This window comes from Pelophylax lessonae (assembly GCF_965119305.1).
Source record: "Pelophylax lessonae genome assembly, chromosome: 2".
Taxonomy (NCBI): Eukaryota; Metazoa; Chordata; class Amphibia; order Anura; family Ranidae; genus Pelophylax; species Pelophylax lessonae.
Genome location: NC_138769.1, coordinates 645684608 through 645756696, shown reverse-complemented (window position 1 = coordinate 645756696; position 72089 = coordinate 645684608). Strand labels below are relative to the sequence as shown.

Sequence of the window (72089 nt, the reverse complement as noted above, 5' to 3'; positions counted from 1 at the left end):
CCTAACCCCATTGAAGTCTATGGGACCTGAATTTGGAAAATCAAAAGTCCCCATTTTGAAGGCTTATATGCAAGTTATTGGGCATAAAAAGGATATGAGAGCCCGGGTACTGCCCTGGGGGACATGTATCAATGCAATTTTTTTTTTTTTACAGGAACAGTGATATTAACCATTTAGGGACCAAGCCTATTTCTGACACTTGTTTACAAGTTAAAATCAGTATTTTTTGCAAGAAAATTACTTAAAAACCCCCAAATATTATAAATATATATATATTTTTTTTAGCAGAGACCCTAGAGAACAAAATGGAAATTGTTGCAATACTATATGTCACACCGTATTTGATTAGCTGTCTTACAAGCACAATTTTTTTTTGGAAAAAATATACTTTTTTTAATTAAAAAATAGGAAAACAGTAAAGTTATCCCAAATTTTTTCTATAATGTGAAAGATAATGATACACCGAGTAAATTGATACCATGATCATACATATGATAACATGTCATGCTTTAAAATTGCGCACGCTCATGGAATGGAGACAAGCTTTGGTACTTAAAAATCTCCATTGGCAACACGTTAAAAATTTCTACAGGTTGTCAGTTTAGAGAGTACAGAGGAGGTCCAGTGCTAGAATTATTGCTCTTACTCTAACGATCGCGGCAATACCTCACATGTGTGGTTTAAACACAGTTTACATATGTGGGTGAAACTATATGCATTCGCTTCTGCGTACGAGCTTGGAAAGATGAGGCACATTACATTTTTTTTCCTATTTATTTAACTTTTTATTTTTACACTGTGCCTTTAAAAAAATGTTTTTTGATCACTTTTATCCCTATTACAAGGAATGTAAACATCCCTTGTAATTGAAAAAGGCAGGACAGGGCCTCTTTTATGTGAGATCTGGGGGCAAAAAGACTAAAAGCAATAAAAAAAAATGGGCTCGGGAGTGGCGGAAACAAACAGGAAGAGGCGGGAGGTTGTAGGCACTTCTCCCACCGCCCATAAAAGTGATCCTGTGGTGAATCTGCCGCTGGGACCACTTTTATGTTAAAGCGGACTGCCTGCTGTGTAAAAATATACTGAGGTTATGCCAGCTACTCTGGTATTAACCTCAAAGTATCAACATAAATATGCAGTGCACGGTCCAGAAGTGGTTAATGATGCTTAAAGTGAAACAATAAAAACGAAAAATTTCTTTAAAGATTGTGCCTGGGGAGTCCCCTTAGTCTGCCTGTAAAGTGGAACATTTGTATTGTGTATAGAACCTGCTGCAGCAAAACTTACATTTATAAAGTACAAAAAAGGACATTTAAACTGCCGGTAATACAAAAATGTTAAAAAAGAAATGGTGTGGGGGCCCCCTCCCAATCCATACCAGGCCCTTCAGTTCTGGTATGGATTTGAAGGGGAACCCCATGCCAAAATTTTGAAAAACAGAGTGGGGTCCCCCCAAAATCGATACCAGGCCCTTATCCGAGCAAGTGTCCCCCCCTTCTGAACAATATCAGGCCACATGCCCTCCCACCCCAAAGCACCTTGTCACCATTTTGATGGAGACAAGGGCCTCTTCCCGATTACCCTGGGCTGTGGTTGTGGGGATCTGCGGGCAGGGGGCTTATTGGAATCTGGAAGCCTCTATAAAAAGGGGGTCACCAGATTCCAGCCCCCTTCCTATGGGAATAAGTTGTACCCCTACCTATTCACTAAAAAAAAGTGTCAAAAATGAATAAAGGTAGAAGGCAGTTTTTACCAATTGCCTTATTAAAGTGATTGTAAAGTCTCATTTAAAAAATAAAAAATAAAAAACATGATATACTTACCTACCCTGAGCAGTGGTTTTGAACAGAGTAATCGGGATCCTCCTCTTCTCGAGTCCCTTTTCACTGCTCCTAGCTGGTCCCTCCTGTTGAGTGGCCCTACAGCAAGCAGCTTGCTATGGGGGCACCCGAGTCGAACTGCAGCTCTGTGTGTCCATTCAGACACAGAGCTGCAGTTCGGCCCTCCCCCTCTCTCACCTGATTGGCTAACTGACTTAAATTGACAGCCTCGGGAGCAAATGGCGCCGCGGCTGTGTCTTAGCCAATCAGGAGGGAGAGTCCCAGATGGCCGAGTAACTTTTGGACATCACTGGACAGAGATGGTGTTCAGGTGAGTATTGGGGGGGGGGGGGGGCTGCTACACACAGAAGGCTTTTTATCTTAATGCATAGAATGCAATAAGATAAAAAAAAACCCTGTATTGTTTAATTTTCTGAAAATTTTCAATAAAACATTCTTGTTAAAAAAAAATAATAAAAAAAAACCTTCTACATTTACAACTTCTTTAAAAAATAAAAAACAATGTCCCCCCATGTAGATCCATCATCAAACATGGCGTCGGACCTTAAAAAAGAAAAAAAATGCTCAGCCTGCGACAAAAGCTAACTGCCAAATGCATGCTCCGCTGTTTACGAGTTTTTAAATAGGTAAGGGGCAGGATCACCTGGTGACATCACCTGGTGGCACTGACCCCTTGTGACGTCATTGACTGGTTAAATTTTTTTTTCATTCAGCTTTCAGCAGGGAAGCCCGTTGACAGCTGATTACTCATCTGTTGTTAAGGACGCAGCAGCCGGGCCCGCTCCTTAACAACAAGTTATTCACTGTGCCCTAATTGGGCAAAGCTTGGCCCAATCAGGGCTTAGAATGCACTGTGCAGCATGCAGTGCATTGTGGGGCGCTTGGCGGGGATGTTCGCACGCAAATTCGGGTGTTCACCAAATGGGCAAACAGGCGATGTTCAAGCCGAACTTTTGTTTGGCTTTAAGTGTTCACCTAACACTAATCTACTGTAAGAATATTTAATAATAATATCTCGCGCTCGTACTTCGTTATGTCAGAATATTTATACTGCTCTGAATATAACAGTGTCTATTTATGTCAATAAGCAAAGATCTGTGAGGAAGGAGAATCTTCACTAATTTCCACAAATCAATATGTAGTGAATTCTTTTTAATTGATTAATTTCTTTTTAAAAGCATATACCAATCTTAGTGAGTACAGTCTACAGTATGGAATATATAAAAATATTTATTCACAAGACATGTATTCACAATATATGATCAAACAAGAAGTGACACAAAAAGATAACTCTACATAAAATACTAACTTCAAACAATCAATGCAATGTGATGTTTAGCTCACTAATGAAAGTGAAAGTGAAAGCAAAGTGAAAGCAAAACGAAAGCAAGATTACCATTTCTCCAGGTATAGCATAAACCATAGGTAAGTATTTTATATAAACAGACCACAATTGTCTGTGAATCGCATTGCCGAAAGTCACTTCACTGCAGATGGAGTGAGAATAAGCCATGCAAAACGGAAGACTTAAAATTGCAAATAATGCACTAAATCTGATATTAATAAAAATGTATAAAAACAAAATCAGCTTTTTAGAGAAAAATCTACTATGGTTTATACGGCTGGGATTGTAATCTTATTACCCTTAAATATGCAATATAAAACATATAAGGAAGGAATAAACAATATTGAATAAAATCAAATAACACAGCAAGGCATATTTACCACACTTAAGATGGCTGCTAGCTTCAAATGGTCGTTACCAGAGTCCTAAAATGGATGCATTTCTCAAGATGGTGGTAAGTGAGGGAGGAGTTTCGTTTGGCGTCCCTCAAAGTTTCAGATGAATGATGGAGCAAGATGGAGTATGTCTGGATGAGTATAAATCGAGGGATGTAGTAGTGTGTGTGATGTATGTGTATTGTATGTTGGGCAATGTCATGTGTCCTGTCTCTCATCTGGGTTCTTTTATATGGTATGAACAAAGGGCTATTAAAATTACCATAAGTTAAACCCAGAGGGATGAAACATTATCCCCATTGGTTGGGATATTCTATCCATTAACTGGTGAGGTTATAGTCACATAGTCACACCTCTTTAATAATTAACCCAATGTTTTGTATAATAAAGTTAAATGATGATTTCTCTATGTTCAAGATTAACTATAAAATACAACATAAAACTTTGTCCATACTCTCAGTACATACATACATGTCCATCTAATCTCCATCATTTACCCTGGCAAGTAATGCCATTTCAATAATTATATTTTTAATACAATATAATATTTTTATATTGGAAATATCTAAATTATCCCAGGACTTCATTTGGTATTTCGTCCAAAGAGGGCAGTATTGTACCGTTCATTAGATTTTATCTTTAGAAAAAATTAGAACATATTGTTATCTGATGACCTTTGACCTCTTGCTAGTGAAGATCGATTAATTATTTGAATTCTGCCATTACTGTTAGACATCGTGTCTGGTTTGTAGTATTTATGATACCTTGAACACTTAAACACAAACTTCTCTGAAATGAGGTCATTAGTGACGAGATACACATGTTCTTACACCTAAATGAAATGTATTCTAAGTAAGACTACTACCGTAAGAATATAAACCCAAAATGTGATATAACATTCCTAAATATATATGTATATGCTTTACATAATATAATGACATAATTATGGCTAATATCTTCTCACACATAATAATGTATCTTAAAAATATATATTCTAAATGAACCTATTTTTCATCTTTAGAATACAGACAATTAAGGAGCTATCACCCCCTTACATCTGGTATAGCGTCAGGCTGACTGAGTCTTATCTGATAGAGATGTCAATGTATCACCTTATTTATGACAAAAGGGATACAAAGACCACTGTTGAAATTCTACTCTCTCTTGTAAGAGACATTTTGCTAGAGGACATATATGAACTTTCCTTCACCTTCAAACAAAATGGAAGCTATACTGTTCAGAATCTTTTATGCATAAGATGGAATATACATGGCTTTTTAAATCCATTTTTTTTTTCAAATTTTTAATCATCCCAATACACCTGACATATCCCCCCCCCTTCTTCCCAGTATGCAGGTGAGCAGCCTAGCCATATCTGGGAAGAAAGCTTTAGAAGGAGTAGCAAAAGAAAAAAAAATGTCTTGTCCTCTTTTTATAAGAGAATAGTTCATATTGTGAATTGTTCATAACTTAAGTAAAGCGGTAAAAATGAGAAAAGAAAAAAAAAATCATCAGTTCAAAATGACAGTTCGTAGAGACTTTGCTAGTGTTAGCTATGTCACAAACTGTTCCTTGTTAGTCTTTTTGAATTTCGATCTTCTGGTAAAGAAACTCAAATGTTCCTTGAAATCTCCAACTTTAGCTTGTAAAGTCTTGATGGAGACAGAAATTAACTGCTGCAATGGCATTAGCAACTACCATTCAAAGCGCAGTAAAACAATGTTGGCAATCAGAAATCCGAGAAATCTGTTTGGATGTTCAACCTTGGATGTTGGTTGGATAGGGAATGGTTTCAGCATGGTCTAGAGTGTCATACACCTAGACTGAGGTTTGCTCACATGTGCAATGCACCATTCTCACATGTCCTTCAATTGAAAACAGGAGGTAGTGTGATTTCTTTCAATGGATTTCCTCGTATCAAATGCACAAAGATCTGTAGAAACAAATCTTCCTCTCCGTCAAAAAGAATTGGGGGCATCTCGCAGCATGATTCCTGAAGAGGGACCCGATCAAATGAGGGGTTCCGTCTTGAGCTGGGCTCTAAGGAGAGATGACCCATCCGATTGCTGTGTTTTTGGCAAACATCATCGTCTGTACCAATCAACGACCTGGCATGGAAGGTTAATCTCCTCCTATTGGATGAAACATATAGTATGAATATACATTCTTATCAATTAAAATTTCAATGTGATGTTGGTACCCTAAGCTTTCTCCTAAGAGTTCTCCTTTAGTTCACCGTGTGATCAGCCTTTTCTCTGACTACCATGGAAGGTGAGACTATATATGCAACCTTTCTTAGGGCGACTGACTTCTGGGGCTTATTAACATGGGATGTATTTATCGCCATGGATACTACGCATTGAACAACTGTACAATGATACAATATTTTGTTAAAATGTACCTACTACTTGGGAGGAAAAATATAATATCTCCCCCTATGGGGCATCAATGCAATTTATTGTAGGCAATAAAACTACCTGACATTGAGGATTCCTTCTTGGTTACCGTATACAACCTTTAACCTCTTGACTGCATTACGTCATTAGGGTTTGATCCTCCTTGGTATCACCGGCATAGGCGATTTTTCAAAATGTGTCCGCTTTGAGCGACCTGTTTGAGTCAGAGGGATGAAGTGACCACTGAAAAATAGGAGGGTAGTTAGTATCTAACAACCAAGATCCCCTGGCAGGGATTTCAGGATCCTCAATGCTGTGATCTGGGGATAAAATGGTGTTAGAACCTCTGTCTCTTATGACTCCATTTAGTGTATCCCTTCTGATTCCTGCCACTTGGGCATTTAAGGATTTTGTGGCCCTTGGCTGGCCACAGGATTTGTTCCTAAAGAGAAATTATTTTAGTTCTGGGCTACAGTGCCCTGAGTGAACCAAGTGATCAGCTGATCCAACTTGGCTTCTACTCTGCTGAAAACTTCTTCAGAATTGATTTACTGGCTCCGCCTCCTGTGGTGCCTATGTCTCTCGGGTTCAGACAGATTGGACAGATCCCCATCAGAACCAGTTACTCGGTTCTGGCGTAGAGATCTGGGCCTTAATGTCACTTGATCTTCCCGAGAATTTTGGGGAGCTCTAGGATGGGGAAAATCCCTACTTATTTATGGGTGTCCCCCCCCTGTTAAGTGGTGGGATGTCCGGTGTCCTCCTTAAGGTATCCGGCGTCCCCCTTGGGGCCTAGGTGGCATGTCTTGCTCCTTTTTCAAACTTATTATTATGTACATGGGCAATGCCTCAAAGCACAGGGATTTAAATTCCGGGTGGTTGTACTCAGGTTCCTTCATTGAAGGGTGTTAGGCACTTTTGAGTACAGCAAAAAAATTCAGTGTGGCTTTAGTGCTGTATACATTTTAAATTGTAGATTGCAGCTCTAGCAGCAGTAAGGATATTGTATGGGCCGGATTTTAAAGGACATCCTGCAGGCACAACACAGGTATACAAGAGGACATATATGAACTTTCCTTCACCTTCAAACAAAATGGAAGCTATACAGTTCAGGATCTTATATGCATAAGATGGAATATACATGGCTTTTTAAATCCATTTTTTTTTCTAATTTTTAATCATCCCAATACACCTGACACTACAATACAATACTTTTTATAAATCTTATTTCGCATTCCAGAATCTGAACATCCCTGTGTTACCTAACGAGTTAGCATTTGTGTAATAGTATCTGTGCTTAGGTGAGCTATTTTATTACTAGAAAAATATTTTTAGAAAAATGTAAAAAAAGTGAACTTGAAATTAAATTGTTAATTCTCTTGATTATGTCATGTACTGAACCAACATTTTCATAAGACAAACTTTTTTCTTTCATTGCTTTGCATGCCAAGATGAAGCAATGGTGGGACAGGAACAGAGCAACCACAGATTGCTCTCAATCAGCAATCAACAGAAAATTCTAGGTGTCAATTTTGGAAATTTACTAGTTTACATATTATCAGTTCTCCCAGCTTTAGAAACTGGGAAATTAATGTTATACATGTAGATATCTTAACAGCTTTGTCATCTAAAACAATGTATTAATATTTTTTCTTTTTTTGGAGTTCTTCTTTAACAACAAAAAAGTGAAATTCTTCAAAAAAAAGTTCAGCCATCCAACTTTTAAGAGATCATCCCTGCTGTCTGGTCACACAAGCATTCACTGACGGACTTACTTTTTATTCTGCTTGAGACGGTGAACTCAGGTAACTGCTATCTTTGGCCACAGGGGTTTTATGTAAGAGGTTGTTAAAGTGTTTGCACAGGCTTTTAATATTAGCAGTAAAACGTGTCATGTCCTTCTGGAGTATTAAACATCAAAGGGAAGGCTATGGCTGCACTAGGCACTGTATAAAATCAATGACCAGCAAGTGACATCCCTTTTTATGACAGCAGCATAATGGACATTTTGACAAGTATATCACAAACTCATTACATTCAGGAGGGCTACAGATAACATTTCTAATGTAAATTCTGTGTATTTTGTGTCTTTTTTTTTTTTTTGCTTTTTTCTGCTACTTTTACTGGGCAGTTTATTACAAGCAATTCAAGCTTATGCCATGATGCATTCAAATATAACACATATGAAATGTCACATTGACCACTTTATAAGTATGCTCTATCTTGGTGAATGTTGCCAACTGAATGGAGCTGTATAGCTTTATCACATGAATTTCACACTGGGGGCCCAGGAAAATGTTGCCATTATGACACTAAAGTCAAAACAGAAAAGTGAGGATGAAATTGGCTGCTTACATCATTGAAGAGCAATTAACCTGTCAGAATTTTTATTCTAATGGTAACAAATTGTGCTTAGAGGCTGATTTATTTCTGAAAAAAAAAGCTTTAGATGTTTCAAAGAACAATACAGATAACTTGGCCCCCAAGGGTACCCTTATCCCTATTATTACCTGTTAGAAATCTATTACCTATTTGGGAATTTATAAGTACCAATAGAATCATCATACATTAACTCATCAATAAAGAAATTCTTAGTTATCCTATTAACTTACACATAATAGTTTTAAAATTATATATACTGTATATATGTATAATCATTTCTGTGTATGCCTTTACCTAAGTGTATATTCTTTGATTTTCTGTTAGAATTTAAAAAAATTAGCTTATTTCAAGCATTATTCTTTACATAGGTCTGTGAAGATGAAAAAACCTGTGCTACGCGTTTCACATTTTTTTATGATATTCATGATGAAGTGAGTTAAATTATGATGATTATTTTTGATAACACTAAAGTTACAAATAGGGTAATAGATTTTTGGCATAAAAGTTTTAGATAATAGATTCTGTGGTACAGGATTTCTGCCCCACATAGAGGACAAGCACAAACAAGTCCTTAATTGCATAGCTCTGTTTCTACAACTTCTACTTTTGCTCCAAAACTATTGCTTATAGGTCCTCACATTGATCTTACCTAACTCTTGCTTGTCATTAGTGTTAAAACAACCTTGTGGGCTGGATTTACTAAAGCATGAAGTGAGGTGAAGTGCAGTAAAACTAGTAGAGGCTAGCTAGACAAACAATTTAATTTAATTTCATAGTTCTCTCCCTACAACTTCCAATTTTACTACATAATTGTTACAAGTCCTCATACAGACCAGTGGCGACTGGTGCTAAACGTTTTTGGGGGGGCGGCAAACAAACCCCCCCCCCCAGGTCCACACTTACCCCTCCAGGGTCACGGCACCACAGCTTCTCCTCCCGGCTAACCCGGTCTTCTTAAGATCCCCTCCTGCCCTGATTGGCAGGGATGAGAAGCTGGAAACTGATAGCTAATACCGATATGCTAGTGTCACAAGTGGGTGGGTTTCAGAGCACAGTGCTATGCGCCCAACCTTTTTCAAGCCAATTAGAACCTCAGGCTCTAATCATGTGCATGAAAAAAAAAACCTCAAAGAAAGCTATGAGACCGGCGTCGTGCATGCAAACTAGGGGGCAGAGCCCCTGCGCCCATTATGGATCAGCCGCCACTGATATAGACCCTACCTAGCTCTTGCTTGCCTGTGTTTATGAAGTAGTGTTATAATAATCATATGGGTCTGATTAAGAAAACCATGAAGTATAGCTAAAGGAATTCTGCCAAGAGAGAAAAATGAAAGTGGCTATTGCCTTCCTCAGCAATTTAAAATGCTAGATGCATGACTGTTATACTCACCTTCTGGCTTTAGTACTCTGAGAAATTGCCCCAAGACAGCAGTGTTGCCAACTGTCTGTAAATTTACCAACAGTTTGTAAAAGAAAAAAATGGTGCTTTTCTCCTGTCTGAATATGTCTGTAAACCGAAACACACCCATACATTTGCTGGCTTCTCCCTGGCTCTGTACTGAACATGTGCAGTTGCAGAGCCAGCAGATTATCAGGCAGCTGAGCTGGCCTGGCATGGGCAGTGGGGCAGGTTTGGGAGGGTGCGCGGTGATGTTATGGCCCTTGGCACCTGTTTCCAAAAGTTTGAAGAAGACAGAAAGCAGGAGGAGACGGATCAACAGCCTTCCTGAGCCTGAGCCCTTCTGCTGCCTGTAGACATTGCCTTCAGCCCGCCTGAGCTTGAGCCCACCCAAAGTGCTTCCCTTGATTGTAGGTAGGGCATGTGGGAGACTTTGAATTAGGGGGAAATCTGTGAACTCTGATGTTAAGGGGAACGCTGAGGAATCTGATGTAAGGGGGGCTCTAGAGACCTTGATTGTAAGGAGAGAATGCTACGGAATGTTTTTGTAAGGAGGGAATGCTGGGGACTTTGATTTGGGGGAAAATCTGTGCACTCTGATGTAAAGGGGGACTCTGATGTGATAGGGGGGCCCTGATGTTCATAGGGAATGCTAGGGACTTCCAATTAGGGGGAACTCTGTGGACTCTAATGTAAAGAGGAACTCTGTAGACTCAGGTATAAGGGGTGTTCTGGAAGATCTGATGTAAGGGGGAATGCTGCAGACTCTGGCGTAAGGAGGGAATGTTGGGGACTCTGATTTAGGGGGAAACACTGTGGGCTCTGATGTAAGAGGAGGTCTTTGATATAAAAGGGGAACACTAAGGACTGTGATATAAAAGGGGATTCTGGGGACACTGATGTAAGTAGGGCATCTGGGCACCCTGATGTATAAGTTTACTGTGGGAACTTTGATGTAAGGGGCGAGTGTGACTTAAGAAAAGATTCTGATGTAAGTTGGAATCTGCAGACTCTTGTTTAACCCTCCTCTTGTGTTAGGGTCAAAACTGACCCGTTTTCAGGTTTTGAATGTCTATAAGTATCACATAAATTTGTTTATTGCATCAAGATTTTTCTACTTTGTCAGGAACCTCTATTTAAACAATGTAATAGAAAAATAATCCTTTTCACTAAATTATAAAATACTGTGGTGAAAATTAAGACGTTTATGGTGTTAGGGTCAATTCTGACCCAGTTATAATATAGGATTTTAGGACACTAATAAGTGCCAAAACTGAAATCATAAACACTCTCTCTGCTTAGTAAAAGTGACAGCCAATCCCCTCTCAACCCTGTGAGCTGTAGTTAGGGAGGGGCCTATCTCTTTTCCTGCTTGTCTGCTTCTCTAAATAAAGTGAAGAAACATAGGACAAATTAATTTCAGAGTTGCTGACTAGGGTTGAGCGGACACCTAGATGTCCGTGTTCGACGGGTTCGGCCGAACTTTAAAAAAAAGTCCGGGTCCGTGTCCCGGACTTTTACCGAACTTTTCCCGGACACCGAACCCCATTGAAGTCAATGGGGACCCGAACTTTAAGGCACTAAAATGGCTCTAAAACACCAATGGAAAGGGCTAGAGTGCTGCAAATGGCAGCAAAACGTAGTTAAGAGCATGGCAAGTGCTCTGCAAACAAATGTGGATAGGGAAATAACTTAAAACAAAAAAAAAAACAGAAAAATAAAACAATGTTCTTCATCTCTGAAGGACGAGGCCCATAAGGAGTAGGAGGGAGGTTGAGGTGGTGGTGGATGTGGCGGTGTCATAGGTGTGTGCACAGGGTGTGCCTGGTGTACCTGGGCACACCCTAATCACCTAGGGCACATAGCATTATCGCTCTGTTTGCCAGTGAGGAGATGGGAAAGATCTCCCTCGCACCTGCTCTGCTCTATTTCTCTTTGCCAGCAGGGAGAGTAATGTATCGGGGCCATGTACATGTAGGCAAACACATGCATGTGTATTTCAACTTTGGGGTGCACACCCTAATGCAATAGGCTGCGCACACCTATGGGCGGTGTAGGTGGAAGCGGCGGTGGAGGAGGACCAGGGCCGGATTAAGAGCATCATGGTCTTGGTGCTGAGGATTTTGAAGGGCCTTAAGGGCCGTGCCTTGGCATGCACTCAGAGGAGGAAGGGTGCAGCCATGCATGCCTAATTCAACATGGGATGCTGTCTCTGAAGCCCATAAACACATCCATGCATCGGCAACTGTCCCTCCTTGTCCGGCCTTCACGCTGTGTGGGGAGGTTCTGAGGGTGCTGCCTGGGGAAGCGAGCATAGAAGCCAGACTTCTGTGTTTACAAGTGACAGAAGAGCGGTCACAGTGAATATGGCCAACCCGGGGCCTATATAAAAGGTAGGGGCCTGCATGGAGCTGCAGCTCCAATAGCCCCTACGTTAATCTGGCCCTGAGGAGGAGGACGAGGTAGCCAACACTGCTTCTTTTCACAAATTTTAAATGAGGGTACACCCCAAAAGAGTGAGAAAGAGCAAAAATGGAACAATGGCTGGGTAAGGTCGGTATCCATTGCTATTCTGCACAAGGTACGGAAAAGTCCCGTGGGATCCATGCCTGGTTCATTTTAATGAACGTGAGCTTGTCCACATTGTCTCTGGACAGGCGGCTGCGCTTGTCTGTTATAACACCCCCAGCCGTGCTAAATACCCGTTCAGATAATACACTGGCTGCAGGGCACGCCAGCACCTCCAAGGCGTAAAGGGCAAGCTCAGGCCATGTGCCCAATTTGGAGACCCAGAAGTTGAAGGGGGCAGACCCGTCATTCACTACATGTAGGCATGTGCACACATACTGCTCCACCATGTTGGTAAAATGCTGCCTCCTGCTAAGACGTTCCATCTGAGCTGCTGGTGCTGCTGTTTGTTGTGGCGTGCTGACAAAGCTTTTCCACATTTCGGCCATGCTAACCCTGCCTTCTGAGGTGCTGGCGGTGCCCTGGTTGAGTTGGCGACCTCCTCCTCCTCCTCCTCCTCTGCCTTGTGCTTCCACTGTGGCCCCGCTGTCAGATGGGAATGCCAGCAGCATCGCGTCTACCAGCGTGCGCTTGTACTCGCGCATCTTGCGATCGCGCTCCAGTGAGTGAATTAAGGACGGTACGTTGTCCTTGTAACGGGGATCCTTGTAACCACCCAGTAATCAGCACAAGTTAGAATGTGGGCAACTCGGCGGTCGTTGTGGAGACACTGCAGCATGTAATCGCTCATGTGTGCCAGGCTGCCCAGAGGCGACGAAAGGCTGTCCTCTGTGGGAGGTGTATCGTCCGTGTCCTCTGTATCCCCCCAGCCACGCACCAGTGATGGCCATGAGCTGGCCTGGGTGCCACCCTGCTGTGAACATGGTTCCATCTCCTCCTCCAGCTCCTCCTCCTCCTCATCCTCCTCATCCTCCAGAACTGTGCCCCTGCTGGACAATTGTGTCCCTGGCGTTTGTGTGTGCAGGAACCCACCCTCGGAGCCCCTTGCGAATGACTGCCCTGAAAGCCTTGGAAATGTTACCTCTTCATCCTCCTCCTCCTCCTCCTCATCCTGTGCCACATCCTCTTCCATCATCGCCCGAATTGTTTTTTCAAGGAGGCATAGAAGTGGGATAGTTAAGCTGAGAACGGCGTCATTGCCACTGGCCATGTTGGTGGAGTACTCAAAACAGCGCAACAAGGCACACAGGTCTCGCATGGAGGCCCAGTTATTGGTGGTGAAGTGGTGCTGTTCCGCAGAGCGACTCACGCGTGCGTGCTGCAGCTGAAACTCCACTATGGCCTGCTGCTGCTCGCACAGTCTTTCCAGCATGTGCAAGGTGGAGTTCCACCTTGTGGGCACGTCACATATGAGGCGGTGAGCGGGAAGGCCGAAGTTACGCTGCAGCGCTGCCAGGCGAGCAGCAGCAGGGTGAGAACGCCGAAAGTGCGCACAAACGGCCCGCACTTTCTGCAGCAGCTCTGACATATCGGGGTAGTTTTTAAGGAACCTCTGCACCACCAAATTCAGCACATGCGCCAGGCAAGGGATGTGCGTCAAACCGGCTAGGCCCAGAGCTGCTATGAGTTTTCTCCCGTTATCGCACACCACCAGGCCGGGCTTGAGGCTCGCTGGCAGCAACCACTCATTTGTTTGCTGTTCCATGCTCCTCCACAACTCCTGCGCGGTGTGTGGTTTGTCCCCCAAACAGGCAAGTTGTAAAACTGCCTGCTGTCGTTTACCCCTGGCCGTGCTGAAGTTGGTGGTGAAGGTGTTACGCTGTCCGGATGAGGAGGCAGTAGAGGATGAGGAAGCGGAGTAGGAGGAGTTAGGAACAGGAGGCAAACTGAAGCGCCCTGCAATCCTCGGTGGTGGAAGGACATGCGCCAAATTGCTATCCGCCTCAGGCCCATCCGCCACTGCATTTACCCAGTGTGCCGTTAGGGAGATATAACGCCCCTGACCGTGCTTACTGGTCCACGTATCGGTAGTTAGGTGGACCTTGGCACAGATGGCGTTGCGCAGTGCACACCTGATTTTTTCCCCCACTTGGTTGTGTAGGGAAGGGATGGCTTGCCTGGAAAAGTAGTGGCGGCTGGGCACGACGTACTGTGGGACAGCCACCGACATAAGGTTTTTAAAACTGTGCGTCTCCACCAGACGGAATGACAGCATTTCAAAGGCCAATAATTTTGAAATGCTGGCATTCAGGGCCAGGGATCGCGGGTGGGTAGGGGGGTACTTCCTCTTCCTCTCAAGTGTTTGGGAGATGGAAATCTGAACGCTTCCACGGGACATTGTGGAGATGGTTGTTGGTGACCCAGGTGGTGGTGTTGCTGACAGATCGTCTGTTTGCGGGGTGGCAGGTGCCGGTATCACTACAGATGTGGCTGGAGCGGCCGAGACTGCAGCAGAAGAGGAAGCAGGATGAGCCAGAGACGTTTCTTGGTTTTGAAGGTGTGTACTCCACTGCAGCTCGTGCTTTGCACTTAGATGCCTGATCATGCAGGTTGTGCTCAGGTTGAGAAGGTTTAGGCCTCGCTTCAAGCTCTGATTGCACAGGGTGCAAACCACTCGTGTCCTGTCATCAGCACATTTTCTAAAGAACTTCCACGCTAGAGAACTCCTTTGAGCTGACTTTGGTGCGCTCGTTCCCTTGCTGCGTTGGGCAGTAGCGGGCGTAGTGTCTAGGGCACGGCCGCTCCGCTTCTGCACCCTGCTCCCTCTTCTGCTGTGCTGGTGGCTCTGTGCGACCACCGCCTCTTCCTCCAAACTACTCAGGTCACCTGCATGACGTTCATTCCATGTGGGGTCGAGGACCTCATCGTCCTCCACATCATCTTCCACCCAGTCTTCACCCCTGCCCTCCTTGTCGGTCTCCACAATGCTGAACGCCGCAGCAGTTGGCACCTGCGTTTCGTCATCATCGGAGACGTGCTGCCATGATCCTTGCATGTACTCATCTTGAGAAATAAGTGGTTGGGCATCGCTGCAATCAATCTCTTCCACTTCTGGGGCAGGGCTAGGTGGATGGCCCTGGGAAACCCTGCTGACAGAGTCATCAAAAAGAAGAAGAGACTGCTGTATGGCTTGGGGCTCAGACTGCTTGCCTGATTTGCAAGGGGGTGAGGTGAAAGACAGTTGGACATCGGCTGCAGGTGCCAACTGTGACCTTTCTGCAGTAGACTGGGTGGGAGACAATGTGAAGGAACTGGAGGCACTGTCAGCAGCAAACCAATCTACTATCGCCTCCACTTGTTCTGGCCTCATCACTTCTAGGGGCGTATGATGCCCTACCAAATACTGATGCAGGTTCTGTCGCCTACTCACACTTGAGGAAGGTGTTTCACTTGTGCGTGTAGCTGGCACAGATCGACCACGTCCTCTCCTTGCAACAGGAGCTCTAGCAGCAGCACCACCACGACCCAGGCCACGGCCCCTATTTGACGCTCTCCTCATATTTCTGAAATTTAAGATCTTGCCCTAGAAAGGTCTTTATTGAATAGCGGAACAAAAGAACAACAGTATCGCACGGGTGTATCTCACAGTCAAATATGCAAACTATGCCGCAATTTAATGTTTTTTACACCAAAAGGGTGTGTATTGAATAGCGGAATAGGATAAAAAACTGTGTATCTCACACGTACAAACACAGACTAGGCCCGATTAAATTTTTTCCTACCCTAAAGGGAGGATGAGGAAGAGGAGTATGGAACAGGCAGCACCCTCAAATCTTCAGAAGTATGAGATGAACCCCAAAAACTTGGAAAGGTGGATCTCACACGTACCGACACAGACTATTCCGCAATTTAATTGAGCCCCAAAGGTTTTTATAGAATAGCGGAATAGGAAATATGATCAAAAAAAAGTGTATGTTTTTCACACGTACAGAAGCACACTAGGCCCCAATTACTATTGTTTGTACACCTAAAAGGATGGATGAGGAAGAGGAGGAGGAGGAGTATAGAACAGGCAGCACCCTCAAAGCTTCAGAAGTATGAGATGAACCCCAAAAACTTGGAAAGGTGGATCTCACACGTACCGACACAGACTATTCCGCAATTTAATTGAGCCCCAAAGGTTTTTATAGAATAGCGGAATAGGAAATATGATCAAAAAAAAGTGTATGTTTTTCACACGTACAGAAGCACACTAGGCCCCAATTACTATTGTTTGTACACCTAAAAGGATGGATGAGGAAGAGGAGGAGGAGGAGTATAGAACAGGCAGCACCCTCAAAGCTTCAGAAGTATGAGATGAACCCCAAAAACTTGGAAAGGTGGATCTCACACGTACCGACACAGACTATTCCGCAATTTAATTGAGCCCCAAAGGTTTTTATAGAATAGCGGAATAGGAAATATGATCAAAAAAAAGTGTATGTTTTTCACACGTACAGAAGCACACTAGGCCCCAATTACTATTGTTTGTACACCTAAAAGGATGGATGAGGAGGAGGAGGAGGAGTATAGAACAGGCAGCACCCTCAAATCTTCAGAAGTATGAGATTGTGTTCACTGTAACCCACAAAGATTGTGTTCACTGTACCCCACAAAGATTGTGTTCACTGTACCCCACAAAGGTTTTGTTCACTGCACCCCACAAAGATTGTGTTCACTGCACTCCAAAAGGATTGTCTTCACTGCACCCCACAAAGATTGTGTTCACTGTACCCCACAAAGGTTTTGTTCACTGCACCCCACAAAGATTGTGTTCACTGTACCCCCCAAAGATTTTGTTCACTGCACCCCACAAGGATTGTCTTCACTGCACCCCACAAGGATTGTCTTCACTGCACCCCACAAAGATTGTGTTCACTGCACCCCACAAAGGTTTTGTTCACTGCACCCCACAAAGATTGTGTTCACTGTACCCCCCCAAAGATTTTGTTCACTGCACCCCACAAGGATTGTCTTCTCTGCACCCCACAAAGATTGTGTTCACTGTACCCCCCAAAGATTTTGTTCACTGCACCCCACAAGGATTGTCTTCACTGCACCCCACAAGGATTGTCTTCACTGCACCCCACAAAGATTGTGTTCACTGTACCCCCACAAAGGTTTTGTTCACTGCACCCCACAAAGATTTTGTTCACTGCACTCCAAAAGGATTGTGTTCACTGCACCCCAAAAAGATTGTGTTCACTGCAGCCCACACACAGAAAAATGGATGTGGATCACTGACACCTGCCTATCTCCTATCCCACACCACACAGCAATATCGATTGTAGTTTGTAGAACAGTTTCCCTAAAATTCAGCAGACTCTGTCCCTAACAGGATTGAGAAGAGATCGTAGATCAGGAGAACTAAGTGCAGACCCCACCCCACACAGCAATATCGATTGTAGTTTGTAGAACACTCTGACCCTAAAATTCAGCAGCAGCCTCTCCCTAACAGGATTGAGAAGAGATCGTAGATCAGGATTGAGTGCAGACCCCACCCCCCACACAGCAATATCGATTGTAGTTTGCAGAAGACACTGACCCTATAATTCAGCAGACTCTATCCCTAAAATGCCTACAACTCGCCCTGCCTAAACACTCCGACCTGTCCCTCAATTCTATCCGGACACAAATGGTTTTTTCCTGCCTATCTTTCCCTAATCAGCAGCCAGCACGTTGATGTGTGCTCTGTCCCTGATCTAAGCAGCATAATGACGCCGCTGCGGCTGCCTCGAACTTATAAAGACTTGGTCACATGCTTCAGACGGCCAATCACAGCTACTGAGACATTTGCAGGCATTGCTGGGATGGCTTAAGGCACACCAGTTAAACGATTGTTGATTGGCTGTTGAAAGCCCGCCATGAAAAGAGCGCCAAAGCATGCAAAACCCGGAAATAAAACGACCGAACACGGATTTTTACCCGAATATTCAGTAAAGTGTCCGTGTTCGTGTTCGGGTAACAAAAATCCAATTATTCGGTACGAACACGAATAATACAGTCCGTGTTCGCTCAACACTATTGCTGACTTTATTTTACCAGTTTTTCAATTTGACAATGAGAGGTATGCTATCAAAAGAAAGGTCTAGGGGTCACACCAAAAATATTAAAACTAATCTTTTCAAGGATAAAGAAGCCTAACAAGGTAACCAAGAGGTAAGAAACAAATTTGATGATAAATAATTATTCAGAGGGTATTTTATGGCTGATTTAAAACATGGGTCAAAACTGACCCTAACATCATATAGTAACGGAATTCTAACATAAGAGGAGGGTTAAGGAGGAACTCTGGGAACCCTGATGTATAGGGGAATGCTGGGGACTCTGGCATAAGGGGGGACTCTGCAGACTCTAATGTAAGGGGGATTCTGGGACTTGAAGGGAGGACTCTAATGTGAGCAGAAGGTTCTTCCTCACTGCTGCACTCTAAACATTTAGTTGTACATTACATAGTCCTGACCAAGGTGTACATTGTCTTAACAGTTGCTGGTTTTAATGAAGTTCATTTTTAAAGCAGGCTCAGACAGACAAAACTATTTATGTAGTGTGTGCATAAAATCATAGATAATGGAAACTTTTAATTTTGGTTAAAAAAAAGATTATTTGTACTGAGGTTTATTTGTGTCTGTGAGTGTCAGGAAGGCTCTGGGAGAGGATGAGTTAAACCCACAGGCTAATCCTGGCTCCACCCTTCTCATCAAGGAAGAGCACTATTTAAGCTGGATCAGCACACAGGTTCAGTGCTGCTTTGTCTTCAGCCTTGGATACCTGTTACCTGCACCTTGTTCCTAGTTCCAGACCCGGCATGTCCTGACGATTCTCTGATCTCCACCTGCACCGACCTTGGCTTGTCCCGTGACCACTCTTCCTGTCTGCTCCTACTGGCTTATACGTTACCGATTGGCTCCTGACCCGGCTTGTCTTACTACGCTTCTGTCATCCCCAGATCCGTCCATCCTGCCTGGGAAGCTCCTCCTGTTATCCAGGAAACCCTGCTTCCAGCACCTGCTGCCTGCACAACACCCTGCTCATCGGACTTCTCTGGCAACCTTCACCAGTAGCCATCGTCCGCTTCAAGCAAAACTCCAGGCGCTCGTGCTACTCTACACTCCGGTGTCCCCTGTTTGCACTATCAGGGGTCCCGAGTCGGAGGTGCAAGGGAGGCCTTCCTCACAGTGTCAGGCTCATCTCCAGGTACGTGATAGTGAGGCTGTCAGTTGTGGTACAGTAATTAGGGGTATCTTGTGGGTAGAAGGACTGTGTTATATGTGTGCAGTGTATTAGGCAACTAGCCAATATCTGGCCATAAGACATGGGCCGCACATTCCTCTGTTCAGTTCGCAGCAGAACTCCCGAACAGGGAAAATGTTCTAACCCGAACGGCGCTAACCCGTAGGGCTACGTCACTAGCTTGTGAGGGTCTAGGGAGCGAGCGCGCGCCCCCGGAGGTGCGCTCCCGCGTGGTCACGGACCCCCCCCCCGCGCGTGTGACCGGCGGACCCGATGTCCGCCGGTCACTCTGCGATCGGCGGGGGAGAGGGGGAAAGTCAGGCAGCTTGTGTAAACAAGCTGCCTGTCATTCTCCCCTGTGTATGAAGGATGATCATACGGTTCTACTATGTAGAACCGTTGATCACTCTCCATACATCTGAAGCCACAGCCAATCACAGTAGAAAGAACACCCCTAGGGACACACATAGCCCCTACCTTTCAAAAAAGTTAACCCCTTCACTGCCAGTGTATTTTTACAGTAACAGTGCATATATATAGCACTGATTACTGTAGAAATGTCACTGGTAACCTCAAAAGTGTTAAAAATGTCAGTCAAGGGTCCGATCTGTCCGCCGCAATGTCGCAGTACCCCAAAAAAAATCGCAGATCGCCGCCATTACGCGTTAAAAAAAAAACAACAAAAATGACAAAAATCTTTCCCTTTGTTAGTAAACGCGATAACTTTTGCGCAAACCAATCAAAATATGCTTTTTGCGATTTTTTTTTTAGCAAACATAGGTAACATAAAACAAATTGGCCGAAAATGTTAAAAAATTTAGATTTTTACATTTTTTTGGGGGGGAATTTCATATAAAAAAATTTGAAAAATATTGCTATTTTTGCAAAATTTACGCTCTTTTTTTGTTTATAGCGCGTGATCAAAAAATCGCACAGGTGATCAAATACCACCAAAAGAAAGCTATGTTTGTGGGAAAAAAAAGACGCCAAATTCGTTTAGATACAGCGTCGCACGACCGCGCAATTGTCCGTTAAAGTCACGCAGTGCCGGATCGCAAAATACCCCCTGGTCAGGAAGGGGGTAAAATCTTCCGGGGCTTAAGTGGTTAATAAACAGCTTATACTGTGCCCTGATTGGGCAAAGCTTTGCCCAATCAGGGCACAGAATGCACTGTGCAGCACACACCCAACAGCTAACAACACTTACATGTAATGAAGTGTATCCCATGTTGTGCAGGCAGCTGGATCCTGAAGAAATGGTCACCACAGGGATGCCCTGTCCTCTTCCTGTCTGAACTTCCAATGTTGCAATGGTGAACAGGGTATTAAGGCAGAACAGCAGTACAGATGGTCTTACAGGGACACACCCTCTCCTTCCTCCTCCATTGTGAAAAGTTATTTCATTAATTACACTGCCTGTAACACAATCTGTGAACGAAGGAGAGAATCATGTGACTAAATAGAGTTCCTCCAGGCCAGTGTGTCCCTCTGGCATAAGAAGGACAACAAGAAATACAAATTATGTATAACTTTTAAAAAAACATGCCAATTTTAAGTTACTTGTAATCAATTGGTCATTTTACTATGCAAAATTTTCCCATATTCTGCTGAGTGGGACTCTAGATACTTGTGCTATAAACCTCTTTTCTCCCCCTCTGTATGCACACCTCAAAGTGTTCCCAGATCACCATATTATTGGTAACAGGAAGTTTGTGAACAGTGGTATGGCCAGGAAAACTACAATCAGCTACCATGTTGCTTCTCTGTAAAAATCTATGCAGATGCACCCTTCGATAGAAGTTAAATAAACATAACTAGGGTTGAGCGAACACGGACTTTATTATTCGTGTTCATACCGAATAATTGGATTTTTGTTACCCGAACACGGACCCGAAAACTTTACTGTATATTCGGGTAAAAATCCGTGTTCGGTCATTTTACTTCCGGGTTTTGTATGCATTGGCGCGCTTTTCATGGCGGGCTTTCAACAGCCAATCAACAAGCGTTTAACTGGTGTGCCTTAAGCCATCCCAGCCATGCCTACAAAAAAGTATTAGTAGCTGTGATTGGACATCTGAAGCATGTGACCAAGTCTTTATAAGTTCGAGCCAGCGCCGCTGCGTCATTCTGCTGTGTAGTTCAGGGACAGAGCACACATCATACGTGCTGGCTGCTGATTAGGGACAGACAGGCAAAAATCATTTGTGTCCGGATAGAATTGAGGGACAGGTTGGAGTGTGTTAGGCAGGGCGAGTTGTAGGGCATTTTAGGGCGAGGCTGCTGATTTTTAGGGTCAGTGTTCTACAATCGATGTTGCTGTGTGGGGGGGGGGGGTTTCCAGTGACTGATCTTATCAATCCTTTTAGGGAGAGGCTGGAGATAGGCAGGTGTCAGTGGTCCACATCGATTTTGCTGTGTGTGGGGTGCAGTGAACACAATCTTTTTTGCCCACTGAGGAGGAGGGAGAAAAGTATTTTTCTATCAGTCACTGTGTGCAGCGTTTTTCCTTCAGTGCTGTGCTGTGCTGACTGTGATCATACACTGCTGTGTTCAGTGTTCACATGTGCTATTATTGAGAGATTTCAAAAGTTATACACTTTTTTCTATTCCACTATTCAATATACACCCTTGGGTTAAAAAAATTAAATTGTGGCATAGTCTGTACTAATCTAGTTAAAAATTACAAACTTAAAATGGGGATTTTTTTTTTTCCCTCCATAGCCTGCAGCAGAGTTGGTCCACATCGATTTTGCTGTGTGTGGGGTGCAGTGAAAACAATCTTTTTTGCCCACTGAGGAGGAGGGAGAAAAGTCTTTTTCTATCAGTCACTGTGTGCAGCGTTTTTCCTTCAGTGCTGTGCTGTGCTGACTGTGATCATACACTGCTGTGTTTAGTGTTCACATGTGCTATTATTGAGAGATTTCAAAAGTTATACACTTTTTTCTATTCCACTATTCAATATACACCCTTGGGTTAAAAAAATTAAATTGTGGCATAGTCTGTACTAATCTAGTAAAAAATTACAAACTTAAAAAGGGGATTTTTTTTATTTCCCTCCATAGCCTGCAGCAGAGCTGAATGATATAAGACACTGCTGTTCACATGTGCTATTGATAAATCACACCAATTTTATATCATATTTTCTATTCCGCTATTCAATAAAAACCTTTGGGTATAAACAATTAAATTGCGGGATAGTCTGTGTTGGTACGTGTGAGATACACCTTTCCAATTTTTGGGGTGCATCTCATACTTCTGAGGATTTGAGGGTGCTGCCTGTTCCGAACTACTCCTACTCCTCATCCTGCCTTTGGGGGTAAAAAAATAGTAATTGGGGCCTAGTCTGGTTCTGTACGTGTGAGATACATACACTTTTTTTGATAATATTTTCTATTCCACTATTCAATCAAAACCTTTGGGTATAAACAATTAAATTGCGGGATAGTCTGTGTTGGTACCTGTGAGATACACCTTTCCAATTTTTGGGGTTTATCTCATACTTCTGAAGATTTGAGGGTGCTGCCTGTTCTGTACTCCTCCTACTCCCCATCCTGCCTTTGGGGGTACAAAAAATAGTAATTGGGGCCTAGTCTGGTTCTGTACGTGTGAGATACATACACTTTTTTTGATAATATTTTCTATTCCGCTATTCAATCAAAACCTTTGGGTATAAACAATTAAATTGCGGGATAGTCTGTGTTGGTACCTGTGAGATACACCTTTCCAATTTTTGGGGTTCATCTCATACTTCTGAAGATTTGAGGGTGCTGCCTGTTCCGTACTCCTTCTACTCCTCATCCTGCCTTTGGGGGTACAAAAAATAGGAATTGGGGCCTAGTCTGGTTCTGTACGTGTGAGCTACATACACTTTTTTTGATAATATTTTCTATTCCGCTATTCAATCAAAACCTTTGGGTATAAACAATTAAATTGCAGAATAGTCTGTGTTCGTACCTGTGAGATACACCTTTCCAATTTTTGAGGTACATCTCATACTTCTGAAGATTTGAGGGTGCTGCCTGTTCCGTACTCCTCCTACTCCTCATCCTGCCTTTGGGGGTACAAAAAATAGTATTGGGGCCTAGTCTGGTTCTGTACGTGTGAGATACATATACTTTTTTTGATAATATTTTCTATTCCGCTATTCAATCAAAACCTTTGGGTAGAAACAATTAAATTGCGGGATAGTCTGTGTTGGTACCTGTGAGATACACCTTTCCAATTTTTGGGGTTCATCTCATACTTCTGAAGATTTGAGGGTGCTGCCTGTTCCGTACTCCTCCTACTCCTCATCCTGCCTTTGGGGGTACAAAAAATAGGAATTGGGGCCTAGTCTGGTTCTGTATGTGTGAGATACATACACTTTTTTGATAATATTTTCTATTCCGCTATTCAATCAAAACCTTTGGGTATAAACAATTAAATTGCGGGATAGTCTGTGTTCGTACCTGTGAGATACACCTTTCCAATTTTTGGGGTTCATCTCATACTTCTGAAGATTTGAGGGTGCTGCCTGTTCCGTACTCCTCCTACTCCTCATCCTGCCTTTGGGGGTACAAAAAATAGGAATTGGGGCCTAGTCTGGTTCTGTATGTGTGAGATACATACACTTTTTTTGATAATATTTTCTATTCCGCTATTCAATCAAAACCTTTGGGTATAAACAATTAAATTGCGGGATAGTCTGTGTTGGTACCTGTGAGATACACCTTTCCAATTTTTGGGGTTCATCTCATACTTCTGAAGATTTGAGGGTGCTGCCTGTTCCGTACTCCTCCTACTCCTCATCCTGCCTTTGGGGGTACAAAAAATAGGAATTGGGGCCTAGTCTGGTTCTGTACGTGTGAGCTACATACACTTTTTTTGATAATATTTTCTATTCCGCTATTCAATCAAAACCTTTGGGTATAAACAATTAAATTGCAGGATAGTCTGTGTTCGTACCTGTGAGATACACCTTTCCAATTTTTGGGGTTCATCTCATGCTTCTGAAGATTTGAGGGTGCTGCCTGTTCCGTACTCCTCCTACTCCTCATCCTGCCTTTGGGGGTACAAAAAATAGTATTGGGGCCTAGTCTGGTTCTGTACGTGTTAGATACATATACTTTTTTTGATAATATTTTCTATTCCGCTATTCAATCAAAACCTTTGGGTATAAACAATTAAATTGCGGGATAGTCTGTGTTGGTACCTGTGAGATACACCTTTCCAATTTTTGGGGTTCATCTCATACTTCTGAAGATTTGAGGGTGCTGCCTGTTCCGTACTCCTCCTACTCCTCATCCTGCCTTAGGGGGTACAAAAAATAGGAATTGGGGCCTAGTCTGGTTCTGTACGTGTGAGATACATACACTTTTTTTGATAATATTTTCTATTCCGCTATTCAATCAAAACCTTTGGGTATAAACAATTAAATTGCAGGATAGTCTGTGTTCGTACATGTGAGATACACCTTTCCAATTTTTGGGGTTCATCTCATACTTCTGAAGATTTGAGGGTGCTGCCTGTTCCGTACTCCTCCTACTCCTCATCCTGCCTTTGGGGGTACAAAAAATAGTATTGGGGCCTAGTCTGGTTCTGTACGTGTGAGATACATATACTTTTTTTGATAATATTTTCTATTCCGCTATTCAATCAAAACCTTTGGGTATAAACAATTAAATTGCGGGATAGTCTGTGTTGGTACATGTGAGATACACATTTCCAATTTTTGGGGTTCATCTCATACTTTTGAAGATTTGAGGGTGCTGCCTGTTCCGTACTCCTCCTACTCCTCATCCTGCCTTTGGGGGTACAAAAAATAGTAATTGGTCCTAGTCTGGTTCTGTACGTGTGAGATACATACACTTTTTTTGATAATATTTTCTATTCCGCTATTCAATCAAAACCTTTGGGTATAAACAATTAAATTGCGGGATAGTCTGTGTTGGTACCTGTGAGATACACCTTTCCAATTTTTGGGGTTCATCTCATACTTCCGAAGATTTGAGGGTGCTGCCTGTTCCGTACTCCTCCTAATCCTCATCCTCATCCTGCCTTTGGGGGTACAAAAAATAGTAATTGGGGCCTAGTCTGGTTCTGTACGTGTGAGATACATACACCTTTTTTTGATAATATTTTCTATTACGCTATTCAATCAAAACCTTTGGGTATAAACAATTAAATTGCGGGATAGTCTGTGTTGGTACCTGTGAGATACACCTTTCCAATTTTTGGGGTGCATCTCATACTTCCGAGGATTTGAGGGTGCTGCCTGTTCCGAACTCCTCCTACTCCTCATCTGCCTTTGGGGGTACAAAAAATAGTAATTGGGGCCTAGTCTGGTTCTGTACGTGTGAGATACATACACCTTTTTTTTGATAATATTTTCTATTCCGCTATTCAATAAAAACCTTTGGGTATAAACAATTAAATTGCGGGATAGTCTGTGTTGGGACGTGTGAGATACACCTTTCCAATTTTTGGGGTGCATCTCATACTTCCGAGGATTTGAGGGTGCTGCCTTTTCCGAACTCCTCCTACTCCTCATCCTGCCTTTGGGGGTACAAAAAATAGTAATTGGGGCCTAGTCTGGTTCTGTACGTGTGAGATACATACACCTTTTTTTGATAATATTTTCTATTCCGCTATTCAATAAAAACCTTTGGGTATAAACAATTAAATTGCGGGATAGTCTGGTTCTGTACGTGTGAGATACATACACCTTTTTTTGATAATATTTTCTATTCCGCTATTTAATCAAAACCTTTGGGTATAAACAATTAAATTGCGGGATAGTCTGGTTCTGTACGTGTGAGATACATACACCTTTTTTGATAATATTTTCTATTCCGCTATTTAATCAAAACCTTTGGGTATAAACAATTAAATTGCGGGATAGTCTGTGTCGGTACGTGTGAGATACATACACCTTTTGATATCATATTTTCTATTCCGCTATTCAATCTACACCTTTGGGTAAAAACAATTAAATTGCGGGATAGTCTGTGTCGGTACGTGTGAGATACACCTTTCCAATTTTTGGGGCGCATCTCATACTGCCGAGGATTTGAGGGTGCTTCAGTCTGCCTCCTGCCTGTTCCGAACTCCTCCTACTCCTCATCCTGCCTTTAGGGTACAAAAATTGTAATCGGGGCCTAGTTTGTGTTTGTACGTGTGAGATACACCGTTTTGTAAAATTTGTCCTATTCTGCTATTCAATATACACCCTGTTTTAGTGTAAAAAATGTAATTGCGGGATAGTCTGTATCGGTACATGTGAGATACGCCTTTTTAAATTTGTTTGGCGCATCTCCTTCTACCGCTGAGGATTGCAGGGCGCTTCAGTTTGCCTCCTGTTCCCAACTCCTCCTACTCCTCTTCCTCATCCTGCCTTTAGGGTACAAAAAATTGTAATCGGGGCCTAGTCTGTGTTTGTACGTGTGAGATACACCGTATTATACCATTTTTCCTATTCCGCTATTCAATATACACCCTTTTGGAGTGTAAAAAATTTAATTACGGCATAGTCTGTATCGGTACGTGTGAGATATACCATTTAAATTTGTTTGGCGCATCTCCTTCCACCGCCAAGGATTGCAGGGCGCTTCAGTTTGCCTCCTGTTCCCAACTCCTCCTACTCCTCTTCCTCATCCTCCCTTTAGGGTACAAAAAATTTTAATCGGGGCCTAGTCTGTGTTTGTACGTGTGAGATACACCGTTTTTTATCCTTTTTCCTATTCCGCTATTCAATATACACCCTTTTGGGGTAAAAAACATTAAATTGCGGCATAGTTTGCATATTTGACTGTGATACACCCTTGCGATACTGTTGTTGTTTTGGTCCGCTATTCAATAAACACCTTTCTAGGGCAAGATCATAAATTACAGAAATATGAGGAGACCGTCAAATAGGGGCCGTGGCCTGGGTCGTGGTGCTGCTGGTAGAGCTCCTTTTGCAAGGAGAGGATGTGGTCGATCTGTGCCAGCTACACGCACAAGTGAAACACCTTCCTCAAGTGTTAGTAGGCGACAGAACCTGCATCAGTATTTGGTAGGGCATCATACGCCTCTAGAAGTGATGAGGCCAGAACAAGTAGAGGTGATAGTAGATTGGTTTGCTGCTGACAGTGCCTCCAGTTCCTTCACATTGTCTCCCACCCAGTCTACTGCAGAAAGGTCAGAGTTGGCACCTGCAGCCGATGTCCAACCGTCTTTCACCTCACCCCCTTGCAAATCAGGCAAGCAGTCTGAGCCCCAAGCCATACAGCAGTCTCTTCTTCTTTTTGATGACTCTGTCAGCAGGGTTTCCCAGGGCCATCCACCTGGCCTTGCCCCAGAAGTGGAAGAGATTGAGTGCAGCGATGCCCAACCACTTATTTCTCAAGATGAGTACATGCAAGGACCATCGCAGCGTGTCTCCGATGATGACGAAACGCAGGTGCCAACTGCTGCGGCGTTCAGAATTGTGGAGACCGACAAGGAGGGCAGGGGTGAAGACTGGGTGGAAGATGATGTGGAGGACGATGAGGTCCTCGACCCCACATGGAATGAAGGTCATGCAGGTGACCTGAGTAGTTTGGAGGAAGAGGCGGTGGTCGCACAGAGCCACCAGCACAGCAGAAGAGGGAGCAGGGTGCAGAAGCGGAGCGGCAGTGCCCTAGACACTACGCCTGCTACTGCCCAACGCAGCAAGGGAACGAGCGCAACAAAGTCAGCTCAAAGGAGTTCTCTAGCGTGGAAGTTCTTTAGAAAATGTGCTGATGACAGGACACGACTGGTTTGCACCCTGTGCAATCAGAGCCTGAAGCGGGGCATAAACCTTCTCAACCTGAGCACAACCTGCATGATCAGGCATCTAAGTGCAAAGCACGAGCTGCAGTGGAGTAGACACCTTCAAAACCAAGAAACGTCTCTGGCTCATCCTGCTTCCTCTTCTTCTGCAGTCTCGGCCGCTCCAACCACATCTGTAGTGATACCGGCACCTGCCACCCCGCAAACAGACGATCTGTCAGCAACACCACCACCTGGGTCACCAACCATCTCCACAATGTCCCGTGGAAGCATTCAGCTTTCCATCTCCCAAACACTTGAGAGGAAGAGGAAGTACCCCCCTACCCACCCGCAATCCCTGGCCCTGAATGCCAGCATTTCAAAATTCTTGGCCTTTGAAATGCTGTCATTCCGTCTGGTGGAGACGCACAGTTTTAAAAACCTTATGTCGGTGGCTGTCCCACAGTACGTCGTGCTCAGCCGCCACTACTTTTCCAGGCAAGCCATCCCTTCCCTGCACAACCAAGTGGGGGAAAAAATCAGGTGTGCCCTGCGCAATGCCATCTCTGGCAAGGTCCACCTAACTACCGATACGTGGACCTGTAAGCACGGTAAGGGGCGTTATATCTTCCTAACGGCACACTGGGTAAATGCAGTGGCGGATGGGCCTGAGGCGGATAGCAATTTGGCGCATGTCCTTCCACCACCGAGGATTGCAGGGTGCTTCAGTTTGCCTCCTGTTCCTAACTCCTCCTACTCCGCTTCCTCATCCTCTACCGCCTCCTCATCCGGACAGCGTAACACCTTCACCACCAACTTCAGCACGGCCAGGGGTAAACGACAGCAGGCAGTTTTAAAACTTGCCTGTTTGGGGGAAAAACCACACACCGCGCAGGAGTTGTGGAGGAGCATGGAACAGCAGACAAATGAGTGGTTGCTGCCAGCGAGCCTCAAGCCCGGCCTGGTGGTGTGCGATAACGGGCGAAATCTCATCGCAGCTCTGGGCCTAGCCGGTTTGACGCACATCCCTTGCCTGGCGCATGTGCTGAATTTGGTGGTGCAGAGGTTCCTTAAAAACTACCCCGATATGTCAGAGCTGCTGCAGAAAGTGCGGGCCGTCTGTGTGCACTTTCGGCATTCTCACCCTGCTGCTGCTTGCCTGTCAGCGCTGCAGCGTAACTTTGGCCTTCCCGCTCACCGCCTCATATGTGACGTGCCCACTTTTGGAGATACAACAACTTTAAGCTTAGTCTATTGCAGTTCATAAATAGGACACTAGAGGTCGCTAATGCTTAGTGATATGCTATGCATTCTCTATGATGTGTTATCATTTCCTGTACACTGTACTGTACTTGTTGGTTATTCCTTCCTGTCTGTGTTTTCCTCACCATGAGAAGGTAATCTGTGTTATGTTCCAATAAAGATGCCAGTTCCTGTTTCCAATGTCTGATCTGAATGGACTCCGCTGCACTCAATGATCGCACTCTGCAACAGGTTATGGGCCCAGGATCCGGATAAAGTCTTATGACCAGGTGCAGCCCAGGCAGAACAAAGCCTTGAATGGGAGACAGTGTGACTGATGCGGAGATCGACATAAGGAAGCTTTCCAGTGACATCTCCTATAGACAAGTAAGACTGTTTATATATAAAGGAGGGAAAAATGGCCGGAAACTCAGAACATAAACTCTCAGTGGCTAAGCTGAACAATGACAATTATCAGCTATGGAAGTTTTGGGAGGGCGCTGAAATGCCGAGGGACACCCGCTGGACACATGTTGTACTGCGTTGCCTGATGCAAGTTCAGTTGCAACCTCCGCCTGCTTTATAGCCATCAGTGGTCCACTGAAGAAAGGGGCTAAGAATAGCTGAGATCCTGGAGGAGCAAGAACCATCCTGGGTCACTGGGGACGTAGAGGAAGAGGAGCTGGCAGTCCATGATTTATTAGCATTTTATGGCTATGAAGCATCAGACCCTTTACCAGAAAATTATGTAGAGAGCAGTGAATCTGAAAGTACACAGCCTTTATTTGAGGTACAAGCATCAGCGGAAACTGAACAGATGTCTCCTTCTTTGGCTTCTGGAGGGTCTGCTGATCTCTCTCCTCATTTAGCAGATTCTCCTGAGCACTGGACAGTGGAGTGTGAGATCAGGTCTGAGGAAGTCTTGTTTGGATCTGAGCCTCAACTTCCATATCTGAGATACACTCCGACTGGTGGAAGAGATTCTCAGGATAAAGACCAGCTGCTTTGGGATCCTAGTGTTCTCCCTGAAAGAGAAGTAGAGAACTACCTAATGAGAGTAGCAGAGTATTAGCTTGGGACTGGTGAAGCTTATAATCAAGATGAAGGGATTATCAGAGATAATGAACAGGCTCTGTATGAATTGGTGAAATGTAGATTTCACACAGAAGAAGCTCTTCGAAGACTCCACTTTAATGTCAAGGTAGTACAAGGTCAGCTGTGTGGTTGGAGTGAAGATGAATGTAGAAGTTTTGAGCAAGGATTTCGGGTTTATGGGAAAAACTTTCATCTCATCCAGGCTAACAAGGTGCGCACACGGTCAGTCGGGGAGTGCGTCCAGTTTTACTACAGATGGGTCTATATGCTTATTTATGTGGATGATATCCTGATTTGCTTTGAGCAAGAAGGGGATGAAGCAGAAATGCTAGAAAAACTAAATCAGAACTTCAACACCAAAGATCTTGGCAACATAAAGAATTACCTCGGCATTCAGATCGAGAGAGAGGAAGATGGCAGCTTTCTTCTGAACCAAAGACACAAAATACAAGAAATAATTGAAACATTTGGTATGGAAGACGCCAAACCAGTAAAGTCTCCTATGGAAACCAACTACCTAAAGGAGATGAATTGCCAAGATAGCTCATTACCTACTAATACTCAATACAGGAAGGCAATAGGGAAATTGCTGTATCTTACCACTGCTACAAGGCCAGACATTGCAGCAACTGTTGGAATCCTATGCAGAAAGGTTTAAATGCCAAGTCAAAAGGACTGGAATGCTGTAAAGCGAATCATTCGCTATCTTAAAGGGACTTTGCACTACAAGTTAAAGTTACCGGCAAGTGATGAAAGCACCTTAACAGGATATGTGGATGCTGACTGGGCAGGAGACACCAGCGACAGGAAATCTACCAGTGGATACTTATTTTTTCTGCCTGGAGGTGCCATCAGTTGGACTAGTAAAAAGCAACTCTCTGTTTCACTGTCGTCTACTGAAGCAGAATACGTTGCTGCAGCGCAAGCAAGCCAAGAAGTTATATGGCTGAGACAGCTATTAACAGACTTGGGTCAACCACAGTTGGGACCAACAGAAATCTATAAGGACAATCAAGGATGTCTCGCACTTGCGGAAATGGAAGGAGTTAATTCAAGAACCAAGCACATTGATGTGAAGTTCCACTTTCTTAGGGATCTTCAAGAGCAAGGTCTTCTTGAGTTACTTTATTGCCCAACCGAGGATATGACAGCAGATATCCTTACAAAGCCTCTGACCGCTGAAAGACACTCAAGGCTTACAAACAAGATGGGTTTAATAGACTAAGCCTTAGCTGTTGAGAAGGGGTGTTGGAGATACAACAACTTTAAGCTTAGTCTATTGCAGTTCATAAATAGGACACTAGAGGTCGCTAATGCTTAGTGATATGCTATGCATTCTCTATGATGTGTTGTCATTTCCTGTACACTGTACTGTACTTGTTGGTTATTCCTTCCTGTCTGTGTTTTCCTCACCATGAGAAGGTAATCTGTGTTATGTTCCAATAAAGAAGCCAGTTCCTGTTTACTCCACAATGTCTGATCTGAATGGACTCCGCTGCACTCAATGATCGCACTCTGCAACACCCACAAGGTGGAACTCCACCTTGCACATGCTGGAAAGACTGTGCGAGCAGCAGCAGGCCATAGTGGAGTTTCAGCTGCAGCACGCACGCGTGAGTCGCTCTGCGGAACAGCACCACTTCACCACCAATAACTGGGCCTCCATGCGAGACCTGTGTGCCTTGTTGCGCTGTTTTGAGTACTCCACCAACATGGCCAGTGCCGATGATGTCGTTGTCAGCTTAACTATCCCACTTCTATGCCTCCTTGAAAAAACAATTCGGGCGATGATGGAAGAGGATGTGGCACAGGATGAGGAGGAGGAGGAGGAGGATGAAGAGGTAACATTTCCAAGGCTTTCAGGGCAGTCATTCACAAGGGGCTCCGAGGGTGGGTTCCTGCACACACAAACGCCAGGGACACAATTGTCCAGCAGGGGCACAGTTCTGGAGGATAAGGAGGATGAGGAGGAGGAGATGGAGGAGGAGAATGAACCATGTTCACAGCAGGGTGGCACCCAGGCCAGCTCATGGCCATCACTGGTGCGTGGCTGGGGGGATACAGAGGACACAGACGATACACCTCCCACAGAGGACAGCCTTTCATTGCCTCTGGGCAGCCTGGCACACATGAGCGATTACATGCTGCAGTGTCTCCACAACGACCGCCGAGTTGCCCACATTCTAACTTGTGCTGATTACTGGGTGGCCACGCTGCTGGATCCCCATTACAAGGACAATGTACCGTCCTTAAATCACTCACTGGAGCGCGATCACAAGATGCGCGAGTACAAGCGCACGCTGGTACACGCGATGCTGCTGGCATTCCCACCTGACAGCGGGGCCACAGTGGAAGCACAAGGCAGAGGAGGAGGAGGAGGAGGAGGAAGAGGTCGCCAATGCGACCAGGGCACCGCCAGCACCTCAGAAGGCAGGGTTAGCATGGCCGAAATGTGGAAAAGCTTTGTCAGCACGCCACAACAAACAGCAGCACCAGCAGCTCATATGGAACGTCTTAGCAGGAGGCAGCATTTCAGGAACATGGTGGAGCAGTATGTGTGCACACGCCTACATGTAGTGAATGACGGGTCTGCCCCCTTCAACTTCTGGGTCTCCAAATTGGGCACATGGCCTGAGCTTGCCCTTTACGCCTTGGAGGTGCTGGCGTGCCCTGCAGCCAGTGTATTATCTGAACGGGTATTTAGCACGGCTGGGGGCGTTATCACAGACAAGCGCAGCCGCCTGTCCAGAGACAATGTGGACGAGCTCACGTTCATTAAAATGAACCAGGCATGGATCCCACGGGACTTTTACGTACCTTGTGCAGAATAGCGATGGATACCGACCTTACCCAGCCATTGTTCTATTTTTGCTCTTTCTCACTCTTTTGGGGTGTACCCTCATTTAAAATTTCTGAAAAAAAGCAGTGTTGGCTACCTCGTCCTCCTCCTCCACCGCCGCTTCCACCTACACCGCCCATAGGTGTGCGCAGCCTATTGCATTAGGGTGTGCACCCCAAAGTTTAAATACACATGCATGTGTTTGCCTACATGTACATGGCCCCGATACATTACTCTCCCTGCTGGCAAAGTGAAATAGAGCAGAGCAGGTCCGAGGGAGATCTTTCCCATCTCCTCACTGGCAAACAGAGCGATAATGCTATGTGCCCTAGGTGATTAGGGTGTGCCCAGGTACACCCGGCACACCCTGTGTGCACACCTATGACACCGCCACATCCACCACCACCTCAACCTCCCTCCTACTCCATATGGGCCTCGTCCTTCAGAGATGAAGAACATTGTTTTATTTTTCTGGTTTTTTTTGTTGTTTTAAGTTATTTCACTATCCACATTGCAGAGCACTCGCCATGCTCTTAACTACGTTTTGCTGCCATTTGCAGCACTCTAGCCCTTTCCATTGGTGTTTTAGAGCCATTTTAGTGCCTGAAAGTTCGGGTCCCCATTGACTTCAATGGGGTTCGGTGTCTGGGAAAAGTTCGGCAAAAGTCCGGGACACGGACCCGTACTTTTTTTTCAAGTTCGGCCGAACTCGCCGAACAAGGACATCCAGGTGTCCGCTCAACTCTAAACATAACTTCTAGCAGGACCATAAATCCTGCTAAGCCAGAATATACACAGCTTGTCAATGAGCCCAGTCATAAATATCCAATTGGATGCCATAAAACTGATTAGCTGGATTTCTTTTAACCCATGCCTGGTAATTGGGGTTGTACAATGCCTATCTGGTATTTGATTCCACAATGCACAGCTATTAGACTAGGGTTAGTGACCTGTACTAACCTACAGATGAGTTGCCAAGATTTAGGTTTAATATAATTTCCATAATTAGGACTATTATAAACAAATGTTACACAAATGTATGAAAGGATCTCAGTCAGTTCTAGGCCAAACACAACAATGCTATAATGCAGATGGCGAAATCGTAACAGTAAAGGTCCTTAAAGATTTATGCATGCAATGTACATCTTGTTTAGTCCCTCCTAAATAGTAATTTCATTCTATTCAATAATACATTAGTTGTCAGATTTTAAAACTGCATAATCTACAAAAAATTGATCTGGTTAGAAAAGTGGCATTAAAGTTGGGTCCGCTGAAGTATGTTTAAAGACTTCAACATTCTTTCCGCTCATCCCTCAGACTCTGTGATTGGTTATGTAATTTCTGTAAAAATCTTCTGAAAGGTTAACAAAAAAAATTGCTGCGTCTGTAGCTCAGGAGTCCTAATTTTCCATAAAAGCTATGCATGGATGTGGGAGTCATTCTGAGTGAATTGGACTCTGATGGGACCAAAGACCAGACGAATTCCAGCCTAACAGTAACTCCTCTAAAACTGTCCACTCCTAACACCTTATATTTACAATTCTGTGTAAGAAAGATGTGTCAGCCAGCGTGGCTACAGGGGAGAGGAGGAAGTGCCAACAGCAGATGGGCTATTGAAGCCTATGGGTGATGTCTCTGCTCCAGGGCTTACTAACCATTGTCTGAGCGCTGACACAGAGGAGATCACATGACCTGACTGGAACAAGCTGAAAATAGGTAAGTACTGTATTCAGCATTTCCCAATTGGTGTTCCGCATTTTGCCACATCCAAGATGGCCGCCGCTACCTGCTATTCCCGGAAGGCCAGAAATAGCAGAGATCATGCAACCACGATCTCATAAGAGATCACGGGAGCGTGATCTTAAGCCCACCCTGCCGTCAGCCTGCTTGCCGTCAGAGCCCGCCCTAGCACCCACCCTGCTGCCCACCCTGCCATCAGCCAGCCACTTGGACTTAGCTTGTCCATGAGAGAGCCTGCCCAGCCATCAGCCCGCCCAGCCGTCAGCCAGCCCATCCAGCAGTCAGCCAGCCAGCCCTGCCGTCAGCCATTTTCTATCACTTGTGGTAGAGGAGTGATAGAGAGCTGAGCTGATAGTTAAAGCTCTTTTATTGTCATAGATAGAAAGCTCTGTTAGGTCGGGACATATAAACCTCTGTTAGGTAGGGACATTGAAATTCTCTGTTAGGGACATTTAAAGGCTCTGTCAGGGGCATTGAAAGACTCTTTGAGGGGCAATGAAAGACTCTTTGAGGGGCATTGAAAGACTCTTTGAGGGGCTTTGAAAGACTCTTTGAGGGGCATTGAAAGACTCTGCTAAGGACATTAATAGGCTCTGTAAGGGACATTAAAAGGCTCTGTTATGGCAATTGAAAGACTATGTCAGGGGTATTGAAAGACTTTGGCAGGGGCACAGAAAGACTCTTTAAGGGGCATTGCAGTTCTCTGTTAGGGACATTAACCACTTTCATACAGAGCAGTTACACTTTCTGCCCAGACCAATTTTCAGCTTTCAGCGCTCTCACACTTTGAATAATTACTCAGTCATACAACTCTGTACCCAATCAAATTTTTTATCATTTTTTTCACACAAATAGAGCTTTCTTTTGGTAGTATTTAATCATCACTAGGGTTTTTCTTTTTTGCGATATAAGTGAAAAAAGAGCGAAAATTTTGAAAAAAAAAAAATTTGTTTTAGTTTCTATTATAAAATTTTGCAAATAAGTAATTTTTTTCATAAATTTGGGCCAAAATTTATACTTCTACATATCTTTGGTAAAAATAACCAAAACTAGTGGTTTTTATTTAGTCTGTGTGAAAATTATAGAGTCTACAGGCTATGGTGCCAATCATTGAAAATTGATCACACCTGATGTACCGACGGCCTATCTCATTTCTTGAGGCCCTGAAATGTCAGGACAGTACAAATACCCCCCACATGACCCCTTTTTGGAAAGCAGACATTCCAGCGTATTTAGTAAGAGGCATGGTGAGTTTTTTGAAGTTGTAATTTTTTTCCCCACAATTCTTGGGAAAATAAAGAAATTATTATTATTATTATTATTTTACACAAAATTGTCATAATAACAAGTTATTTCTCACACACAGTATATGCATACTTGCAATTACACCCAAAAATACATTCTGCTACTCCTCCTGAGTATGACAATACCACATGTGTGAGACTTACACAGCCTGGCCACATACAGAGGCCCAACATGCATGGAGCACTGTCCAGTGTTCTAGGAACATAAATTACAAATATAATTTCCTAATGACCTATCACACTTTTGAAGGCCCTGGAGCACCAGGTGTAAGATTCTGGTACCTCTGGTACCCTTAATTTCCATTTCCGTTCAATATGCATCCCACCTTTCTAATTAGGTGGTACGCATACACCTTTAAGACGGATGACGTCATCGCCGAGCGCCGCTCTGAGCGGCTATTTCAACCGCCGGCGTTCTCTCTCACGTTGTTCGTTCAATGTGCCTGTGCCTGTGCTTATGTGCCTGTGTGTCTACATGCTTACAAGCTTGTCTCGCTGCCGGAACCTCCAGCTATTTGCTTTTACCTGGAACAGACCGGAACCTCGCTACTGATCCCTGTATCTCGCTACCGGATCACTCCCTCACTACTGGACCCCTCTACTACTAACCTTACTAGTGATAAGTACCCCACAGGGGAATCCTCCATAACCTAACTTACACTACCTACCTCTGCACATTAAGGACTGTTACTATCTATGCATACTAATTCTATCATCTGCACTGTTACATAGATTGCTAGCTCTTGAGTCTACTACCATCTATCCTTGCACTGGGTTAGCCTATCCTGTATTTGTCATCTGCTGTCCTTACCACCTGTTACCATACTCGATTACTAACCTATCTGCATTCTACCTAAATACCATCTAATACTCTCCTGAACATTTCTATCAAGTGCTTACCATCTCTGTCACTGTTCACACCTGTCCCTTCAGCACATCACCTTCATACTAACATATACATCCTATCACTCCAGGAACATCTTATTGAGTGTGTGTATATCTGTATGCTGAAGCTGACGGGCCCACAGTGATGAGTCTGGAGAGTTGGATCTGGTTATTCAACACATCTCTACATGACTACTGAGTGGAGATTCTGCAGCTGCAAATCCAGCCTACTACAAAAACGCAGGAGCGTTACAGATTGAACGAACCTAAAAAAATGGATTCAGCAGAATTACCCACTCAAGTGACACAATTAACACAACAAGTAAATGCATTAATACTTGCTCTTACTGAAGTAAAAGAAGAAAATCAAACTCTGACACAGCAGGTAACCCGTCTTTCACGGCTTACTGCTGCTCAGCCCCCTGAACCTAAAATAAACCCTCCTCCAGTGTTTACAGGTGATCGGAAAAAAATTTGTGAATTCAAAAACGCATGCCAATTGCTTTTTTTGTTAAAACCTCGTACATACCCTACTGATCAAATTAAAGTCTGTACCGTTATTTCATACTTAACGGGTGATCCACGGGCCTGGGCAGACTCTCTCTTTGAGAAAAATGATCAGCTTCTCAACTCCTATTCTTTATTCCTAGCGGAACTCGCTAGTTTATATGAAGACCCCAATAGGCAGAGTACTGCTGATATTCAATTGAGGGCTTTAAAACAAGGTAGGAGACCTGTAGAAGACTTTGTAGCAGAGTTCAAAAGATGGACCCTTGATTCAGGGTGGAATGATACATCTCTGCAAACTCAATTCAGACTCGGGTTGTCAGAAGCTGTTAAAGACGAGCTCGCCCGAGCGGATTTACCTGGCACCTTGGATGCCTTAATATAACTCAGTATCAACATCGACAGGCGACTGCGAGAAAGAAAGGCTGAGAAAATGGGAATGCCATTGTCTAGTCCTTCTCGGATTTCGGCCGTTGACCCTACTCCCATGGAGGTAGGAACCATACGCTCACCTTTATCAACTACTGAACGAGCCAGAAGAAGATTCAGAAACCTCTGCATGTACTGCGCATCCCCGGATCATTTGATAAGCGTCTGTCCCCTTGTCCGCAAAAAAGAGGGTGAGTGTTCACATGTCTATCTAGGAGGATTAACGACTTCCTTTTCTAACCCCTATCTTTTTGTTCATCTAACATTACAGTGGGACCAGACTAGGATTACCACCAAGGCTATGATCGACACAGGATCTTGTGGGAACTATATTGATACATGTTTTGTTACCTTAAATAAAATACCTATTATTTCAAAACCTAAACCTGTTTCTGTTAGTTTCATTAACGGTATTCCGCTATCTTCTGGTCCAATCACCAACCAGACACAAGCACTCCTTGTCACTGCTAACGAGTCTCATATGGAGACCACCACTTTTGATATACTACCTTCACCCCATTATCCCATTATTTTGGGACTTCCTTGGTTACACACACATCAACCAATCATAGATTGGAACCGACGGACTTTAACTTTCCCTTCTCACTATTGCGAGATTACGTGTAACCTCCCATCTTTTGGAAAGATCCTGTCTGTGGTGTCAGATGAGATTGCACCATTATGCTATCAGGATCTGTCCGAAGTATTCCTTGAGAAAAATGCTCAAGTGTTGCCTCCCCATAGGGATTATGATTGCACTATCGATCTACTCCCTAACAGCAAATTGCCTTTCGGTCATGTTTATCCTCTTTCACAGGATGAACTTTCTCATCTCAAGGAATACTTAGATGAAAATTTGAAAAATTTCTTCCACAGCTGCAGGACTTTTCTTTGTCCGCAATAAGGATTCAAGTCTTAGGCCTATTATCGATTATAGGCAATTAAATACGATTACGATAAAGGATCGCTATCCTTTACCGCTTATCCCTGAACTCATCGAACAAGTGCGTGGGGCTACTTACTTCTCTAAATTGGACCTAAAAGGGGCATACAACCTAATCCGAATCCGTGACGGAGATGAGTGGAAAACAGCATTCAGAACCAGATACGGATTATTCGAATATCTTGTGATGCCATTCGGGTTGTGTAATGCTCCCGCAGCTTTCCAGAGGTTCATAAACGACATTTTTAGAGACTTACTTGATGTCTGTGTTGTAGTACATCTGGACGATATACTTATCTATTCTCGATCTCTGCCTGAACATATAAAACATGTAAGACTTGTGTTATCCAGATTACTCGCACACAATTTATACGTGAAAAAAATGCCTATTTCATAAAGAAGAAATATTATTCCTAGGATACATCATATCCAAAACCGGAATTAAGATGGATATGAGCAAGATATCCTGTATTCTGGACTGGCCTATACCAACAACTCATAAGGCATTACAGCGATTCCTTGGATTTTCAAACTTCTATAGGAAGTTCATCAAGAACTTTTCTGCTATTATGAGACCTCTCACACAACTGACAAGTATAAAGAAACCATTCAAATGGTCAGAAGAAGCAAATCAAGCTTTCTGCTTGTTAAAATCAAGCTTTACTTCTGCTCCCATACTACGCCATCCAGACCCATCCCTCCAATATATTCTGGAGGTAGATGCGTCAAATATGGCAGTAGGAGCAGTTCTCTCCCAACGACCAACAAATACTTCACCACTCCACCCAGTTGCTTTCTTCTCAAAATCACTAAGCAGCCCAGAGGTGAATTACCCAGTGGGTGAAAAGGAGTTGCTTGCCATAAAACTGGCACTGGAGAATTGGCGACTAGGGTTGAGCGAACACCTAGATGTCCGTGTTCGACGGGTTCGGCCGAACTTTAAAAAAAAGTCCGGGTCCGTGTCCCGGACTTTTACCGAACTTTTCCCGGACACCGAACCCCATTGAAGTCAATGGGGACCCGAACTTTAAGGCACTAAAATGGCTCTAAAACACCAAAGGAAAGGGCTAGAGTGCTGCAAATGGCAGCAAAACGTAATTAAGAGCATGGCAAGTGCTCTGCAAACAAATGTGGATAGGGAAATAACTTAAAACAACAAAAAAAAACAGAAAAATAAAACAATGTTCTTCTTCATCTCTGAAGGACGAGGCCCATATGGAGTAGGAGGGAGGTTAAGGTGGTGGTGGATGTGGCGGTGACATAGGCGTGCGCACAGGGTGTGCTGGGTGTGCCTGGGCACACCCTAATCACCTAGGGCACATAGCATTGCCAGTGAGGAGATGGGAAAGATCTCCCTGGGACCTGCTCTGCTCTATTTCTCCTTGCCTACAGGTACATGGCCCCGATACATTACTCTCCCTGCTGGCAAACACATGCATGTGTATTTCAACTTTGGGGTGCACACCTTAATGCAATAGGCTGCGCACACCTATGGGCGGTGTAGGTGGAAGCGGCGGTGGAGGAGGACCAGGGCCGGATTAACAGCATCATGGGCTTGGTGCTGAGGATTTTGAAGGGCCTTAGGGCCGTGCCTTGCCATGCACCCAGAGGAGGAAGGGTGCAGCCATGCATGCCTAATTCAACATGGGATGCTGTCTCTGAAGCCCATAAACACATCCATGCATCGCCAACTGTCCCTCCTTGTCCGGCCTTCACGCTGTGTGGGGAGGTTCTGAGGGTGCTGCCTGGGGAAGCGAGCATAGAAGCCAGACTTCTGTGTTTACAAGTGACAGAAGAGCGGTAACAGTGAATATGGCCAACCCGGGGCCTATATAAAAGGTAGGGGCCTGGAGCTGCAGCTCCAATAGCCCCTACATTAATCTGGCCCTGAGGAGGAGGACGAGGTAGCCAACACTGCTTCTTTTCACAAATTTTAAATGAGGGTACACCCCAAAAGAGTGAGAAAGAGCAAAAATGGAACAATGGGTGGGTAAGGTCGGTATCCATTGCTATTCTGCACAAGGTACGGAAAAGTCCCGTGGGATCCATGCCTGGTTCATTTTAATGAACGTGAGCTTGTCCACATTGTCTCTGGACAGGCGGCTGCGCTTGTCTGTTATAACGCCCCCAGCCGTGCTAAATACCCGTTCAGATAATACACTGGCTGCAGGGCACGCCAGCACCTCCAAGGCGTAAAGGGCAAGCTCAGGCCATGTGCCCAATTTGGAGACCCAGAAGTTGAAGGGGGCAGACCCGTCATTCACTACATGTAGGCGTGTGCACACATACTGCTCCACCATGTTGGTAAAATGCTGCCTCCTGCTAAGACGTTCCATCTGAGCTGCTGGTGCTGCTGTTTGTTGTGGCGTGCTGACAAAGCTTTTCCACATTTCGGCCATGCTAACCCTGCCTTCTGAGGTGCTGGCGGTGCCCTGGTTGCGTTGGCGACCTCCTCCTCCTCCTCCTCTGCCTTGTGCTTCCACTGTGGCCCCGCTGTCAGATGGGAATGCCAGCAGCATGGCGTCTACCAGCGTGCGCTTGTACTCGCGCATCTTGCGATCGCGCTCCAGTGAGTGAATTAAGGACGGTACGTTGTCCTTGTAACGGGGATCCAGCAGCGTGGCCACCCAGTAATCAGCACAAGTTAGAATGTGGGCAACTCGGCGGTCGTTGTGGAGACACTGCAGCATGTAATCGCTCATGTGTGCCAGGCTGCCCAGAGGCAACGAAAGGCTGTCCTCTGTGGGAGGTGTATGGTCCGTGTCCTCTGTATCCCCCCAGCCACGCACCAGTGATGGCCATGAGCTGGCCTGGGTGCCACCCTGCTGTGAACATGGTTCCATCTCCTCCTCCAGCTCCTCCTCCTCCTCATCCTCCTCATCCTCCAGAACTGTGCCCCTGCTGGACAATTGCGTCCCTGGCGTTTGCGTGTGCAGGAACCCACCCTCGGAGCCCCTTGCGAATGACTGCCCTGAAAGCATTGGAAATGTTACCTCTTCATCCTCCTCCTCCTCCTCATCCTGTGCCACATCCTCTTCCATCATCGCCCGAATTGTTTTTTCAAGGAGGCATAGAAGTGGGATAGTTAAGCTGAGAACGGCGTCATTGCCACTGGCCATGTTGGTGGAGTACTCAAAACAGCGCAACAAGGCACACAGGTCTCGCATGGAGGCCCAGTTAAATTAAATAGCGGAATAGAAAATATGATCCAAAAAAAGTGTATGTATATCACACGTACACAACCACACTAGGCCCCAATTACTATTGTTTGTACCCCTAAAAGGCTAGATGAGGAGTAGGGGGAGTATGGAACAGGCAGCACCCTCAAACCTTCAGAAGTATGAGATGAACCCCAACAACTTGGAAAGGTGGATCTCTCTCACACGTACCGACACAGACTATCCCGCAATTCAATTGATCCTCAAAGGTTTTTATTGAATAGCGGAATAGGAAATATGATCAAAAAAAGTGTATGTATCTCGCACGTACACAACCACACTAGGCCCCAATTACTATTGTTTGTACCCCTAAAAGGCTAGATGAGGAGTAGGGGGGGTATGGAACAGGCAGCACCCTCAAACCTTCAGAAGTATGAGATGAACCCCAACAACTTGGAAAGGTGGATCTCTCTCACACGTACCGACACAGACTATCCCGCAATTCAATTGATCCTCAAAGGTTTTTATTGAATAGCGGAATAGGAAATATGATCAAAAAAAGTGTATGTATCTCGCACGTACACAACCACACTAGGCCCCAATTACTATTGTTTGTACCCCTAAAAGGCTAGATGAGGAGTAGGGGGGGTATGGAACAGGCAGCACCCTCAAACCTTCAGAAGTATGAGATGAACCCCAACAACTTGGAAAGGTGGATCTCTCTCACACGTACCGACACAGACTATCCCGCAATTCAATTGATCCTCAAAGGTTTTTATTGAATAGCGGAATAGGAAATATGATCAAAAAAAGTGTATGTATCTCGCACGTACACAACCACACTAGGCCCCAATTACTATTGTTTGTACCCCTAAAAGGCTAGATGAGGAGTAGGGGGGGTATGGAACAGGCAGCACCCTCAAACCTTCAGAAGTATGAGATGAACCCCAACAACTTGGAAAGGTGGATCTCTCTCACACGTACCAACACAGACTATCCCCCAATTTAACTGATCCCCAGAGGTTTTTGATTAAATAGCGGAATAGAAAATATGATCCCAAAAAAGTGTATGTATATCACACGTACACAACCACACTAGGCCCCAATTACTATTGTTTGTACCCCTAAAAGGCTAGGAGTAGGGGGAGTATGGAACAGGCAGCACCCTCAAACCTTCAGAAGTATGAGATGAACCCCAACAACTTGGAAAGGTGGATCTCTCTCACACGTACCAACACAGACTATCCCCCAATTCAATTGATCCTCAAAGGTTTTTATTGAATAGCGGAATAGGAAATATGATCAAAAAAAGTGTATGTATCTCGCACGTACACAACCACACTAGGCCCCAATTACTATTGTTTGTACCCCTAAAAGGCTAGATGAGGAGTAGGGGGGGTATGGAACAGGCAGCACCCTCAAACCTTCAGAAGTATGAGATGAACCCCAACAACTTGGAAAGGTGGATCTCTCTCACACGTACCAACACAGACTATCCCCCAATTTAACTGATCCCCAGAGGTTTTTGATTAAATAGCGGAATAGAAAATATGATCCCAAAAAAGTGTATGTATATCACACGTACACAACCACACTAGGCCCCAATTACTATTGTTTGTACCCCTAAAAGGCTAGGAGTAGGGGGAGTATGGAACAGGCAGCACCCTCAAACCTTCAGAAGTATGAGATGAACCCCAACAACTTGGAAAGGTGGATCTCTCTCACACGTACCAACACAGACTATCCCCCAATTTAACTGATCCCCAAAGGTTTTTGATTAAATAGCGGAATAGAAAATATGATCCCAAAAAAGTGTATGTATATCACACGTACACAACCACACTAGGCCCCAATTACTATTGTTTGTACCCCTAAAAGGCTAGGAGTAGGGGGAGTATGGAACAGGCAGCACCCTCAAACCTTCAGAAGTATGAGATGAACCCCAACAACTTGGAAAGGTGGATCTCTCTCACACGTACCAACACAGACTATCCCCCAATTTAACTGATCCCCAAAGGTTTTTGATTAAATAGCGGAATAGAAAATATGATCCCAAAAAAGTGTATGTATATCACACGTACACAACCACACTAGGCCCCAATTACTATTGTTTGTACCCCTAAAAGGCTAGATGAGGAGTAGGGGGGGTATGGAACAGGCAGCACCCTCAAACCTTCAGAAGTATGAGATGAACCCCAACAACTTGGAAAGGTGGATCTCTCTCACACGTACCAACACAGACTATCCCCCAATTTAACTGATCCCCAGAGGTTTTTGATTAAATAGCGGAATAGAAAATATGATCCCAAAAAAGTGTATGTATATCACACGTACACAACCACACTAGGCCCCAATTACTATTGTTTGTACCCCTAAAAGGCTAGGAGTAGGGGGAGTATGGAACAGGCAGCACCCTCAAACCTTCAGAAGTATGAGATGAACCCCAACAACTTGGAAAGGTGGATCTCTCTCACACGTACCAACACAGACTATCCCCCAATTCAATTGATCCTCAAAGGTTTTTATTGAATAGCGGAATAGGAAATATGATCAAAAAAAGTGTATGTATCTCGCACGTACACAACCACACTAGGCCCCAATTACTATTGTTTGTACCCCTAAAAGGCTAGGAGTAGGGGGAGTATGGAACAGGCAGCACCCTCAAACCTTCAGAAGTATGAGATGAACCCCAACAACTTGGAAAGGTGGATCTCTCTCACACGTACCAACACAGACTATCCCCCAATTTAACTGATCCCCAAAGGTTTTTGATTAAATAGCGGAATAGAAAATATGATCCCAAAAAAGTGTATGTATATCACACGTACACAACCACACTAGGCCCCAATTACTATTGTTTGTACCCCTAAAAGGCTAGATGAGGAGTAGGGGGAGTATGGAACAGGCAGCACCCTCAAACCTTCAGTATGAGATTGTGTTCACTGTACCCCACAAAGATTGAGTTCACTGCACCCCACAATGATTGTGTTCACTGCACCCCACAAAGATTGTGTTCACTGCACCTCACAAAGATTGTGTTCACTGTACCCCCCAAAGATTGTGTTCACTGCACCCCACAAAGATTCTGTTCACTGTACCCCACAAAGATTGTGTTCACTGCACCCCAAAAAGATTGTGTTCACTGCACCCCAAAAAGGATGTTGTTCACTGCACCCCAAAAAGGATGTTGTTCACTCCACCCCAAAAAGATTGTGTTCACTGCACCCCACAAAGATTGTGTTCACTGCACCCCAAAAAGATTGTGTTCACTGCACCCCAAAAATGATTTTGTTCACTGCACCCCAAAAAGGATTTTGTTCACTGCACCCCAAAAAGGATGTTGTTCACTCCACCCCAAAAAGATTGTGTTCACTGCACCCCAAAAAGATTGTGTTCACTGCACCCCACAAAGGATTTTGTTCACTGCACCCCAAAAAGATTGTGTTCACTGCACCCCAAAAAGGATGTTGTTCACTGCACCCCAAAAAGGATTTTGTTCACTGCACCCCAAAAAGATTGTGTTCACTGCACCCCACAAAGGATTTTGTTCACTGCACCCCACAAAGATTGTGTTCACTGCACACCAAAAAGGATTGTGTTCACTGCACCCCAAAAAGATTTTGTTCACTGCACCCCAAAAAGATTGTGTTCACTGCAGCCCAAAAAGATTGTGTTCACTGCAGCCCAAAAAGATTGTGTTCACTGCAGCCCAAAAAGATTGTGTTCACTGCAGCCCAAAAAGATTGTGTTCACTGCAGCTCACACACAGAAAAATGGATGTGGATCACTGACACCTGCCTATCTCCAATCCCACACCACACAGCAATATCGATTGTAGTTTGTAGAACACAGTTTCCCTAAAATTCAGCAGACTCTGTCCCTAACAGGATTGAGAAGAGATCGTAGATCAGGATTGAGTGCAGACCCCACCCCCCACACAGCAATATCGATTGTAGTTTGTAGAAGACACTGACCCTATATAATTCAGCAGACTCTATCCCTAAAATGCCTACAACTCGCCCTGCCTAAACACTCCGACCTGTCCCTCAATTCTATCCGGACACAAATGGTTTTTTCCTGCCTATCTTTCCCTAATCAGCAGCCAGCACGTTGATGTGTGCTCTGTCCCTGAATCTAAGCAGCATAATGACGCCGCTGCGGCTGCCTCGAACTTATAAAGACTTGGTCACATGCTTCAGACGGCCAATCACAGCTACTGAGACATTTGCAGGCATGGCTGGGATGGCTTAAGGCACACCAGTTAAACGATTGTTGATTGGCTGTTGAAAGCCCGCCATGAAAAGAGCGCCAAAGCATGCAAAACCCGGAAATAAAACGACCGAACACTGATTTTTACCCGAACATACAGTAAAGTGTCCGTGTCCGTGTTCGGGTACAAAAAATCCAATTATTCGGTACGAACACGAATAATACAGTCCGTGTTCGCTCAACACTATTGGCGACATCTACTTGAAGGTACCCGGTTACCAATACTCATATATACAGATCACAAAAACCTTCAATACCTCCAGACTAACAAAACTCTCTCCCACCGGCAGGTACGATGGTCATTATTCTTCCTAAGATTCAACTTCCTAGTGACCTACACGCCTGCAGACAAAAATAAAAAAGCGGATGCGCTATCACGATTAACCGAAGATAACTGCGCCGAAATCCCTTCTATTCCTATAATACCCTATGAACGTATTATTGGTGTTGTTCGTTCCTTGAAGGAAGAGATTTTGCACAGTATAGGATTGGATTCACCTCCACCACAACTAAGTACTGATGCAGAAAGCTTCCTCTATTACAACGACAAACTCTACATACCCCCTACTATGCGCACCAAGATCTTGGAGTTATCACATGATATGCCAATGGCAGGACATATGGGTATGACGAAAACCCTTAATTTGCTTACCAGGCAGTTTTGGTGGCCTGATATGAAGACGTCTGTACAAAAATTTGTTTCTTCATGTGACATCTGTGCAAGGTCCAAAATTGACACTACAAAACCATCTGGTCTACTCTGCAGTCTACCAATACCCCAGGTTCCATGGGAAGTTGTGTCCTTAGACTTTATAATAGAACTACCACCATATAAAGGATTTAATACCATTCTAGTGTCAGTGGACCACCTGACAAAGATGGCACAAATCATCGCTATCCGTAGACTACCTTCATCTAAACAAACAGCGGAACTACTGATGAAACATGTGTTCAAGTTACATGGAATTCCAAAGACTCTCTTATCCGACCGTGGTTCACAGTTCATCTCCAAATTTAGGCAAGCTCTTTGTCAAATATTACGGATTGAGCGAAAGCTCACTTCACCCTACCACCCTCAGACCAACGGACAGACTGAAAGAGTCAACCAGTGTATAGAACAATATCTGCGTTGCTACACATCATACCTACAGGATGATTGGGTGGACCTTCTCCCTCTGGCGGAATTTGCTTATAACAACGCAACCCACAGTACTACTAAGCAAAGTCCGTTCTACTTGAACTATGGGTTTCATCCCACACTTCTTCCACCACGCATCCTACCATCAAGTAACCCAGTAGCCTCGGACTATCTTACCCAAATAAAAGACTCTCTGGGTTTACTTAATACCACTATCTCACACGCTCATAGTCAACAAAAAAGGTACTACGACCTTCGTAGAAGACCTTCTCCTCAGTATGCTATTGGGGACCTCGTTTGGCTATCGACAAAAAATTTAAGGTTAAAGATCCCTAGCAAAAAGCTTGGACCTTTATTTCTGGGACCCTTCCCAATTAAGAAACTTATTGGAAAAGCTGCAGTACAGCTCACCTTACCGGCAGATCTCAAGATCCATCCCATCCTCCATGTGTCGCTACTGAAACCCCATGTTCCTAACCAAGGAATAAGGCCTACCATCTTGCCTCCACCTCCAATACAAGTTGAAGGCGGAGAAGAATATGAGATTAAGGAGATTTTGGATTCTCGTATCCACAGAGGAAGACTCCAGTATCTCATAAGATGGAAGAACTATGGACCCCAAGACGACACCTGGTTGGATACCTCTGATGTTCACGCACCTAGGCTTATACGAAGGTTTCACTCGAAATACCCGGAGAAACCAGTGCTATAGGCCTTCCGGAGCCGGCCTTAAGGGGGGGGGGGGGGGGTACTGTAAGATTCTGGTACCTCTGGTACCCTTAATTTCCATTTCCTTTCAATATGCGTCCCACCTTTCTAATTAGGTGGTACGCATACACCTTTAAGACGGATGACGTCATCGCCGAGCGCCGCTCTGAGCGGCTATTTCAACCGCCGGCGTTCTCTCTCAAGTTGTTCGTTCAATGTGCCTGTGCCTGTGCTTATGTGCCTGTGTGTCTACATGCTTACAAGCTTGTCTCGCTGCCGGAACCTCCAGCTATTTGCTTTTACCTGGAACAGACCGGAACCTCGCTACTGATCCCTGTATCTCGCTACCGGATCACTCCCTCACTACTGGACCCCTCTACTACTAACCTTACTAGTGATAAGTACCCCACAGGGGAATCCTCCATAACCTAACTTACACTACCTACCTCTGCACATTAAGGACTGTTACTATCTATGCATACTAATTCTATCATCTGCACTGTTACATAGATTGCTAGCTCTTGAGTCTACTACCATCTATCCTTGCACTGGGTTAGCCTATCCTGTATTTGTCATCTGCTGTCCTTACCACCTGTTACCATACTCGATTACTAACCTATCTGCATTCTACCTAAATACCATCTAATACTCTCCTGAACATTTCTATCAAGTGCTTACCATCTCTGTCACTGTTCACACCTGTCCCTTCAGCACATCACCTTCATACTAACATATACATCCTATCACTCCAGGAACATCTTATTGAGTGTGTGTATATCTGTATGCTGAAACTGACGGGCCCACAGTGATGAGTCTGGAGAGTTGGATCTGGTTATTCAACACATCTCTACATGACTACTGAGTGGAGATTCTGCAGCTGCAAAGCCAGCCTACTACAAAAACGCAGGAGCGTTACACCAGGACAAATTTAATTACCCACAAAATGACCCCATTTTGGAAAGAAAACACCCCTTTTGTAAAAAGAAAACATCCCAACATACAGTATATTCTATGAGGCATAATGAGTCTTTTGAACATGTCATTTTTTTCCACAAGTTTTTGGAAAGTGTGGAAAGAAAATGAAAACGCATTTTTTTTTACACAAAGTTGTCAATTTATAAGATATTTCTAACACATAGCATGTACATAGCAAAAATGACACCCCAAAATACATTCTGCCACTCCTCCTGAGTATGGCGATACCACATATGTGGGACTTTGTCACAGCATAGCCATATACAGAGGCCCAACATGCAAAGAACACCGTCATATAATTCCATTACAACCTATCACACTTTTGAAGGCCCTGGAACAGCAAGACAATGGAAACCCCCAAAAAATGACCACATTTTGGAAAGCAAACACCCCAACACATAATCTAGGTGGCATGGGCTGCAGATAGGTACTCCGGTACTCTGATGGGCTGCAGACAGGTACTCAGGTACACTGATCGGCTTCAGAAAGGTACTCAGGTACTCTGATGAGCTTCAGAGAGGTACTTGGGTATTCTGATGGGCTAGAGACAGGTACTCGGGTAATCTGATGGGGTGCAGATAGGTACTCGGGCACTCTTGGCTGGAGACAGGTACTCGTGTAATCTGGGCTGGAGATAGGTACTCGGGGCAGGAGACAGGCACTTGGGTTCTCTGGGCTGGAGACAGGTACTCGGGTACTCTGTTGGGCTACAGAGAGGTACTTGGGTACTATGATGGGCTGCAGAGAGGTATTTGGGTACTCTAATTGGCTGGAGACAGGTACTCGGATACTTTGATGGGCAGAAGACAGGTACTTAGGTACTCTATTGGGCTGCAGATAGGTACTCAGATAACCTAATGGGCTGGAGACAAATACTCGGGTACTCTGATGGGATACAGAGAGGTACTCCGGTACTCTGATGACAGGTACTCAGGTATTCTAATGACAGGTACTCGGGTACTCTGATGACAGGTACTTGGGTACTCTGATGACAGGTACTCCGATAACAGGTACTCGGGTACTCTGATGACAGGTACTCAAAGTACCCGAGTACCTGTCATCAGAGTACCCGAGTACCTGTAATCAGAGCACCCGAGTACCTGTCATCAGAGTACCCGAGTACCTGTCATCAGAGTACCCGAATACCTGTCACCAGCCCATCAGAGTACCGGAGTACCTGTCACCAGCCCATCAGAGTACCCGAGTACCTGTCATCAGAGAACCTGATGGTCTGGTGACAGGTACTCGGGTACTCTGATGGGCTGGTGGCAGGTACTTTGATGGGCTAGTGACAGGTACTTTGATGGGCTAGTGACAGGTCCTCTTTATTGGGGGGGCAATCAGTGTGTTTTGGGGTGCACTATGATTGGTAACTAGCTGTTACCGCAAACTCCTCCTCACACAGGAGCAGTGTGTGAGGAGGAGAACATGGTGACAGCTAGTTACCGTGTTCTCTGTTGACATTCTGTGACTGGCTGTGATTGACGGCTGGTCACATGGTAAAAGCAAATTTCAATGGCTCTTTACCTAGATCGGGGATGGGCTCTGTCCAAGGGACGAGCTTTTCGTCCCCAATCACCGCGCATTGCAGGGAGAACGAGCGGCTCGCGCTGGAGCCGCTCATGTGATCTTCTGTGATTGGACACAGCCAATCACGTGGTAAACAGCCAATTTCATTGGCTGTTTACCTTGATCGGGGATGGGCTCTGTCCGAGGGACGAGCCTCATCCCTAATCGCCGCGCTGCGTGCCCCCGGGGGCGCGCAGTAGTGGCAAGAGTGGGCAGACGTCATATGACGGCCGCCCGGATCGAGGAGCACTTCCTGACGGCGTCATTTTACTCTGGCCCGGTATGGAAGTGGTTAAAATGCTCTGTCTTTTTTCAAAGTGTTTAAATCTTTTTGCTCCACATCTAACTCAAAAACCCTGCTTAAGTTCAGTTCTTTCTAAGAGTGTTATCAAAATCAGCATCCTTTTCAGTCAGGTTGTGAGATCTGTATTTTTCAAAGTGTTTTTTTTTTTACTACTTCTACCTGTTCGGCACTTCTAGAAATTGAGAAAAAAGACACAACTAAAGATCCAAAAAAAAATGCCTGAAATAGTTGTATCTACTGTTCCTCAAATAGCAGAGACAAGTGACAAGTAAAAAAAAAAAAGAAAAGCACACAATGCTAGCCAATCTTCTTCTCAAACAAAGAAAAGAAAATGTGATTATAGCTACTTGTCATTTGGGTTCACAAATGCCAGAAATTAAGATTGTCCTGATGCACAATGCATACTTTGCAACAAAATATTGCCAAACAGTTCATTACCACCTGCTAAATGACGTCGTCATTTTAAGCAAAACCACGCAGAGTACAAAGATTACAAAGAGTACAAAGATAAAGACATTGACTTTTTTAAGCGAAAGCTAAAGGAGCTTGAGAAGAATAAACAGTTTATGAGCAAAAAATTTCAAAATGCTAATGAAAAAGCCACAGAGGCTTCTTACAGAGGGAGTTACCGCATAGCACTTGCAGGAGAAGCACACACAATTGGGGAATCACTAATAAAACCATGTGCAAAAGAATAGTGTCTTGTATTTTAAGTAAGAAGTTGAATAAAAAAATTGAAGCTGTGCCACTTTCCAACAACACAGTTTTGCCCCATATTCATGATCTTGCTGATGACATCACTACTGAACTAATTTCTCGACTGCATCACTGCACACTGCATGTGATGGGTACTCACTGCAATTAGACAAGTCTACAGATGTTGCAGGACTTTCAATTTTGTTGGTTTTTGTTAGATATAATTTTGACAAACAGATTGAAGAAGTCTTGCTTCTGTGTGAAACTTTGAAAACTCATATCACTGATGAGAAAATATTTAACTGTATCCAGAAGTTCATGCACACATCCAGTATAAATTGGGACAAATGTGTAGATGTGTGCAGTGATGGTGGCAAAGCAATGGTTGGGAAAGTGGCAGGTGCTGTGACATGAATAAGAAATGTAGCAAAAGACAGCACCAGTTCTCACTTTGTTCTTCACAGACATGCACTGGTAGCTAAAAATATTTCAATCTCACTTAAAACTGTGCTAGACGAATCGGTCCAGATTATTCACTTTATGAAAAGTTGACTACTACAGTCACGACTATTTAAAATTATATGTGAAGATATGAGTAGTCACCACTCTGCTCTGCTTTTGCATTCAGAAGTCCATTGGCTATTATGAGGTAAAGCCCTTGTTAGAATGTTTGAATTGTGTCAAGAGTTGTTTGCATATTTCCAGGATCATAAATTTGTATTATCTGTTTGATTAACAAACACTCTGTGGTTATCCAAAGTAGCATATCTTGCAGACATATTCACAAAATTAAATGACGTATATTTATCACTCCAAGGAAAAAACACGAATATTTTTAATGCAAGAGATAAAATATTTTCACTGTCTCATAAGCTGCAGTTTTGGACCTCATCTGTTGAGCAAAATAATTTGAACTCTTTGCCAACACTTAAGGATTTTCTTGAAAAATCAGAAATTGAACTTGAAGATGAAATTCACAATGAAATTGTAGATTAATTTCGCCATTTAATCACATCTGTTAATCAGTATTTTCCATTCTTGAATGAAAACAATAGTGACTGGGTTCGAAATCCATTCATAAAAGACAAGCCAGACAATTTTTCTGATGTAGATTTTGAGAATCTGATTGATATAACTTCTGACAGAAAACTAAGCCAAAAATTTAAAGAAGTTTCTCTGATTGCTTTCTGGGGTGATTTTTGCGAAGAATATCCAGAATTTTCCAAGCGGGCAATCAAAGTTCTGTTGCCATTCGCCAGCACATACTTATGTGAAACTGAATTCTCGCTTTACTCTGCAACAAAAACAAAGTATCGAAATCGACTTGACGCAACTGCAGACATGCAAATACAATTGTCAACAATTAAACCAGATATAAAAAGAATTTGCCAGCAAAAGAGAACATTACACTCTGCTCATTGAAAGGTTGGCGCTGCGCTACTCTACGGCACACATTTTTTTTCCCCCAAACTTTTGCTATACCATGTCAAAGGGTTCCAAGGGAAAAATGTATTTGGAAACCCTGCTGTATATACAGTACATCCTTCTTACTCAGGTTAGTAAGTGTAGGGAGGGGGAGAGGACAGTTTTAGGAGGACCGTTTTAAGAGTAGTTGAGTTATGGTTTTAAGCTGATGCTCTAAACCATAACTCAAATAATTCTTGTCACTTTGAAGAATATTTCAATGATTTAAGCTCAGTTTCATTTCTGTCTGGCATAGCAATGGGTGTCACAAACATTTCTTAAAGCGGAGTTCCACTTGTTTTTGTGTTTATCAAAAGTCAGCAGCTACAAAAAGTGTAGCTGCTGACTTTTAATAAAAACACACTCACTTGTCCAAAGGTAAGTGATACGGCCACCCGAAGCCTCACTCCTCTCCCTCTCCTCTCGGCGGTGTCGGCATCTCTAGTGTGGGCACCTGGCTGTGACAGCTTGCTGCTTCACAGCCAGGTGTGCACTGCTGTAATGTTCCGGTACCTTTGGTACCCTAAATTACACTTTCCACAAGTGTATGCGCCCCACCATTTACTTTTGGAAAGGTGCGCATACACCTTTAAGACTGGAGCTGTCATCACCCAGCGCCGGACTAGATGGCTATTTAAATCGCCGGTTCTCACTCACATGTGTTCGTTCAAACACCCTTACCTGGATGCTAACCTTGCTTGAAGCTTCCATGCTTGCAAGCTTACCTCGCTGACGGAACCTCGCCGCGCTGATCCCTGTATCCCGCTACTGGATCATCCGCCTCTCCTGAACCACCCTTCAGCTGTATCGCTAATAGTGCTAAGTACCCTGCAGGGGAATTCTCTATAAACTTATACTAAGCTTACACTATCTAGCTCTGCATGGTAAAGACTGTTTATCACATCTGCATAACTAGATTGCTAGCTCTTGAGACTACTGCTACTTTTCTGCACTGGGTTGATCTCTTTTGTATGTCCACCTGCTATTCTGTCATCTGCTACCATACAACATTGCTAAACCTTCCTGCATCCATCTGCTACTGTCTCACCTTCAAGTGTCTATCACCTACCACCTCCACTCAACCTATCCCTCAACCTTCATCATTGTGTTACCACATACATAAAGTCACTCTAGGAACCAGCTTGCTAATTGTGTGTATTTACTGGCTGAAATAAGACCTTCCACACATGATGAGTCATTGAGGTTGGGAATGGTATCTCAGCATATCTCTTACATGACTACTGACGTGGAACTATTTCTGCAGCTGAAAATCCACACCATATAAGAAACGCAGGAGCGTTACAGATTGAACGAACCCAAAAATGGATTCAGCAGAAATAACCACTCAGGTGACACAATTAAAACAGCAAGTATCTGCGTTAATACACGCACTTGCTGAATGAAAAGAAGACAATCAGGCTCTGTCGCAGCAGGTAATTAGACTGACACAACTTACCTCTGCTCAGTCCCCTGAACCCAAGATAAATCCCCCTTTGGTATTTACAGGCGATCGCAAAGAATTTCGCGAATTTAAAAACGCATGTGAGTTACTTTTTTTGCTAAAACCTCGTACCTACCTTACTGATCACATTAAGGTTTGTACTATTATTTCTTACCTATCAAGCGATCCTCGAGCCTGGGCAGATTCTCTTTTTGAGAAAAACGACCAGCTTCTCAACTCCTATGCCTTGTTCCTGGCAGAGCTCACTAGCCTATATGATGACCCCAATAGGCAGAGTACTGCTGATCTTCAGTTAAGATCCTTGAAACAAGGAAGGAGGCCTGTAGAAGACTTTGTCTCAGAGTTCAAGAAATGGACCCTTGATTCAGAATGGAATAATGCATCTCTGAAAACCCAATTTAGGCTTGGCCTATCAGAAGCCGTTAAGGACGAGCTCGCCCGAGCGGATCTGCCAAAAACCCTGGATGCATTAATACAACTCAGTATTACCATAGATAGAAGACTACGAGAAAGAAAGGCTGAAAAGATGGGAATGCCATTATCCGTTTCCTCTCGGAGTCTGGCCGTTCCTATGGAGGTAGGAACCATACGCCCACCGCTATCAACTATGGAAAAAGCCAAAAGACGAAATGAAAATCTCTGCTTGTACTGTGCATCCCCGGATCACAAGATAAACGTCTGTCCCCTAGTCAACAAAAAGAAGGGTGAGTGTTCACATGTCTCTCTAGGAGGATTGACAACTTCATTCACTAACCCCTACATTTCTGTTTTTTTGACATTACAGTGGGACCAGAACAGGATTACTACTAAGGCCATGATTGACACAGGATCTTGTGGAAATTATATGGATATATGTTTTGCTGCTTTAAATAAAATTCCTATTATTTCTAAACTCAAACCTGTCTCAGTAAGTCTTATTACCGGTGTTCCGTTATCCTCTGGTCCGATCACCGATCAGACACAAGCACTTCTAGTCACTATTAACGAGTCTCATAGGGAGACTTCTACCTTCGATTTAATACCTTCACCCCACTTCCCATTGTGTTGGGACTTCCCTGGTTACACACACACCAACCAACCATAGATTGGAAGAAACGGTCATTGACCTTCCCTTCTTGTTATTGCGAGGAAACGTGTAACCTCCCGTTTTCCGGGAAGATTCTGTCTGTGGTGACAGATGAGATTGCACCACTATGTTATCAGGATCTTTCTGAGGTTTTTCTTGAGAAAAATGCTCAAACATTACCTCCTCATCGAGACTATGATTGTAGCATTGATCTACTCCCAAATAGCAAATTGCCGTTCGGTCATGTTTATCCTCTTTCACAGGATGAACTTGCCCATCTCAAAACCTATTTGGATGAGAACTTGGAAAAAGGTTTTATTAGACCTTCCACTTCTTCCACAGCAGCAGGACTCTTTTTTGTTCGCAATAAAGATTCAAGTCTCAGACCTATCATCGACTACAGGAAATTGAATGCTATCACAATAAAAGATCGCTATCCTCTACCGCTTATCCCTGAGCTCATTGAGCAGGTGCGTGGAGCTACCTATTTTTCAAAATTAGACCTGAAAGGAGCATACAATCTCATTCGAATCCGTGATGGACACGAGTGGAAGACTGCATTCAGAACCAGATACGGATTGTTCGAATATCTTGTAATGCCATTCGGGCTATGCAACGCCCCTGCAGTTTTTCAACGATTTATAAACGATATTTTCAGAGACTTACTAGATGTCTGTGTTGTGGTATATCTGGACGATATACTTATATATTCACGATCCCTGTCTGAACACATAAGACATGTAAGACTAGTATTATCGAGATTGCTTGCACACAACCTTTATGTGAAACTGAAAAAATGCTTGTTTCATAAAGAAGAGGTACTGTTTCTAGGCTACATCATATCCAAAACAGGAATCGAGATGGACATGAGTAAGATATCCTGCATTCAGGATTGGCCTACACCAACTACACGCAAGGCGCTACAGCGATTCCTGGGATTTTCAAATTTCTACAGGAAGTTCATAAAAAACTTTTCTGCTATTGTGAGACCCCTCACACAGCTCACTAGCATAAAAATACCATTTAAATGGTCAGAAGAAGCAAATAAGGCTTTCCACTTGTTAAAGACAAGGTTTACTTCCGCTCCCATATTACGCCATCCAGACCCATCCCTCCAATACGTTCTGGAGGTAGATGCGTCAAACATGGCAGTAGGAGCAATACTCTCCCAACGACCTACCCACACTTCACCACTTCATCCAGTCGCTTTTTTTTCTAAATCCCTGAGCAGTCCCGAGATAAATTACCCAGTGGGTGAAAAGGAACTGCTTGCTATAAAATTGGCTCTGGAGAATTGGCGACATTTACTCGAAGGCACCCAATTACCAATAATTATATACACGGACCATAAAAACCTCCAATATCTTCAGACTAGCAAAGCTCTCTCGCATCGACAGGTACGATGGTCACTATTCCTTCTAAGGTTTAACTTCCTAGTGACCTACACACCTGCAGATAAGAACAAAAAGGCGGATGCACTATCACGACTAACTGAAGAAAACTACTTTGAAATTCCTTCCGTTCCTATAATACCTCACAAACGCATTATTGGAGTTGTCCGTTCCTTGAAGGAAGAGGTTCTGCATGGTATAAGTTTGGATTCACCCCCACCACAACTAAATACTGATGCAGAAGGCTTCCTCTACTACAACGACAAACTTTACATACCACCTACCCTACGCACCAAGATCTTGGAATTATCGCATGATGTGCCTATGGCAGGACATATGGGTATGACAAAGACTTTCAATTTGATTTCTCTGCAATTCTGGTGGCCTGACATGAAAACATCTATACAAAAATTCGTCTCTTCATGCAATGTCTGTGCCAGGTCCAAAATTGACACTACGAGACCATCCGGTCTACTATGCAGTCTACCAATACCCCAAACTCCATGGGAGGTTTTGTCATTGGACTTCATCGTAGAATTGCCTCCTTCCAAAGGATTTAATACCATCTTGGTGTCAGTGGACCATCTGACAAAGATGGCACATTTCATTGCTATTCGCAGACTACCTTCGTCCAAACAAACGGCAGAACTCCTGATGAAACATGTCTTCAGATTACATGGTATCCCAAAAACTCTTCTGTCTGACCGTGGATCCCAATTTATTTCTAAATTCTGGCAAGAACTTTGTCACATACTACGGATTGAGCGGAAGCTCACTTCTCCTTACCATCCGCAGACCAACGGACAGACTGAAAGAGTCAACCAATGCATCGAGCAGTATTTACGTTGTTACACTTCTTACCAACAGGATGATTGGTTGGATCTTCTCCCCCTGGCAGAATTTGCCTACAACAACGCAACCCACAGTACGACCAAGCAGAGTCCGTTCTACTTGAACTATGGGTTCCATCCCTCTATTCTCCCTCCACGCATCCTTCCTTCAAATAACCCAGTAGCCTCAGACTATCTTACCCAAATAAAGGATTCTCTGGGTTTACTAAATACTACCATTGCACACGCTCACAGTCAACAAAAGAAGTACTATGATCTTCGTAGAAGACCTTCTCCACAGTATACTATCGGGGACCTCGTTTGGCTCTCAACAAAAAACTTGAGACTGAAGATCCCTAGCAAAAAGCTTGGACCTCTGTTCTTGGGACCTTTCCCAATCAAGAAACTTATTGGAAAAGCTGCAGTGCAGCTTACATTGCCAATGGACCTAAAAATCCATCCCATTTTCCATGTGTCGCTACTGAAACCCCATGTTCCGGACCAAGGAATAAGGCCTAATATTCCACCTCCCCCTCCTGTACAAGTTGAAGGTGGAGAAGAATACGAGATAAAAGAGATTCTGGATTCTCGTATCTACAGAAGAAGACTTCAGTACTTGGTTAGATGGAAGAACTATGGGCCCCAAGACGACACCTGGCTAAATACCTCTGACATGCATGCCCCTAGATTAATCCGCAATTTTCATACGAGATACCCAGACAAACCAGCTCCAGAGGCCTTCAGGAGCAGGCCTTAAGGGGGGGGTATTGTAATGTTCCGGTAACTTTGGTACCCTAAATTACACTTTCCACAAGTGTATGCGCCCCACCATTTACTTTTGGAAAGGTGCGCATACACCTTTAAGACTGGAGCTGTCATCACCCAGCGCCGGACTAGATGGCTATTTAAATCGCCGGTTCTCACTCACATGTGTTCGTTCAAACACCCTTACCTGGATGCTAACCTTGCTTGAAGCTTCCATGCTTGCAAGCTTACCTCGCTGACGGAACCTCGCCGCGCTGATCCCTGTATCGCGCTACTGGATCATCCGCCTCTCCTGAACCACCCTTCGGCTGTATCGCTAATAGTGCTAAGTACCCCGCAGGGTACTAAGCTTACACTATCTAGCTCTGCATGGTAAAGACTGTTTATCACATCTGCATAACTAGATTGCTAGCTCTTGAGACTACTGCTACTTTTCTGCACTGGGTTGATCTCTTTTGTATGTCCACCTGCTATTCTGTCATCTGCTACCATACAACATTGCTAAACCTTCCTGCATCCATCTGCTACTGTCTCACCTTCAAGTGTCTATCACCTACCACCTCCACTCAACCTATCCCTCAACCTTCATCATTGTGTTACCACATACATAAAGTCACTCTAGGAACCAGCTTGCTAATTGTGTGTATTTACTGGCTGAAATAAGACCTTCCACACATGATGAGTCATTGAGGTTGGGAATGGTATCTCAGCATATCTCTTACATGACTACTGACGTGGAACTATTTCTGCAGCTGAAAATCCACACCATATAAGAAACGCAGGAGCGTTACAACTGCACATGAACGAGTCGTGATGAATGGCCGGGTGTAATGTTCTGGTACCTCTGGTACCCTTATTTCCACATTTCTCTCTTAATATTGCGTCCCATCTTGCTATCCAAATGGGACGCATACACCTTTAAGGGCAATGACATCATCGCTGAGCGCCGCTATGAGCGGTTATTTCAATCGCCGGCTTTCTCTCACTCATTGCTCGTTCAAACCGCATGTTCACCGCACCTTCTCTTGTGAAGCTGGAGCTGCTGGCTATTCCCTTTGCCTGAACTGAACTGGAACCTCGCTGCCGATCCGTATCTCGCTACTGGATCACCTCTCACTACTGAACTTTGTTACTACTACCTATCTAGTGATAAGTACCCCACAGGGGATTCCTTACTAACCTGCACTTCTACTGTCATCTACTGCATATACCAGGACTATCTCTATCTAAGCTATTTCCTATCATCTGCATAGACTGTTAGCTCTTGGGACTACCATCAACTATCCTTGCACTAGGTTACTCTGTCTTGTATACTCCATCTGCTGTCCCCTACCATCTGCACTATACTTGACATTAGAACCTATCTGCTTACCACCATCACCTAAACACTCTTCTAATACTACTCCTAGGTGCTCACCATACGATAGCCTGTCTCTCACATATATACTCTCACATATTCTATCCCTCCATTAACATCAGATTGAGTGTATGTATATTGCATAAACAGGCTGTGCACAGTGATGAAGTCCTGAGAGTTGGATATGTTTGTTCAACAGAATCTCTACACGACTACTGAGTGTGACAATTCTGCAGCTGCAAATCCATCCACTAACAAAAACGCATGAGTGTTACAGATTGAACGAGCCTTAAAAAAATTATGGATTCAGCAGAATTACCCACTCAGGTACTACAATTAAAACAGCAAGTAGATGCATTGATCCTTGCTCTTACAGAGGTAAAAAACGAAAATCAGGCTTTAAGACAGCAGGTTGGCCGTCTCACGCAGCTTTCTGTTGCTCAGCCCCGTGAGCCTAAGATAAACCCTCCTCTAGTGTTTACTGGTGATCGGAGTAAATTTTGTGAATTTAGAAACGCATGTCGATTGCCTTTCTTGTTAAAACCTCTGACCTACACCACTGACCAAATTAAAGTCTGTACCATTATCTCCTATCTGACGGGTGAACCCCGGGCCTGGGCAGACGCTCTCTTTGAAAAAGATGACCCACTCCTTAACTCCTATCCTTTATTCCTAGCGCAATTCGCTAGTTTATATGAAGACCCCAATAGGCAGAGTACTGCTGATACCCAATTGAGGGCTTTAAAACAAGGAAGGAGACCTGTTGAAGATTTCGTGGCAAATTTCAAAAGATGGTCCCCTGATTCAGGGTGGAAAGACACATCTTTGCGAACGCAGTTCAGACTCGGCCTATCAGAGGCCGTTAAAGACGAGCTCGCCCGAGCGGATTTACCTGGCACTTTGGATGGCCTGATGCAGACCAGTATCAATATTGACAGACGACTGCGAGAAAGAAAGGCTGAGAAGATGGGCTTACCATTTTCCAGTCCTTCTCGGATGTCGCCTGCTGACCCTACTCCTATGGAGGTAGGAATGATACGCCCACCTTTGACCCTTTCCGAATGTGCCAGGAGGAAAACCGAACATCTCTGCATGTACTGCGCATCCTCGGATCATTTGATAAGCGGCTGTCCCCTTGTCCGCAAAAAAGAGGGTGAGTGTTCAAATGTCTTGCTAGGGGGACTAACAACTTCCTTTTCTAATCCTTATCTTTTTGTTCAATTGACATTGCAGTGGGACCAAACTAGGATCACCACCAAGGCTATGATCGACACTGGATCTTGTGGAAACTACATTGATACTTGTTTTGTCTCCTTAAATAAAATACCTATTGTTCCAAAACCCAAACCTGTCTCTGTTAGTTTTATTAACGGTACCCCTTTATCCTCCGGTCCCATCACCAATCAGACACAGGCACTCCTTGTAACTGCTGACAAGTCTCATGTGGAGACCACCACCTTTGATGTATTAACCTCACCACATTTTCCCATTATTTTGGGACTTCCCTGGTTACACATACATCAACCAATCATCGATTGGAAAACAAGAACGCTAGCCTTCTCTTCTCACTATTGCGAAACTACGTGTAATCTCCCCCCATATGGTAGGATCCTGTCTGTGGTGTCGGATGACATTATACCAAAATGTTATCAGGATTTATCGGAGGTTTTCCTTGAGAAAAACGCTCAAGTGTTGCCTCCCCATAGGGACTATGATTGTTGTATCGATCTACTCCCTAATAGTAAGTTGCCTTTCGGTCACGTCTATCCTCTTTCACAAGATGAACTCTCTCATCTCAAGGAATATCTGGATGAAAACTTGGCAAAAGGATTCATCCGACCTTCTACTTCCTCCACTGCTGCTGGACTCTTCTTTGTCCGCAATAAGGATTCTAGTCTTAGGCCTATCATTGATTTCAGACAATTAAATACCATTACAATAAAGGATCATTATCCTTTACCTCTTATTCCTGAACTTATCGAACAGGTGCGCGGAGCTTCCTACTTTTCAAAATTGGACTTAAAAGGGGCATACAATTTAATTCGAATCCGTGAGGGGGATGAATGGAAGACAGCATTCAGAACCAGATACGGACTGTTTGAGTACCTCGTGATGCCATTTGGGTTGTGTAATGCTCCCGCAGCCTTCCAACGTTTTATAAATGAGATATTCAGAGACTTGCTTGATGTTTGTGTTGTAGTATATTTGGACGATATACTTATTTATTCTCATTCCTTACCTGAGCACATAAAACATGTAAGACTTGTGTTGTCAAGACTACTTGCACATAACTTATATGTTAAATCAAAAAAATGTTTATTCCATAAAGAGGAAGTACTATTCTTAGGATACATTATATCTAAAAATGGAATCAAAATGGACATGAGCAAAATATCCTGCATTCTGGATTGGCCTGTGCCAACCACTCGCAAAGCATTACAAAGGTTCCTCGGATTCTCTAACTACTATAGGAAGTTCATTAAGAACTTCTCTGCGATTGTGAAACCTCTCACACAACTCACAAGCACAAAAAAATCATTCAAATGGTCAGAAGAAGCAAATGGAGCTTTCTGTCTGTTGAAATCAAGCTTTACTTCTGCTCCCATACTACGCCATCCAGACCCATCCCTTCAATACATCTTGGAGGTAGATGCGTCAAATATGGCAGTAGGAGCAGTTCTCTCACAACGACCAACAAACACCTCACCTCTTCACCCAGTTGCTTTCTTCTCAAAGTCATTAAGCAGCCCCGAGGTGAATTACCCAATAGGTGAGAAAGAGTTGCTAGCCATAAAACTGGCACTAGAGAATTGGCGACATCTACTTGAGGGTACTCAATTGCCAATCCTTATATATACTGATCAGAAAAACCTTCAATACCTTCAGACTAATAGAACTCTTTCCCACCGGGCAGGTACGGTGGTCGTTATTCTTTTTGAGATTTAATTTTTTAGTAACCTACACACCTGCAGACAAAAATAAAAAAGCGGATGCGCTTTCACGATTAGCCGAGAATGATTGCACCGAGGTTCCCTCAGTTCCTATAATACCACATGAACGTATTGTCGGCGTCGTTCGTTCCCTGAAGGAGGAGATTTTGCACAGCATAGGACTGGATTCACCTCCACCACAACTAAATGCTGACGCAGAAGGCTTCCTTTACTACAACGATAAATTATACATACCCCCTACTATGCGAACCAAGATCTTGGAATTGTCGCATGATGTACCTATGGCAGGACATATGGGTATGACTAAAACTTTCAATCTACTTACTAGGCAGTTTTGGTGGCCAGACATGAAGACAACCGTAAAAAAGTTCGTTTCATCTTGCGATATCTGTGCAAGGTCTAAAATTGACAATACGAAACCATCGGGTCTACTTTGTAGTTTACCAATACCCCAGGTTCCGTGGGAAGTGGTATCCTTAGACTTCATAGTGGAACTACCACCTTCCAAAGGATTTAACACCATCTTAGTGTCAGTGGACCATCTGACCAAGATGGCACATTTCACTCCTATCCGAAGACTACCTTCATCCAAACAAACAGCGGAATTACTTGTGAAACATGTCTTTAAGTTACATGGTATTCCAAAAACACTGCTGTCTGACCGTGGTTCACAATTCATCTCAAAGTTTTGGCTAGCTCTATGTCAGATACTACGAATAGAGCGTAAACTTACTTCTCCTTACCACCCTCAGACCAACGGACAGACAGAGAGAGTTAACCAGTGCATTGAGCAATATCTACGTTGCTATACTTCATATCTACAGGACGATTGGGTGGATCTCCTCCCGCTGGCAGAATTCGCTTATAACAACGTGACCCACAGCACTACTAAACAAAGTCCATTCTACTTAAATTATGGGTTTCATCCCACACTCCTTCCACCACGTATTTTGCCATCAAGTAATCCAGTGGCATCTGATTATCTTGCCCAGATAAAGGATTCCCTGGGATTACTCAACAATACCATTTTACATGCTCATAGCCAACAAAAGAGGTACTACGACCTCCGTAGGAAACCCTCACCCCAATATGCCATTGGGGATCTTGTCTGGCTTTCTACAAAAAATCTTAGATTAAAGATCCCTAGTAAAAAACTTGGACCTCTATTCTTGGGACCTTTCCCAATAAAGAAGCTTATTGGAAAAACTGCAGTACAACTCACATTACCAACAGACCTCAAGATACATCCCATCTTCCATGTGTCGCTACTAAAGCCCCATGTTCCTAACCAAGGAATAAGGCCTACCATATCACCTCCACCTCCTGTACAAGTTGAAGGTGGAGAATAATTTGAGATAAAGGAGATTCTGGATTCCCATATCCATAGAAGAAGACTCCAATATCTAGTACGATGGAAGAACTATGGGCCCCAAGATGACACCTGGCTGGATACCTCCGATATACATGCCCCTAGACTGATTCGCAATTTCCACTCGAAATACCCGGAAAAACCAGTTCTAGAGGCCTTTCGGAGTCGGCCTTAAGGGGGGGGTACTGTAATGTTCTGGTACCTCTGGTACCCTTATTTCCACATTTCTCTCTTAATATTGCGTCCCATCTTGCTATCCAAATGGGACGCATACACCTTTAAGGGCAATGACATCATCGCCGAGCGCCGCTATGAGCGGCTATTTCAATCGCCGGCTTTCTCTCACTCATTGCTCGTTCAAACCGCATGTTCACCGCACCTTCTCTTGTGAAGCTGGAGCTGCTGGCTATTCCCTTTGCCTGAACTGAACTGGAACCTCGCTGCCAATCCGTATCTCGCTACTGGATCACCTCTCACTGCTGAACTTTGTTACTACTACCTATCTAGTGATAAGTACCCCACAGGGGATTCCTTACTAACCTGCACTTCTACTGTCATCTACTGCATATACCAGGACTATCTCTATCTAAGCTATTTCCTATCATCTGCATAGACTGTTAGCTCTTGGGACTACCATCAACTATCCTTGCACTAGGTTACTCTGTCTTGTATACTCCATCTGCTGTCCCCTACCATCTGCACTATACTTGACATTAGAACCTATCTGCTTACTACCATCACCTAAACACTCTTCTAATACTACTCCTAGGTGCTCACCATACTATAGCCTGTCTCTCACCTATGTACTCTCACATATTCTATCCCTCCATTAACATCAGATTGAGTGTATGTATATTGCATAAACAGGCTGTGCACAGTGATGAAGTCCTGAGAGTTGGATATGTTTGTTCAACAGAATCTCTACACGACTACTGAGTGTGGCAATTCTGCAGCTGCAAATCCATCCACTAACAAAAACGCATGAGCGTTACACCGGGCAATCTTCTGGGACCTCTGACGTTTCCCAGAAGATTGTAGGGAGGGAGGGTAAGAGGAGAACTTCTGCTCGAGCCGCCTAGGCTGTCAAATCTAGGTACCCGCTCCCCTCCCAAAAAAATGACATGCCAACCAAATGTGGCATGTCAGGTGGTCAGGACTATTTAAAGTGGAAGTTGCACTTTTGGGTGGAAATCAGCTTTAGTTCCACAATAACAGATGTTGTGAATGGTATGTGTTTCTGTTAAAACACGCGGTGGTGGCTACTGTTTATGTGTTTGAAAGGTTAAAAGAAGACTTGACCCAGTGATGATTTAGGATGATTAAAACTCAGTTCTGCCAAAACCTGTAGAAAACTGTCTCCCATGATAACAGGCCCAATCAACTTCGACTAGAGATGTGAACAATGGAAAAATGTGTTTAGTTTCATTTCGGATTAATTTGGTAATTTAATCATTTTTTTTCATATTCATTATGTTGGAATGATTCTTTTTTTTAATTTGTTTTGTATATTGGAATTCTTTGGTATATTTTTTCTGAATCGATTCGTATTTTTGGAAGTTATTTCGGAAGATTGGCTATATTTGCTTTAATGTTAATTTGTTAAAATCAGGGAAATTACTTATGCACTCTGTTTGGATTGCATGAAGGTGGATCCATCAAAATCTCTGAATCATAACACAACAAATGGAACAATATTAATTTCAAATTAATTCATTATATTATGATTCAGAGATTTTGATGGAACCACCTCCATCCAACCCAAACACATTAGGTTAGGAATCATCATCTTATTTCACTTTTATAACTTACTGTATTTATTGTAATAGGTTTCCATTTCATATGTAGTGCATTTTTTATATTATTGAAAAATGTTTTGTAACATAAAAGCAAGATGGATCCGTTATGTTATTTCAGATGCTTCAAACATTAAAGTGCAACATTAGTCAGAAGATGAAGTCCTGCTAGATTACTTCATGTTGGCTCCTTTTGCAGGTATAGCTATGTGAAACATTAAAAATATGTGTCTATACTGTTTAAAATCCAGTAACAAACTGTCTCACTCTGCTCTGCACATGCTCGTTTGCTATGCATTTTAGGCATTTTTAGGCACTGCTGAGTTTGTAGAGGCCGATCTTCTGACAGCCTTTAAGCGGAATTAAACCCCTTCTATCGTTTAGAGCCAAGGAAGCTGCTTCTGTTTGAGCTGCAACTGCCATGGTGCTGCACATGTGATCAGTTATGACACCAGCCATTTGATGGTTTGACAGTTTGGTTGAGGACAAAAGCAAATGTGACAGCAATCCCAGCATTCCAGAAATGTAACCATTTTTTGAATCTGCTAAATCAATGGGTTTAGTTCTGCTTAATGATTTACTGCTGTTCAGGGGCTCTGGGCTTCAGTAAAATGGCAGCTTCCAACAAGAAGAAACAGGAGCATTGCTAGAGGCAACTTACAGAACACACACATTTTGGTAGCATAATTATTATTGTGGAATGTATGCTTCTTGCTAAAGAACATTATTTTTTATCAAGTTGTTATGGGTAAAGTTCCACTTTAGCAAAAGGCCCAAACGTTTGCATCATGTCATCCAAATGAAACAAATTATTAAGAATTTATTTGTTGTTTCGTTATAAATTATTTCAGATTAGTCGTTACTATTGTGATTCGGAGATTCAGATACATCCAAATCTCGGAATAACGAAAAATTTGCCTGAATTTCAATTCGTAATTACACAAATCGCACATGTCTAACTGCAACCATAGAATTCCACACCTTGCTGCCGCAAGTAACAAAGGGACGGTATGCTGGTGACATCATTGGCTATGTGGGAGAATATACACTACTGGGAAATACATTGCAATCAGTTCTAATGTTTCCTATCATCCAGGTGAACATACTAAAATCAGTGACAGGTATGTTCTCTGCTGCCTCTGCACCCAGTACACTGACATTGTGAGATGAATAGGAGAGAGGGCATCAGGGAGGGGGGCAAGTAGAGAGCCCCCACCAGAAATTTGCTATGAGCCCCATCATTGCTAGCTATTCCCTGACTATAGCTAAGCATCTAAAACTTAGACCCTAGGAAGAAACGATGAGTCAGACTTTTTTTTTTTTTTTAACCAAACGTAACTTTTACATGCAGACAACAAAACAAGTCAGGTATATATAAAGCTTTCATATCCTGCAGGTTGTGTGGTTTAATGAATCTGCTCAGGTTAATTGCAGTCTTGGGTAATAACGCTCTCTGGGTTTCATTAAATTACCTTCAGACAAATGACAACTAAGGTACATCCTCTGCATTTACTAATTTCATTCTGTTAAATAAAAACAAATTAACAACTGTTCATTACAGTGTCAAAAGATTAGTGTTGCAATTAAAGCTGAAGTTTAATCTGCTTATATTTTGTCTCCCCTTGTTCCTTCTTCTCTCCAATTTATAAAAAAAAAAAATAAGGAACTAAAATGTTTCTGTTTTTATTACATACCCTAGTTTAGACCTAGTTACATCCTAACTGGATCTCTGTGCTTCTCTACGCAATGCAGGCAGACCATGGCTGGTCAGAGGAGACAGAAGGACATGGCTTCCTGAAATGATATCATAGCACCATATCTCAGTACTCCTCTCATGAGTTCTCAGCCTTGGTACAAGCAAGGGGCTGACTCTTGAGAAGAGTTATACAAATTTCAAAATGTCTTAAAGTAGAACTAAGTTGTTTTTTTATTTTGAATAAAGTTATGCAGGCCATACATGGATCTAATTCCGAACTAATTTTCTTTTGAATATCAGAAATTTTGTGCATTTTGTGATCCAATGGTGCCACCATTGATTAAGAAATTCGACCAACCAAGCCTTCAATTTCACCTCATGTTGCTACAGAAATGTATTTCTGACAATTTCCCTTATTGTGTTCATGCGAATTCCTTTTTTGATTATATTTCTCACACAATTCTCCCATCATTGATTAGAATATCGTTTGTTTTACAAAAAATTTACAACATGCCCGATTACATAAATTCTGATGACAGGTACTCGGATACTCTGATGACAGGTACTCGGATACTTTGATGACAGGTACTCGGATACTCTGATGACAGGTAGTCAAAGTACCCGAGTACCTGTCATCAGAGTACCCGAGTACCTGTCATCAGAGTATCCGAGTACCTGTCATCAGAGTATCCGAGTACCTGTCATCAGAGTATCCGAGTACCTGTCATCAGAGTATCCGAGTACCTGTCACCAGCCCATCAGAGTACCCGAGTAAGAAAGAAAAACGGCCATTGCTGCAGCCCACTAGAGTGAGATACACACTGTAAGAAAGTCGGGCGAACGATCCTCCGATTTTCCTCACTGTTTCACAGCAAGTTGGAACTGAGGAAGGAAATAATGCGTAGCACCCTCTCAGGTAGGTGCTAGGCAAAGCATATGTGTGACCCAGTTCTGCTTATCAGGAGGGTCTGATCTGTCAGTTAGTCTGTCACGTGCTTCCAGGTGAATTGGAAGAGAGGGTTGGGACTTTAAATGAGAGATATGACCAGGTAGACAGGAGACAATAAAAACATTTATTGTTCATACACTTGAGAAACCATAACATACAAGATAGTATCACAATATTAGAAATAATGAGTAATAAATTACCCCAGGTCCAGTGTTCATGAAAATAAAAATTGGCAATTTTCAAGAGTAGAATAATGGTATGTATTTGCAACATCATTAGGCTCATAAGTCCAACCGTAGTATAGTATCTATATATTTGACATCAAGAGATTCTCAACGCGTTTCGTGGATCGTATGTATCACTTCATCAGGAGTAAATGTCTTAGCCATGTGTTGCAAACCAAGTGGGTACAGTCATCGGTGGTGAAGCATGGCTCGGAATGTCTCCCATGGGAGCTGAGAGAACATAGGGCAGGCAGACCAGGACGGGCACGCCACGCATGGGATGAGAGTAAACTGGAGTAGGTAGAGTGGAAGCAGTGCATATAAGCAGCGACACAAAATATATAGTATGTATCCAACAAAACGTAGAGTAGTATCTGTAATAAAAACATAGTAGCAAAAAGGGGGTATATTAAAATATATAGTGGTGCTGCTTATAGAGTAAGGAAGTAATAATGGTAATGAATGAATGTGCTTCCAGGTGTGACCTGTTGAGTCTCCCACTGAATCCAATGAGGGACCTTGTTGGACAGTGAAGGAAAGCTAGCCAATAGCACACCAGGGTTTATGACTGTCCCAGTGGGTGGGCATTGCTGCAATGCATCATGGGATTGGGAAAAAATCCGGAGGGGGCATGTGACAGGGTGTCTTTTGGTGGGAGCAGGGTCCCAGGAGGTGGTGGATGGCTGTTTCTCCTGCTGATGTGAGGACTGTGGCCCAGGCAGTCGGCCTAGGGACCAGGGGTTGAGCTGTGCTGCAGAAGGATCCAGTGTGCTGACCAAGTGGGGCTGCTGGGCAGAATACTTCTGGAAAAACAGTATTGTGAGTACTCCAGAATCTGCCCAGGGGTCTGCCTAAAAGAGGGGACCACTCCAGAAGGGTTAAGGGGATCCAGAAGTCAGCTAACCCAGAATGATACAGTAAAGGGGGTGCCAAGTTGTTAAGCCCTGAAGATTAGGGGATAAAGGGAGCACCAGGAGGGCACTGAAGTTGCTCAGCAGTGCAGTCTACTATAAAGGACAGCTTCCTCAGTGCCTTAGGAAGCTAAAAGGACTCTTTCACATTCAAAGGCAAAGTAAAGTAAGTGGCCTAGCCATGACGAGCTGAAAAAGTGTTAACCAGCGTGAGTCAGCGTTAACCAGCGTCAATCAGCATTTTTCTATATCGTCCCAGCCTATTGTGTATAGTTCAGTTTAATTGGAGTATCCCACTCATTCCTTCTCCTATCCAAGTTCCTAATAAAACATAAAAACCAAAGAAACTGGACTGGTCCTCATCTGAGGTAAAAACACTTGGAAACATGTCAGAATGTTCTACTGTTGCTAATGGTAACCCAGGGGAACCAACACACAGCAGCTCCCATGGGAGTAATGCTACAAATGTATGAAAGTTCTCGTACAACAAAGGCTTTTGGAGTTTGTCCCTTCGAAAATTTTTGTTCGGAAGGTCGGAATCAGCTGTCGAAGGTTGTGTACACACTATCAGAAAATCGTACGAAAGTTTCTCAGACAAAAATGTTCGCCCAATTTTCTTATAGTGTGTACGAGCCTTAATGGTGCGAAATTCAAATGAAAATTCATTGACCAGATTTGCGAAAGAAAAATTGGAATTCGACCCATGTATAGCCGGCCTAATGGAGGGTCAGTTTTTTTTTGCCAACTGTGTCTCACTTTAAATAAGTTGATGTCAGCCTGGAGGTGCCTGGAGATGCTGAGCCTCCATGAATAAAAGAATGGAAATCCAATGAACGAAAGGGATGGGCCAGGGACAGTAGGGCCGGGGAGGACTAGATGGTGCTGGACATCCTCCAGACAGGAAATGAGACAGACTTTGAGTTTGCTGGCCAGTCAAGCACAGTGATACCATGATCATTAAACCAGGTATTGGTACTTTTGGCAGTGTGGGCAGTTGCCAAGTCCTGCTGGAAAATGAAATCAGCATCTCCATAAAGCTGGTCAGCAGAGGGGAAGCATGAAGTGCTCTAGAATTTCCAGGTAGAGGGCTGCTCTGACTTTGGACTTGATAAAACACAGTGGACCAACACCAGCAGATGACATGGCTCCCCAAATCATCATGGACTGTGGAAAAATGTGCATTTCATTTGGAAATCAAGGTCCCAGAGTCTGGAGGAAAAGTGGAGAGGCACAGAATCCAAATTGCATGAGGTCCAGTGTGAGGTTTCCACAGTCAGTGATGATTTAGGGAGCCATGTTATCTGCTGGTGTTGGTCCACTGTGTTTTATCCAAAGTCCAAAGTCAACGCAGCCCTCTACCTGGAAATTCTAGAGTACCTGGTTTAATGATCAGGGTATCACTGTGCTTAATTGGCCAGCAAACTTGCCTGACCTAAACCCCATACAGAATCTTCAGGGTATTGTCAAGAGGAAGATGAGAGACACCAGACCCAACAATGCAGACGAGCTGAAGACTGCTATCAAAGCAACCTGGGCTTCCATAACACCTCGGCAATTCCACAGGCTGATCTCCTCCATGCTACACCACACTGTAATTCATGCAAAAGGACCCCCGACCAAGTATTGAAAGCATACTATACTGTAGACTTTGCTACCCTCTATGGAACGGGGTATTCCCAATTAGTAACTACGAAAACACAAACAAAGAGGGTGCACCAGCCTTGTGCATTATCCCATAAAACATTTATTATTAATAACCTGCATAAATTATACTCACAATCCATATGGACATGAGAGCATATCAGACTACTGATTCGTAGCACGGTACTACATCAGACTCAGAGAAGGAGAACTCTGACTGGGATCTTAG

General features: G+C 43.8%; 1 pseudogene across 1 annotated transcript; it reads left to right on the top strand.

Moving 5' to 3' along the window:
- Positions 1-29935: 29935 nt before the first annotated feature.
- On the top strand, positions 29936-52987 carry LOC309546739 (annotated as a pseudogene). The gene is made up of 3 exons: positions 29936-30854; positions 52210-52391; positions 52809-52987. The product of its transcript is annotated as an uncharacterized misc_RNA (transcript).
- Positions 52988-72089: the final 19102 nt, after the last annotated feature.